The following is a 55953-nucleotide window of genomic DNA, read 5'->3' as shown; positions in this document are numbered from 1 at the left end:
GCAGAGGGCCGTGGAGCCCATGGCGGAGGTGGTAGCGTTGTAGAATTCAATGTGATGGGTGGCGTTGGAGGAGAGGTAAGCGAGGAGTTGACTGAGGTTGGATTGGTAGGGGGTGTTGACGGTAAAAGTGGGTGTGTTTAGGCAAGAATGGTTGCTGTAAGTTGGAACAGCTTCAGTTCTCGATTGGCTAAGCAAGCTGATCAACAAGGAGAGAAACAAAAGGGTCGTGCAAAACTTGATGGAAGGAACACCCATTATGATGATCAAACTAAACCTCTTTGCTTTTTGCTACTACTAGATTCATAAAATTAATAGGATAGAAATTGCTAAGATATAGAGAAAGTCAAGGTTTGGAAAATGATAGTATGATATAAACATAAAGTGGGCTAATTTATTCTGGTCAATAAATCAAGTCAAAGTACCTCAAATTGTCTTATGCTCTATTTGGATGTTTAAAAAAGGAGGGGAGTAGAGTAAAGGGAGGGAGAGTAATTCAATTACCGTGTTTGGAAGTTTTTTAAGGAAGGGGGGGGGGTGGGGGAGGGGTTTAGAAGGATTTCAACTACCTTTAACCCCTTATTTTTAATTCCCCAAAATTGGAGAGATTTGGAGGAAGAGTAGTGTAAATAAATTATTGACCAAATGAATTCCCCAATTTATCCTTTTTAAATTAGAAAAAATTACAAACCAATTATATAAATAATCTTTGTTTGTTTCCTGAGAAACTTTAAGGTGAAAGAAAAAAAAAATTGAATCTCACTATTTAGACGCCGTTGAGTCGTGGGTTGTCAACGATGTTTTCACCAAGTCCACATCGCTCGCGGCGATCGATCTTGAGTTGATGGCTGTGCACAAGATTGGGCATTTGCTCGGGCTCGAACATTCATCGGTGGCAGTGGCTTTGGATCAGTATGCGTTGGAAGCGATCGTCATCTTGGTTTTCGCATTAGTCGTTGTGATTTATAGCTTCGTCGCTGCGAAGAAAAAGGCCGCTGGAGAGGCATGAACTGAGGCAGTGAACTGCGTCGTCGCCATGGCAGCGGCCGCTAATGGAGAATGTAGATTCACTAACACTGCCGACGCCGACATTATCATCGTTGGTGCTGGCGTCGCCAGCTCTGCTCTCGCTCACACTCTCAACAAGGTCCGTCAAATTCTCTATCATTTCTTTTCTCTTCTTTCTTTCTCGACAACCAAATAGTGCACTAAGCATTTTGTTTTCTTTTTTTCTTTTTCTTTTTTGAATTACGAAAAATCTGCTAAAGTATATGGATTTGCTTCAACTTTGGCTTCCTATGTGTGTTTTGTTCAAGAAATTAACATGTTAATTATTGAATTTTAGATATAGTAGGCTAATTTGGTTGAAGATTTTTCGTAATATGTTAGTACTTTTCAAAAAAAAAACAATCATAATTTGCAATTTCTCTTGTATTTTTTTTAATTAACAATTTTTTTTTTTTTTTTTGTATGATCTGTAATAATAGAATTTTTAGATACGTGTTTGTATGTATAAACTGCACTAGTTGTTGAAAATCGTGGTTTCATGTTTATATTCTAAGATTTGGACAAATGATAATCAGGTTCAAGACATTACAAAACTAATAAATTAATCATAAACCAATGTTGCAAGTCCATTTTCAAATAAAGGTAAATTTGTCTATTTAAATAATTTTCTCTCCTCTCCATCCTAATTTTTAAAACATCCAAATAAGAGGAAGGGCTAATTACTCCCTTCCCCCTTACTAATTTTAAAAACATCCAAACAAGGTAGAGGATAATCATTCCCCTTTACTCTCTTCCCCACTACTCTCCTCCCTTCTACTCCCCTCTACTCTCCTTCCTTTCTAAACTTCCAAACAGGCCATTAGTCTTCAATATGAGGAAAATTTGAGAACCATGTGCAACAGGTTTTCTCTCATTTAAGAAAATATCAAGTCACATTGGAAAAATATCTCAATAGGGTAAATGCTAATGTGTTAATTTATGTGAGAGATATTAAACAGCTAAACTAAACTAAAAAAAGAAAAAAGAAAAAAAAGACCACCGTTTACTCCCAAGTAAAATCGAAAAAGAAAATAATAATAAAAGCACTTATGGTTTATGCTGCCGCTGCAATGTGCTCTATCTAGTCGAAGACTTGACCAGCCAACCAAGGGACAGCAAATCTTGCCTCCACTCACCGACTAGTTTAATTTAGAGTGTAGTGAGTGGAGGCCCCAATCGAGCCACTTCTCCACTTATGTATATGATGCAAGAGTAACAGTAGAGATACAATTTTTTTTACAAATTTTTTTACAAACTGCTAAAATAGTGATAAGTTATTGGTAAATGAAAAAGTGATGTTAATAGTGAGTCTAAATGAAAACCATTAATAAGTTAGACACATCAAGAATTTGTAAAAATGTTGAAAAATAATTTGTAACTATAACATTACTCACGATGCAATAGCAGCAATACAACTGTTGAATTCTCAATTTGATTTTTAATTAGTCTTTTCGTTTCGTTTAGTAAAGTAGCTTTATCAAGTAGAATGATTATTATTTTATTACTTCATTACTGATATGATGTCGTGTTAATTTTATTTTATTAATGAGCATGACGTCATTTTTCTTGTTGATTGGTTGCTACTTGCTACGTCTAGTTCAATTAAACAAAACAAAAAAAATGAAGGCAAAAATATCATTTTGGTTACTATATTTTAAAGTTATAGTCAATTTAGTCCATTTACTTTGATAGCAGTTAATTTAGTCTTTGTTATTTTCAACTTGCTGTTAATTTGATTCCTACTGTTAGTTCACTAACAGAAAATACTTATGTAACTAACAAATTACACAGTTGTCACACTCATCTAACCCGCTAGCTCAAACAGATTTCATCGTTCACCCATACCGATCTATTACTATGTAACCAAACATTCCAAAGTCTTCATCGCCTGTAAGATTTAGCAGTCGCTGATCTGCAAACCTCCACCTTCATGTTCATCACTGGAGTGTGCAAATGATGTGGGATGCGAAAACGTCAAGAAGCTAAACACTTTACTTCTAGAAAACAAGAAAAAAAAACACGTTTGCTTCTGAAAATAACCTCCAATCCACAAGAGTTCTTTGAATCTACAAGGAGAAAGGGTTCTGGAATCGACCAGAGAAATAATAACCAAAAGTTTGAATTTTTATTAATATCAATAATACTTAAAAACGTTTATAGACTTAGTGTCTGTTTGGCATGATTAATTTTGCCAACTTATTTTACTATTCTGCTTATTTTTGCTACTATTCATGAGTCTCACTGCACTTTTTGGTACTATTTATGGATCCCACTATACTATTTCAGTTAACTTTTACCTTTATCTACAGTACTTTCCGTAAAAAATTTTCAGTTTCAGTAAAATAAGCGGATCACAAACAGATCCTTAGGAGCCTATTTAAGGGCTTTGTAAAACTTGACAAACAAGAAAATATATTCTAAAACAACTCCTAATTAATACCTAACCATAACAGGAATCATATTTGAACTAAAAAACATTAAAAGCACCTAAAAATAAGGAAATAATAACTCTAAACCTAAAATAACGAAAATTACAAATTAAATTCCAAAATTAATAAATTACAAAAATTAAATAATAAATTGTGTCCTACATCAGCAATGGTGGGGTCTACTTTGCTGCCCACTCCAGAAGGTGTTGGCTAGACCAGAAGTTCATTTGATTGCCAGGATAGTCTTGAATTATGTAATTGTGTTTTTATTTTTGTTTTATTTTTTTCAAATTTTTAGTACTTTGATTCTGGGATATCAACCAGCAATTAGTGGAACTTCGTATCTAATTTTGGGCTTTTTTTTCTTCAATTTGTTGGTGCCATTTGTATTTGATGTTATTTTACAAATTAAAAAAGAAAAAAGTGGAATGTCCTAGCTTCCCAAATCCCACTTAATCTCATCAAGCCTAACCCACTTTGATGAACAAAACTTTAAATGAAACTCAAGATTTGATTGAAAATGCCCAAACCAGTCATGGCACAACTGAGGTTTAAGATTTGGAATGGACAGCAAGGTTGAAGCGGCCATGGCACTCTTAGCAAAATAGGAGACATATTCTCAATTCATCATCAAATTTTTATTCAAAATCACCTAATTTCACCATTACATGAGTACTACTTAAATATATTTTAGACATTTAGGGATTATACTAATATGGAGAATATCTAATCAAGTCCTTTTGTACGTTTTTAGACCCCTTAACACAAGTTGTTTAACCTAGTTATTTAGCCAAGTGATTATTTAGATAAATTATTCAATTCTAGGTTAACACAATAATATCATATCATGTAAATAATGCGAAAATATAAAGAACACCACGATATGAGGATTCAGGAAAACCTAACAGGTAAAAAACCTGGGGAGAAGTTAACCTAGCTATCCTCAAGGTAAAAATAGATCCACTATGAAAGAATTGAAGTTTTTACAGTAGAATTTAGACCACTAACATCTTATTGCTACCTCGAGTAGAAAACTTACTACCACGACCACGTGATAGCTCCGAGTCCATGACTGCTTCTTTCTTTGATCTGCTACAACCATAAGTTCTCTTACTTGTGACTTTGAGACACCTCTCAAAGGCTTCAAATCTTCTTTAAAAAAATTTATGTAGCAACTGAAGAGATCATCAAGTTCTTGACGCAAATCTTGATCTTGATAACTCTATGTGTGTGTATGAAGGTAAACACCTCTCAAATCTCACAGAAGATTCAACACACAACACTTCAAAGACTTCTAAAACGTAGCTAGAGTTTTTCCTTTTATACTTGAAGTAAAACACTTAACCCTACACGTCATATGGGCTTGGGCTAAATTGGAATTTTTGTAAAAAATTAAATTTGCATGAGTTTCGATCCATCGAGTCTAATTTTCGATTGATCGAGCCTTGTAGATTTTGTCCAATAAATCCTCTAATCACTCGATTCCAATTTTACATTAAATCACACTTTGAGCAAGCCTAAACCTAGATTCTATGTTTTGATCATAGTTTGCCAACATAATACATATTGAAGTTCTAATACATTTGTTCCTAAAGTCTTAGAACCTAACACCCTTGAAAACTCTCGACATTAAAATCAAATTAAAAAAAAAATGTTAGATGATTCTAATTCTCCCTGCATCAGCGTGAAGTCTCAGAGCTTTAAACAATGGTCTTATGTAACTCATTGTTCAAGTTTCCATGATTGATGAATAGATACTAATTCTAGTGAAGCCCTTTATGGAGGGTATACTTCAGTAATGGATGCCTCATTGACAGACGATGGAATCAATTTGCTTTTAGATTTATCTAACTTCAATTCCATCAATGGCATGTTTTGCTCTGTTCGGAAATATGCTGGATTTTGAGGTGATGGCAGAGTAATAGAGTAACTGTTTAGTATGAGGACTATTGAAGACATTCTGGGCCTGTCAACTGGATTTTCTTGTACACATAATAAGCCAATTTGAGGACATTAGGGAATATAAGAATTCATAACATCCAACAGTTTATTCTTTACCATTTTCTTCCTGTATAGTTCGGAGCATCCGTAGCAGCTGGTGCAAAAATTATACCATTTTACACCAAATGCCTACTTTATTATTTTATCACATCATTTTAAAACATCTCATTTATCAGATGTTTTATAATTCAATTCTATACATTAAAATAATATTTACTACACATTAAAATACATTATTTTGGTTTACCACATCTGTACGTACTGTTGCAAATTTGCAACGGTACAGACACAAAATGGTACATGTGCCAAAAATATGCAACATATGCAACATCTGCTAGGGAGCTATTTTTTGTGTTTGGTGTGGGATATGTGCCAAATATTTAGCATTTGGCACATATCCCACATCTACTGTGGGTGCTAGGAAGCAGTAGCCCATAAAGAATAGCACCACCGAGACTATTATGGGAGCAAAAATGGCAACAATTGTCAGCGATGAGATATGACTTTTTCCTGCATAAACAATATTCTGGTTCATTTGGTGAGCTACACAATAGAATGGTTTGTATTTTTATAATTAGTGACGCTATTCAAATAATATTATAAATCATATTTTTTGATTGAATACTAAACAGTTGACACTCCTGATTAACAGCTACCAGAACAATAACCTATATTCTAAAGTTGAAAATAGAAAGAAGCTGTAGCCAACAAATAAAACAACTACAATTTGTAGCACCCAGCAATGCCCAGCCCCAACCCCCTCCCCCCCCCCCCCAAAAAAAAAAAAAAAAAAAAAACATATAATAACATCAAACAATAGTCCAAAAACATTTTATAAGAAGCCCAGTTTTATGCCTTTCAAAAAAATAAATAAATAAAAGAAAAAAAAAGCATTTAAACAGATCTTCATGCAATGCTGTATAGGACGCCACGCCACTTCTAAGAACTAGCCAATCATTGTGTAGTGATGCCTCCTTCGCATAGTCGTTTGATCTACTTGTATCATCTCTCTTCTCGCATATTTAATATTTCTCTCTCAACTCTTAGGGCTTGTTTGTTTTGAGATTGTATTCATTTTCTATTTTCATTTTCTCTCCTCAAATCTTATACTCATTTTTTGTTTCAATCTAATTTTTTTGTTTGGTATCATTTTCTACTTTGTCTTTCCCTTCACTTCTTTTTATGATAACCCCTAATAAATAGAGAGGGAGAGTGTATGTTCTTTTATGTGATAAGTCAGTGATAATGGAACTCACAGATTTGATTTTTTTACGAAAATGCCACTATATTCATTTTCAAGAAAATAAAAACACCAAAAAGTTGTATTTAGTTTTTGTATTCAAATCCTTTTTATTTTTATTTTTTTTAATACTAAAAATGAAAAATGAAAGCAAATGTAGAGTCAAACAAGTTTTTCAGTGATGAGTCCCACAAAAAACTAAAAATCAATACAAAATACACTCATTTTTTGCTCAAACCAAACATACCCTTAATGTCTGTGTATCTGACTGTATTAATCTGTAATCTATATTTTGGAATAGTGGTAAAGTTAGTACTTTCAAGTTAGAGAGTGTGGTTATGTGGGTGAATTGTGAGTGCGTCTGTGACTGTGTGCGTCATTTGTTTTAGCCATTTACATGTACTTTTGAATTATAATTAATAATTAGTCGCAAACTTGCATGATGCACGAGAAAATTTCATATGAATATGTTTTATTGGATAATTATATAATTAATATATTAGATTGTATATTTTTAAAAGTCAATATGTGTTATTTGAAATTATGTTTTATATTAGAAGTTTTTTTGTGGTGTAACAACTTACAAATTAAATATATTTTGTAGTTGGGTATTAAATATATAGTGTACGTTTCGATACTGCTTATTTTGCAAAACTGAAAACTGAAAACAATAAAAAATGATTTTTCGGTTACTGTTCATAAATGAAATTACTATGCATTTGCCTTGATGCACTGTTCATGTCCCGTGAATAGTGCACCAAGTGCTGGAATAAAAAAATAAAAAAATAAAAAAAAGCCAAAAACGCATCTACGTTAAAACACAAATGCAATCCAAACGAAGCAATAGTGAGATATGTATGAAAATACAATGCAATAATTTTTTTATAAAAAAAACTTTATAATATGAGAACTATTAGACCAAGTTTTAACCATGTATACTTTGTTTATTACTATACAAATTGAAAGCTCGAATTTGTGTGAAAATACAAGAGTTGTTTAGACCCCCAAATTAAAATTACGGCTCGGTTGATTTTATTCTAACTTAAACTAAGTGCGGAATAGAGTAAATGCGAGTGAACAAATAACATAACTACTTTAAGCCATATTCATCAAATCACAGCAATAAAATGAAAGCTAAAAGAGTAGGGAAGAAGAACGCAAACATAAGATAACACGCCGATGTGTTATCGAAAAGGAAACCGAAGGCCTTAGCGAAAAACCTCTCCACCGCCCTCCAAGTGGTAAATCGATCCACTAGAGAATGAGTTGGAGTACACGAATAACAAAAGACCCTCCAAGCCTAGTCTACCCCATGTACTTGAGCCCTCAAAGTTCCTGCTACCAACTGACTTGACAAAGCCTTATCTTCTCTAGCTCTCCGGATCACGTAATTCAGCCTGATTGCATCCACCAAACAAATGGCTTCTTCCAATGCTTTCCAACAGCATCAAAACCTCACTTTATACTCTGGATGGGTGTAGTAAGTGTTTGGGCTATCAATCTCTCAAGGAATTGGATATGGAGAGGTAGGAGTTAAGAAAAATCACAATGGATTGTGTAGAGGATTGTGAGCATGACAATCTCTCACTCTCAAGGGTAATGGCTAGGGTTTTCTCTCTGTAAAACACTCCTCTCAATATGTTGATAATGTGGGTATATATAGTGTGGGTAGAGACCTGGTGTATCAAATATGACAAAATGGAAAAATAGAATATTTCGCGGGTATCTCATGGGAAGGCCTTACCCGTGAAACACTTGCAAAAACCACCTGTCACCATTTGTCATGACTCTTCACATTCTAGTCATGTGCTGAGCACATGGCTTCACATCGCGGGAAGTTTTCTTGCGTGCTACCTACAAAAACTCCTTTGGTCTTCAGCACATGGCTTCACATCGCGGGAAGTTTTCTTACATGCTACCTACAGAAACTCCTTTGGTCTTCAATTTGTATTGAGTCTTCACACTCTCTCTCACACAACTCATACAAAGAAATCCCACATATAATACAGGGTACATAAGATTAAACAGAATTACAATCAAATTTGGCATGGAATTAAAGCCAATATAAAATAGTTATAAATCACAACTTTACATAGATGCATGTGATTCAACACTTATAGGTATTTTTTTTCTCCAAAACATAAATCCATGTCTCTTTCTTCCGTACAATTGAAACTAAGTGAAAATGTATGTAAATATAACTATGCAATAGATCATATTCAATAAATCATATATCATAAAGTGGAAATATAAAATAAAATAAAATGCAAAGAACAAATTTTATTTCATCATATGAACATATGAAAAAATCTTGCAATATATAACTCTTCAAATTCATAAACCACATGATTAATTTGATTTTATAGTAAAATAAGACCAATCCATCCATCATGACATTGCAGTATAGTCTAGATATAATTATATAAAAATCACATTTTATTGATCATGTTTCATAAACCAAAAGTGCCATCTATACATCTAATAAAATCTTTAAAGAGTAACACATGAGAATTCTTAATTTGAATATCTAATTATATATATATATATATATATAGAGAGAGAGAGAGAGAGAGAGAGAGAGAGAGAGAGAGAGAGAGAGAGATGGTGGTGGATGGGGGACGGTGGGGTTTGAACCATAAATAGGGGACACCATATAGAATGTTGCTAGGCTATCACTTGAACCCCCAAAAATTAATCTAAGAGGCTAGACGTAAGGATAATAGGAATTCTAAGAAAGAATTAATCATGTTCCTTAAGTATCTATACATAAAAATATTAGAGGATTCTGGCATTTTACCCCTAATTTAAAAGAAAATTAGCAATATGCTCCTGTTTACAAACTATATAGGAGCATGCCCCTGTTTTGATACTCGATTATCCTAAAATCGAGTTCAATTAAATACTCGATTTGTAGAAAATCGAGTTATGCTCGATCAAACTTAAAAAAAATATTTAAAAAAAAAATTTCCATGGAACTCCAGTTTCAGGAAATCGAGTTCCATGCAAAATTTTTTTTTATAAGTGTGATTGCCCTATATTCAGGGAGCCCTATAGTGGCGTTTTTAGGCCCTATAGTGACGTTTTAAAACCCTATAGCGGCGTTTTCCTGCAAATTTTTTATAAGTGTGATTGGCCCATATTTAGGGTGCCCTATAGTGGCGTTTTTAAGCCCTATAGCGGCGTTTTCTTGCAAAAAAATTTTATAAGTGTAATCGCCCTGCTCTGGGTGCCCTATAGTGGCGTTTTTAGGCCCTATAGTGACGTTTTAGAGCCCTATAGCGGCGTTTTCCTGCAAAAATTTTATATAAGTCCCCATACCAAGTTCAAGGGGCCCTATAGTGGCGTTTTTAAGCCCTATAGTGACGTTTTGGAACTCGACTTCCCTAATTTCGAGTTCCATGCTTTTTTTTTTTAGTTTTATTCGGCATAACTCGATTTTCTATGAATCGAGTATTTCATTGAAACTCGATTTTAAGGTAATTGAGTATCGAAACAGGGGCATATCCCTATATAGTTTCGAAAGAGGGGCATATTGCTAAATTTTTTAAAAATTAAGGGCAAAAGGCTAGAATCTCCAAAAATATTAATAGTAAAATGATGCTCTAAAGTAAATTATATTTTTTCTTATTCTCTTTTTGGCCTTTTTCCTTAAAGAGGATCAACTAAACAAAGTAAAAGTTTACCAAGAAAGCTCAAATTAGCTAAACATTTAATGGTGGAGATTCCTATTATTTGTAGTAGAATGAACAAAATAAAAATCACAAACAGATTTGAGAAAGATGTATAAGATTTCTAAAAGAAATTTTGCCAAACACATGAGATGCAACTGTTAGGATATATGTGAATCATGTTAGGAACATATGTCATTAGAATGGTCTAATCCTTTGACAAAACGCACTTTAATTGTACTTGGGTAGATCTAGGATGTGTTAAATATTTTAAGGAACAAGAGTTCAAGTCCAAGTGTTAAAACTATATAAATCTATCCAAGAAACAAGTGAAGAAGTGCTGGATTTTAAAACTCGATAGCTAGCTTGACAGATAGCATCTATTGAGGTTTAAGAGGCTTGTTTAGCTCAATGCTCAACAGCTGCTCAATAGATAACCTATCTATCGAGATTTACGAAAATCAGTTTTTCAAATCTGATTTCACACATATTCGTGTATACACGTTTAGGCTTTCTTTTCTCACAGCTCTAAACATATATAAGGATTATCTTAAGGGTTGTCATAGCTGATGAAAGTGAATGCAACTTAATGCAAAAGTATTTCACAAGCATATTGTGACCGAAGATAATGCCCTAGTTCATCTTTCTTTTGAAGAAGCTGCTGCGCTTGTATGACATAGGGTTTTGTAACCAAGAAACTTCGTGATCTTCATCGTGTTGATGAACTGAAGAGCATTGCAGTCAACATCCTTCTTAAGTTGGTGGTTAGTCACGTACTTGGATCCATGCATCGATTGGTTAGTCACGTACTGGGAGTCGTGCATTGTAAAGGAGAGATTGTCACTACAAAACAAGTCCAATTGGGTATTGGGATAAGGGTTCAGCTGTAGGTTGGTATAAACTACTGGGATTCCTTTACGTATAACTGCTTGTTGTGATAATAGTAGATTCTCAGTAGCGGTGACCTTAAAATCACCCGGTGGGATTTTTGCCTTGGAAGTTTTCCCTATTCATAAACAAATCACCGTGTTAACTTTATTTTTCGCTGCATATTAACTTAGTTGGTGATTTGTTTGTGCTACCACATGTATTGCATGTTAATTGAATTAATTAATTAACTTGACTAATTAATTGGTTAATTCATCACAAGGGGTCAATACATTCTTGGCTTATTAGCAACAATAACAAAATTACTATACTGAATACTTTTTGACACTCTACAAATAAGCACAAAAAATGTTTATTATCAATATGTTTCATATCAAAGAATACTAAAAAGAAAGGAAAATGCAAGAATACTAAAAAGAAAGGAAAATTAGGGGGGGGGGGGAGATAATTTTTTATTGTGCGTTTTGTTTACCTCAATGGTCCTCCTATTGTTTCCTTAACTTTGAAAGTTTCAAACAAATATAATTGATGTCTTCTCAAAATGGTGAAAACAAAAGCTTGATTAAAAAAATATGGAGAACAATTAGTTTTGTGCTAATTTTTTTGTTGTAGATGATGGGTGATTGTATCTAAAATTTGCATTGGTATATATAACATTGTAAAACTTAATTAAATAAATAATCAATGTATGAGTGAGAGAGAGATAAGGTTGTGAAAAACCAAAATTTTGGAAGAGAAACACTATAACTATAGATAAACAAAGAGACACTTAATGCTTGATGTCTTCTCAAAATGGTGAAAAATAAAGCTTAATTGAAAAATATGGAAAACAATTAGTATTGTGCTAAATTTTTTGTTGTAGATGATGGGCGATTGTATCTAAAATGTGTATTGGTATATATAACATTATAAAACTTAAAAATAAAAAATCAATGTATGAGTGAGAGAGAGATAAGGTTGTGAAAAACTGAAATTGTGGCTGATAAGGTGGCTTAACAGGAGCATAGTGCGCAATTGGTCCCTCAAGTTTCAAGTAAGTGCAATTGGTCCCTCAAGTTTTCAAAATAAGCAATATAAGTCCTTTAGTTAACTTCCGTAAGTTGTGTTGCTTACATGGCTAACAGAATAATGATCTGTCATTTTTTAAATGATGTGGCTTTTCTTTTTATTAAAAAATTACAAAATTGAATTTGCACCTAAGAAAAAAACTATACCCATTCCAATTCAAATCTATATCCTAACCTAGTACCAAAAAAAAAAAAAAAAAAAAAAACTCCATTTGCAACCTAATTTACAAACCACAAGAGAGAGAGAAGGTAAGAGTAAGATTGAATAGTTCCAAGCCTAGCTGCCGATGACGCCGCTGCTTTCCGCTGGACACGATGGCCGCCTACCTCACGCATCCTTCTCCAAGCCACAGCGACTAACCCGCCGCCTTACTTCTCTAGCACAACCATTGACCCACATCCCTCCATCTTATGATCTAAGACTATAAGATGTAGTTAAACTTAGGAGTAGAAATACATCAGCAGTAAAATATTTGAAGGATACTTTCATTTTCTCTTTGAGATTTAATAGCTTGAAGGACCAATTGGTTCCTGGACTTTGATTTGTAAAAAGTAAAATATGGACCTTATTCAGAAGTAAAATAATAGCTTCCTGGACTTTCATTTTTAAAGATTAAATCAAATCTTGGATTGGTCTATACTAGTTTTTACATGTGGTTTGTAAATTAGATGATTTGTAATGCTCTCGTGGTTTGTAAATCATATTGCAAATGGAATTTTTTTGGCTATCGAGTTAGGATAAAAATTTGAATTGGAATGCGCGGGTCTAGTTTCTTCGGACAAAATTGTCTTCTGCTCTTTTCAGTCAAAATAAATAGTATTCTATCTCCTTTCCCAAACTAATTAGGGAAATACTCCTCTTTTGAAAATCGACTTTCTCATAATCGAGTTAAGTCCTACAGTGACGTTTTTAAGGACCTATAGTGACATTTTTAAGGACCTATATTAACTCAAGCTCCATGAAATCGAGTTATAGGTAAAAAAATTGCATGTAACTCGACTTCATGGAAATCGAGTTACAAAACGCCACTATAGGTCATTAAAACGTCACTATAGGCTCCTTAAAACGCCACTGTAGGGCTCGAGATATTTTTTTTATTTTTTTTTAACTCGATTTTGAGAAAGTTGATTTTCAAAAGAGGGGCATTTCCCTAATTGGTTTGGGAAAAGGGGTAGAATGCTATTTATTTTGCCCGAAAAGGGCAGAGGCCAATTTTGTCCAGTTTCTTCCTTAGGTGTAAATTCAATTTTGTAATTTTTTAATAAAAAGAAATGTTACATCATTTAAAAAATGACATATCATTATTCTGTTAGCCACATAAACAATACAACTAACAGAAGTTAACTGAAGGACTTATATTGCTCATTTTGAAAACTTAAGGGACCATTTACACTCACTTGAAACTTAAAGGATTAATTGTGCACACAAGATAAACTTTAGGAACTAATTGTATAGTTTCACCTTTTGTAATCTTGGCGGTACTGTAGCTTGCAGCATGGACAATTATTAGCCACACATGCATTGGGATCATTCTTTAACTCTCTTTTACATACCATTGTATTCTTATTTCATCTGAAGAAATAAAGTTAGAGCATGGGTGAGTTTCATCTTTTAGTTTAGTTGAATATTTAATTAGGTTGTGTTTGTTTCAGTGTAAAATATTTTCCGGGTGTAAAATATTTTCAGGTGAAAATATTTCAGGAAAGGAAAATATTTTTTAGTGTTTGGTTGCATTTTAAAAATTATATTAGAAAACAATTTTCAGTGTTTGGCAATATTCTGAAAATGCTATTTTGCTACAACTTTTTACACTTTCTCAGCTTCCAACCAAATTTTATATCAGAAAATCCACCAGCACCCACACACCAGCACCCACAGAAAATCCACCACTATCCACACACCAGCACCTATAGACAATCTACCACTATCCACACAAAACCCACCACCCACACCACCATAACAACAACAAAAAAATCAGAGATCAAAGAGATCAAGCAGATTGGCGAGAGCGTGATTGGCGAGAAAGCAGATTGGCGACAATCCAGGTAAGGGTTTGTGAGTGGCAAACCATTGAGAATCGAGCTTCTCAACGGCCTTAATTTCAAAACCGATTCGGTTGAGCAAGAGCGACGAGGCGGTGTCGGGGTTGGAGATCTGGATTGTGATGATCAGAGGATTGCCGGGACGGTACACGTCCTTGTTTGGTTGGATTTTGAGAGTGGGAACTCGTTGACAGAACTCAGACTTAGCGGTGTTGGTGTTCGATGGATTTTGGTTCAAAAGGGAGAGGGAGATCGAGAAAGAGAGAGATCGGCGACGCGAATTGAGAACTTGGTGCGATCTCGTCACTGCGTCTGGGGTTGGGCGCGTCTGTGAGTCCTTTCTCTCTCAGGCTGTTTATGTGAGTCCTTTCTCTCTCTCTCTCTCTTTCTCTCTTTCTCTCTTTCCGGAAGTGATTTGAAGGTAAAATAAAAACAGAAATGCTTTTACGCCTCGTGAGCCTTATTTTATGATCAAAGCTGAAAACAATTTCAGTTTGACCCAATTTTCGGTAACTACCAAACACACAAGTTTACGGAAATGCATTTCTGGAAGTGTTTTTACACTGAAACAAACACAACCTTAGATACTGAAATTGTTTCTCAAAAAAAATATATAATAATAATAATAATAATGAAATAAAAGTGTAACGCAAATTATTGCATAATAAGAACAAATAAATCTATTGCATAATGTCACACAAATAATTAATTATGTAGTTAAAAATTTAATTGTGTTCAATATCTGAATTCCAAAATTTGTCAATATTCCATATTTTAGAAAATGTTTGATACCCCACTTTCAAAAAATTCTCCAACAACATTTCAAATATTAGTGGATTGCTCTCCCCCCCCCCCCCCCCCCCCCCCCCCCGGGCGGCGGGCCACTTCCAATCAACATCTTGGCTCTGTCCCTATGTCCAATCCTATGAAAAATTCATTATAGGAAAAACAGTTACAAATAGTCTATTCACAAAACTTTTGCACATCTAAACTCTCTATTATAGCCTCTGCAATTGTCATGTTTGCCTCCCAACCACAGTAGAATCTTTGAAATCTTCCTAACAGAGTCTCCACAACAAACAAAGCTTGTCTAAATGAACTAGAACCTTTAGCACTCCCAGGATCTTCTTCAAGATTTTCTGTAGTGAACTTGTTGGAAGAGATCTATGTGGTTTCAAAATAACCTTGCAATCACTCTCTTTAGGACCACAAGATGTGGGTAGTATCCCAAATATTTCTGTTTAGCACGTGGAAGAAAGGGCCACAGATTTTCTGTTTATTACTGTGAGACAACAACCTCTGTATTATCCTCTCGTTGAAAATTCATAAAAAGTCATCCTAATTAACTCACTCAAGAAAGAAATCCACACTTGAATTGAAAGGATCAAGTGTGGATTTCTTTCTTGAGTGAGTGAATTAGGATGACTTTTTATGCGTGTTTAAGCTGAGGTTGATAAGAATTGAAGATAGGGTTTCAGGTATGTGTGGGATTGATAATGGTGAAGAAGTTTATGCGTGCGGAATGAATGGGTATTAAGAGAGCTGAGTAGGGACTGCTTTGAGGGAGCCAAACCTCCATGAAAAGAGAGAGAACCCAAATTGAGAGAGAAACACTAAGAGAGAAGCACAAAATTAGCACTTAGAATTGAGATTATATACATTTTCAGGTATGTGTGGGATTGATAATGGTGAAGAAGTTTATGCGTGCGGAATGAATGGGTATTAAGAGAGCTGAGTAGGGACTGCTTTGAGGGAGCCAAACCTCCAAGAAAAGAGAGAGAACCCAAATAGAGAGAGAAACACTAAGAGAGAAGCACAAAATTAGCACTTAAAATTGAGATTATATACATTGACTAACACAATTTTTTTTTTTTTTTTTTACAAGATAAAAATTCTAATCTAACCTAATATAAGAATATACATATGTGAAGCTCCCTCTTGAAGACTTGAAACCAAATCTTTGCCCCCTCACTTCACAATAACTTTTTACTTGTAAAGTAACTATCACGTTAAGAATGTGCAGTTGTACTAACATGTGTTAAATAAGGCTCCCAATCTTAACAAACCTAAATGTGTTAATTAATTCATGCACGTGTTAGAATTAACCAACTCTAACTAACCATGACAATTGAACGCAATTACATCCAACACTTGGATTAGCCCTAATCTAAGCTTTAGCCACCAATTCGGCTGTAAACACGTGTCAAGGAATCAACCAATACTAAACTCATAACAAAAAAACCAAGGCGAAAACACTATTTTGGTCCCTATATTTTAGTGTTATAATCAATTTAGTCCCTACATTTTAGTAGAAGTCAATTTAGTTCCTACCGTTAGCTTATTAACAGAAAATGTCTATGTGGCAAACAGTTTGTACCGTTGGTGTTACCAAATTAAAAAATTAAATGAGATGTTGATATGTCTAAATTTTATTGGCTATATCAGTGCTTAGTTGGAAAAAAAACCACATCAACCTTTACAAATATATTTCTTTTCTTTTCCAATTTTTTTCCACTATTTTTTCTTTCAATTTTCCTACGATTTCTTTAAAAATTAATTTTATTTTCCCACATTCTTCATTGTTCTTCTTCCCAAACCCAGAACATTCTTCATTGTTCTTTCCCCAAACCCAGGACAGCCCTCCGTCTCTCCCAATCTCCTACTCCTCACTTAACCACTGGTGCTTGTGCCACCTCTCTTTCTCCCAATCTCCAAATCCGAATCTCATGCCTTAGAAACTAACCTTCTTGGGATTTCTCCTCCTCATCCTCCTCTCCCATGTGGATCCAAATCCCAGTTGCTCCAAATCCAGCCCCTTAGTGGACCTCCGATTCTAATTCAAAATGGTCTAGAATGATTGCTCTATTCAAGTTTGCCAATTTGAAATGCAACTCGGATCAGATCCATGTCCTCTTCGTTTGGTTAACAACTGCATATGAAAGTTTTTCACCTCTGTATGGGTTTCTAGTGGCCTTGGCTACTATACATTCACTTGCTATACAATACAACACACAACACAATAACCCACAATTATTGAGAGAGAGAGGGGTTTCCAAATCTTGGTCTCCACCAGGTGAGATAGCTATGCACATTCAATGGTTGTTTGCCGAAACAAAGAAGAAAATTGTTATTGAAAATAAAATGAAAATTATGTTTGATTAAAGAAAGTTAAAAGAAAAAATAGAGAGAGGAAAAAAAGAAAAGAAGAGAAATATATTTATAAAAGCTGATGTGGCATTTTTTGCCAACTAATCACTGACATGGCCAATAAAATTTAGACACGTCATCATCTCATTTAATTTTTTAATATTAGACATGTCAACCTTACAAACCGTTTGCCACGTAGGCATTTTCTATTAATAAGTTAACGGTAGGAACCAAATTGACTGTATGTTGAAAATAACAGGGACCAAATTGACTGTTGTCAAAATGTAGGGACCAAATTGACCATGACACCAAAATGTAGGGATCAAATCAGTATTTTCGCCAAAAAAACAAATATAACTTTCCTTTAGTTATCAGGAGGACAAAAAAGATAGTTTATATTTGTTTTCTATTATGCCATTTTGTATAATATTACATATAAGGAGTGATATTTTCTTTATTATATAAGGAAAAATTGTAAACAATCAATTTAGTAAAAGGGAATGACACCATATAAAAGCAGAAGAATCACATATATTATATTGTTTCATTTTCTCTATTCATTTATTTTATATAATAAGAGAAAAAATTGACTAAAAGAATTATTTAAAATTACACCATATTAATCATTTGAGAGATATGGGACAATATCGTAAATTTGTCTTGTTTTTCTTAGCAAGGGAAGTTTTCATCTCTGTGTTCTCTCCGTTTAGGAGGGAATATATTTAGCGGGGTCGAAGGATAAAATACTCCCTGCCCCTCTTTCTTTCTAGTGAGTTTTCTTGTCTACCAAACAAAGAGAAAATGATAATCACTATATTATTTTACTTCTCAGTTTTCAGCATCTCCGTTTTTCACCCAAAGCAAATAGACCCATTGTGATTTAAATTTTGTTATCGGCTTGAGCCTAACCCACTACCTAGAGTTAAAAGAGGAAGAATGAGAAGTGAAATATAAATATATATATATATATATATAATGAGAAGTGAAGAATAAGATTGGACCAAGATTGTGCTACTCTTGAATGGAGGGAGTTGTCTCAGAACTATCGATAGCACGAGCATTGGCAACCTGCCAGCGGAGATTTGTTGAAAATCTTTACCTCGTTGCGCTTTGTTGCTGTAAAATGTTTTATACAAAATATTTTCAGCATTTTACCATGTTTGTTTCATTATAAATTTTGGTCAAACTTAAAACTGATTTTTGTTAAGCATAAAATCTTCTGTAAAATGTTATAAAATATTTGGTGTTGAGGGAATCTATCCAAACAAACGTAGGGGTCATCAGGCATTAAAATATCAGTGAATAGCAAGCCACTGTCATACTATGTCAAACCACCAAGGCCATTGTAATACAATTAACTAGGCATGTTCTTAGCAATTCAAAATTGGAAGTACAACTTGGTCTTCTGAATATCTTTCTTATCTGTTATATCATTTATGCATATTAAATTGCAAACTTCTTACAGATCGTGTGATACAGAACATAGTAGGAAAATAGAGATAAAAGAAGAACAAAAAAAACAACAGTACAAATCGTAGGCTTTACCACCTAGAATCTGCAAACCCTAGGCATCACCACCTGGGGGCATTTAACATCACCACCAAACACAGAACAAAATAGGAGACATTCTCAAATCATCATAAAATTCTTATTCAAAATCATCTCCATTCACCATTACAAGCGTACCAATTAAATATGTTTTAGAGATTATACTAATATGCAAAACATCTAATCAAATCCCTTAAAACCCTCAATATTAAAACCAAATTCAAATTTTAAAAATGAAAATTTTAATTTTAATTTCAAAAATAAAATATTAGATAATTCTAATGCTCCCTGCATCATCGTGAAGTCTCAGAGCTGTAAACAACGGTCTTACGCAACTCAACGTTCAAGCTTCTATGACTAATGAACAGACTAATTCAAGTGAAGCCCTTTATCGAGGGTATACTTCAGTAATGGATGCCTCATTGATAGACAATGGCATGTTTCGCTCTGTTCGGAGATATGCTGGATTTTGAGGTGATGGCGGAGTAATAGAGTAACTGTTTAGCATGAGGACTATTGAAGCCATTGTGGGCCTGTCAACTGGATTTTCTTGTACACATAATAAGCCAATTTGAAGACATCTAATCACTTCATTTCTCGAGTAAGAACCTCCCAAAGTGGGATCCAAAAATTCCAGTAGTGTTCCATCCTCCCAATGTTTCCAAGCCTATGCCAATTGGTAAGGTAATGTTAGAAAGTTACACTCTTTACTCTCAATTGGATATGATGAAATTTGCAAAAACATGAGATCTATTCATACTCACAAAGCTCAAAAGGTCTGGTGGACCATCTGATTGATAAAAAGAATTGATTTTCTTGCCACTTAAAATCACTAAAATTAATATACCAAAGCTATACACATCAGATTTCGCCGAGAATTGTCCATACATAACATATTCTGGAGACATATAACCACTACAAAACAACACATCGATACCACATTAATATTGATAAAAAGAAAGTAATTAGATATGCTAATGCAATTATGTAAACAATGTTATTCGTGTAGTACAGCTTATAACATTACTCCATGAATACATGCAAGCTGTAGCGACAGAAGTTTGGAGTAACTATGCAAAATCTAAATTATTTGATTTTTTTTCCTTAACTTCTTTGCCTTATAAGTATATTATTTGTAGGATGATCAAATGAATTTAGAACTTACAATGTACCAGCAACCCTACTAGTGTTTGCCTGCGTTTGGTCAACAGCAAAAATCTTTGCCATTCCAAAATCTGAAATCTTTGGATTCATGTTCTCATCTAATAAAACATTACTAGCTTTAAGATCACGATGTATAATTTTAAGTCGTGAATCTTCATGAAGATAAAGCATTCCTCGAGCAATCCCACCAATAATCTTGTAACGTTTTGACCAATCTAGTTTTCCATGCCTTTCAGGTTCTACACATTCATAAAAATTCCATATTCTAATTAGAATAATCGATTAAATTCACATACACATTCAACTAAATCAATTAACTTCAGAAATTTTTTTTTTGAAAACTATATATAGAAAAGAAATTTAATCCTTTCATCTCTTGTATGTCACACAAGACAATGATGAATTTCTAAATAGCTAAGTAAACTGCAAGCTAGACCCTTATTGAATGGATTTGGCCCTCCCTTTGAGGTTAAAACTTAATCCCACATTTCCTAAGACAATAAAAATAAAAATATGATTGCAAGGAACACACCATATAGAAAGTAGTCAAGGCTTTTGTTGGGCACAAATTCGTAGACAAGTATCTTTTCTTCTCCTTCCAAACAAAATCCCAAAAGCCGTACAAGATTTCTGTGTTGAAGCTTGGCTACCAATACAACCTCATTTTTAAATTCTCCTGCACCTTGTCTAGAGCTTCGTGATAACCTCTTTACAGCTATCTCTTGTCTATTTGCAAGTATGCCCTGAAAATATACATCAACTTAGAATTATTTACCTTTCTAATTCAATAATACAAAAGATTTAGCTTGCTCTGAATTAACTATATATAAATGAGTAGAATTATCAACGACAAGTAACCAAATAATGAAAAACTATCATGTACCTTGTAAACCTGACCAAATCCACCTTCACCTAGTTTTTTATCATCTGAGAACTTATTGGTGGCAGCTTCAATGGTAGCAAAATCAAATTGCAAGGACTCTACAATCGAAATTTCATTAGCAGCTGCAGAAGAAAACAGTAAACGTAAGTCACTACAAGTTTGACATTAGGGAATATAATTTATAAAATCCAACAGTTTATTCTTTACCATTTTCTTCCTGTATAGTTTTGCTTGCTTTCATTCTTATAAGGAAGCAGTAGCCCATAAAGAATAGCACCACTGAGACTATTATGGAAGCAACAATGGCAACAATTGTCAGTGATGAGATATGACTTTTCCCTGCATAAACAATATTCTGGTTCATTGGTAAGCTACACAATAGAATGGTTTATATCTTTATAATTAGTGACGCTATTCAAAATAATATTATAAATATTATTTTTTTTGATTGAATACTAACCAGTTGACACTCTTGATTAAGAGATACCAGAACAATAACCTATATTCTAAAATTGAAAATAGAAGGAAGCTGTAGCCAACGAATAAACCAACCACAATTTGTAGCACCCAGCAATGCTTTCTTCTTTGTTTGGTCGAATAGTATCTTCAATGTTTGCCATGATACAAACCCAAAATTTTCCCCTTATAGCTTTTTATTTTTTGCTCAATTCAGTTAAATATGATGGCCGGTTCCCAACCATTATTTTGATATAGACATGGAATATTTGATTTTATAAGTAAGGGGAAAGAAAATATTAATTTTTTCTTCTAGTGTGTTTGGTAGGAGGATAGAAAATTAAAATTCTAGTTTAGACCCCTATGTGATCTAGGCAGCGGATTTAACAAGTTAGTGATTTATTACACAAATTTTGATATATTGAATCCAGTTCAACCACAATTACCAGGTACCAAATCTAATACAATAAATATAATGGAAGCAGTAAAAGTAAGAACACATGATTTGGTATCGAAGTATAAAACCAATAGAAAACCTCTTCAATGGAAAAACCACTCTAGGGTCCAATCCCATAAAAAATTCATTATAGGAAAAAAAGTTACAAATAGCCTATTCACAAAACTTTTGCACATCTGAACTCTCTGTTATAGCCTCTGCAATAGTCATGTTTGCCTCCCAACCACGTACAGTAGAATCTTAATTTGAAATCTTCCTAACAGAATCTCCTCCACAAACAAAGCTTGTCTAAATGAACTTGAACCTTTAGCACTCCTAGGATCTTCTTGAAGATTTTCTGTAATGAACTTGTTGGAAAAGATCTATGTGGTTTCAAAATAACCTCACATCACTCTCTTTAGGACCACAAGATGTGGGTAGTATCCCAAATATTTCTGTTTAGCACATGGAAGAAAGGGGCACGGATTTTCTGTGTATTACTGTGAGACAACAACCTTTTTGTATAATCCTCTCGTTGAAAATTCATCCACTAGGTGACCTATATAGGGAGGTTAAAAGATCAACTTGAATTGACAAGATCAAGTGTGGATTTCTTTCTTGAGTGAGTTAATTAGGATGACTTTCTATGCGTGTATAAGAATTCAAGATAGGGTTTCAGGTTTATGTGGGATTGATAATGGTGAAGAAGTTTATGCGTGCGGAATGATTGGGTATTAAAAGAGCTGATTAGGGACTGCTTTGAGGGAACCAAACCTCTAAGAAAAGAGAGAGAACCGAAATTGAGAGAGAGATTAAGAGAGAAGCACAAAATACATTACTTGTCGAGCTTTAGAATTAAGAATTGAGATTATATACATTGACTAACACAGTTTAGTGTTTTTTTTTTTTTTTTTACAAGATACAAATTCTACTCTAATCTAATCTAAGAGTATATATATGTATAAAAATTTCTCTTGGAGACTTGAAACCTGACCATTGCTCCCCCACTCCACAAGAACTTTGTATTTATAGAGTGACCATTATGCTAAAAACAAACAGTAGTACTAACATGTGTTAAGTGAGGTTCCCAATTGATCTTAACAAAACTAAATGTGTTAATTAAATTCTTGCATGTGCTAGAATTAACCAACTCTAACTAACCCTAACAATTGAACACAATTACATCCAACACTTGAATTAGACCTAATCTAAGCTCTAGCCACCAATTCAGCTGCACATGTCAAGGAATCAACCAATACTAAACTTATAACAAAAAAAAAAACAAATATAACTTTTATTTAGTTACTAGGAGGACAAAAAAGATAGTTTATATTTGTTTACTATTATGCCATTTTGCATAATATTATGTAAGGTTGAATTTATTCAACCATCTAATTGGCTTTATTCCGTGCCAAATTTACTTGTAATTCAGCATTTAGTAACCCTGTATTTAGGTGGGTTTGATGTAAGGGTAGTGAGTGAGATAGAGTAAAGTTCGCTCAAGAGTGTGCAAGAAAATAGAGACTCGCGGCTTGGCCTCGCGGGTGACTCGCGGCTGCAAGCCGCCAAACACAGCACACGTGCCAAGCATGCCAGAAGGTGAACAGTTATGCTAACTGGAGCACTACAGGACAAAACAGGACAACTGACCATACAGTTATCTCGCGACTGGATCTCGCGACTTAGTCAAGCCGCGAGGTCAAGCCGCGAGCCACCCCTATTTTGTAAATCTTGACATTTCACATTCCTCTTCCACTCCAGTATAAATACCCCTTTTACCCACAAATGTAAGAGAGCTTCTAGAGAGAATTTTGAGAGAGAAACCCTAAAAAAAAACAAGATTGATTCACCCACAATCTATACATTAGAGTCTCTTCAAATTCCTCAACTCTCTTCCTCTCTATTGTCAAATCCTTGAGAAGCATCTTACCAAACCTTGTTCTCACCATTTTCATTACTGTGAGAGAGATGTTTGGATTTCTAGGAAGCAGTTAGGAAGGAACCAATCTTCATTGGTTGGTGCTACGGTCTAGTAGCGGAATCCGGGAAGCTAGAAAAGAAAAAGGTTCGGCGCAACCTCGTTGGAGCAAGAAGCTTGGAGGGCTTAGGTGCACTGGGTAGATTAGGCTTGGAGGGTCTATTGCTGTCCATGTATTCCAACTATATTTTCTAGTGGATTGCTTACCGCTTGGAGGGCGGCGGAGAGGTTTTACGCCGAGGGTTTCGGTTTCCTCTTCGATAACACATCGCGTGTTGTCTTTGTGTTTGTATCTTCCTTCCTCTTTATCTTTGCCTTTTTATTATCTGCTGTGGGTTGTGATTTTAATTGGGCTTAGATAGTTTTACCAATTCCATATTATAGCTTATGTTAAGTTTCCGCACACTAGTTGTTTGACATAATGCTTGAATTGATTAAATTGTAATTGTAATTTGGAGGTCTAAACGTTCAAGGGTATTTATACACGTATTTGAACTTTCATATTACATATAAGGAGAAATATTTTCATTATTTATTATATAAGAAAAAATTGTAATCAATCAATTTAGTAAAAGGGAATGACAACATATAAAAGCAGAAGAATCACATATATTATATTGTTTCATTTTCTCTATTTCATTTATTTTATATAATAAGAAAGAAATTGACTAAAAGAATTATTTAAATTACGCCATATTAATCATTTGAGAGATATGGGACAATATCGTTAATTTGTCTTTTATTTTTCTTAGCAAGGGAAGTTTTCATCTCTGTGCTCTCTCCGTTTCGGAGGAAAAATATTATGTGGGGTCGAAGGATAAAATACTCCCTGTCCCTCTTTCTTTCTACTGAGTTTTCTTGTCTACCAAGCAGAGAAAATGGTAATCACTACATTATTTCACTTCTCAGTTTTCAACATCTCCGTTTTTCACCCAAAGCAAATAGACCCATTGTGTTTTCAATTTTGTTATTGGCTTCAGCCTAACCCACTACTTATAGTTAAAAGAAGAAGAATGAGAAGTGAAAAAAAAAAAAAATATATATATATATATATATATATACACACATATATCAATAATGAGGAGTGAAGAATAAGATTGGACCGAGCTTGTGCTACTCTTGAAAGGAGGGAGTTGTTCCCACACGCAAAGGTTCGTCATCTCCAAGCTACCTATTCAGGCCATGACCCGATCTTGCTCTCAACCCAAGAGACCGGCCTAATTTCTAGAAGAAAGAAGATCCCAAAGCGGTTTGAGGAGAAGTGGTCCACCCATCTAGAATGTGAAAATATTATCTTGGAAGCTGAATAGAGAGACTACTCCAAAAGCCCAATATACCGTTTGTTCAATAAGATAAGACAATGCCGTAAGTCTTTAGTTGGGTGGAGTAGAAACCTTGGAAACTCAAAGTCTATGCTGGATGAGAAATATAAAGAGTTGGAGATCCTCACGGCCATGAATAATCTTGATAATCTTGCCCAGATTCAAAAGGTGAGAGACGAAATTAATTCCATCTTATTCTAGGATGAGCTATTTTGGAGATAGCGATCTAGATCTATTTGGCTACCTACGGGGATAAGAATACAAGATACTTTTATCAAAGGGCTAGCCAAAAGCGTCAAAAGAATCGTATTGTAGGATTTGAGGATAATGATGGAAGATGTGCACTTCTGAAGAGCATAAAGAGATGGTGGCTAAGACATATTTACAAAAACTTTTCTCCATTGCAAATCCAAATGTCATGGGGCCAGTTTTGGACTTGGTGGAAAGGATAGTTACACCAGATATGAATAACAAACTCCTCTAACCTTATACTCCAAATGAGGTAAAGCGAGCACTATTTCAAATGCATCCTTCAAAATCTCCAAGGCAAATGGTATGTCACCTTTCTTCTTCAAAAAATATTGGCACATAGTTGGTGATGATGTTACTAAAACGGTTTTAGTAACACATCCTTCAGAAGGGGGATTTATGGGACCTATGAAGTCTAGCCCCCAACTATGAAAAGGAGATGGAGTCATAGTTGGATGGAGGCTTTGGTGGCTGGTATGTATCTCATCTCCTCGCCTTTAACATTCCTGACACTTCTTGGTGAAATCCTGGGCATTTATTTGCATGGTGGGCTAATAGTATCCCTGGTGCAAAGCCATTTGCCATAACTTTCTGCCACCAGGGTGTCTTGCTGGCTCTCCCTTTTGCAAATCTGAGAGAATTCCCTTCACCTCTTTGTTGGGAATGCATACCAGTCATTTCCCTTGGATGCGTCTTTTGAACAACTTCACATCCACCATCTTCAATCTTGTTGCATACTTCTTTAGCTTCTTCCCTTTTAACCGATCAATGAGTAGTACACCCTCTAAAAAGTATCTCAAGTACAAATCCTGCCAATCTTCTTTTTGTACTTCACTATTTAGCACTTTTGCTTGATCTGGGGGTATGATAGAACAAGTTTGGCAGTCTCTCTGCTCTCCCTTGACATCATTGGCCATTTCTGGCCAAAAGACCCCGAGCCTCTACAGTCTTCTGTACAGAAGACTATATAAGCTGACATCAAGGTTTACCCCATAAACATTATGGTGTAACCTATGCAGCTGTGTCAGCCCTTCTTGCCTTAAGACACACTTCATTAGCAATCCTTCTGCTTCTCTTAAAAAAAAAAAAAAAAATCCTTATTGATCTTGAGGAAGTCTTTCATATTTAATGGCAAACTTGTCCCAATGTCCCTACCTTGGATCATTGCTTTTAATAAAGGTTCTCACCAATCTTTAGGGAGGCATAACCCGCCTTTGATTAGGTCGGGCTGTTTCTCTACCTAAAGTGTCATCTTCTCTTTCTTCAATGCACTGGCTAGGGAGGCCAGTGAATCAGCCAACTTGTTCTCATTTTGGTTAATCATTTTACATTCTATGGAGGTGAAGTGTCTCATGAATTCCTGTACTATGGCCTTGTAAGCAACCAAGCTAGGATTCTTCACCCCATAGGTTCCCTCAACCTGCTTAATGACTAAGTTGGAATCCCAAAATACTTTTAACCTTCTTATGCCAAGTCTCCTAGCAACCTTCAGTCATACTACTAGGGCTTCATATTTTGATTTGTTGTTTGAATAGGGGAAATGTAGCTTATAATAAGCAAATGTGTGTTCTTCCCTAGGTAACTTCAACACTACTCCTATTCCCCCTCCCTAAGATGTAGACAAGTCGTCGAAGTGCATAGACCATTCTTGCTCTTCTATCACCAAGACATCCTCTTAGGGAAGAGAGAAATCACTAATCCCTGGGAAGTTGGCTAGCAAGTCGGCCACTGCTTGCCCTTTAATGGCGGATGGTCTTATGCACTTGATATTATGGCACGATGTCAGGATGGCCCATTGAGTCATTCTCCTTGACAATTGAGGGCGGGTTAGGAGATACTTCACAAGGCTACTCTTGGTCACCAATTGTATACGATGCTTTAAAAAGTAATGATTAAATTTTGACTCAGAAAATGCCAAGGATAGACATGCCTTTTCAACCGTGGAGTACCTCAGCTCTGGTCTCATCATAAGTTTGCTAATATAGTATACTTGCTTCTCCATACCTCCCTGCTCCTGGGCTAGCAAAGCCCCCAATGACTGCTCCGTATTGGCTATGTATAACAAGAAACGCTTACCAGGTGATGGAGCAACCATGGTATAAGGATCTACCAAATTGACCTTTACTTATCTTAACCATCCTTTCTCTTCCTTCCTCGCTGAGATTGACCTCAATGAGCTCTTCTTGGATGTTTTCCACAACATCTTTCATGCATTCAGGGGCTTCCTTCACAGTTTCTTCAACTATGTGATCCCCTCTTTTCTGTTGAGTAAGGCTAAAGGGGTTAGGCCTTCCATTCTCCCGACCCCCTTCCCTTGACCATCAGAACTCATAGACCACCTTGCCATCTGGCCTGGAGATCTCTCAGGTTCTACAACCTCTCCATTATCTTCTTCCTCCCTTTTTAAAATGGTGGCGTTGAAAGGAAGGATCATATTCTCTCCCTCAGGTTCAAACTACTGATACAAAGTTGCCTCTGCATAGTGGAACTTGCCTTGTCATAAGGCATCCTAGTGGCCTCAAAATAGTTATAGGCCTACCTCTCCAAACAACTTCACGCATTGAAGATACATGGAAGCAATTCCTTTGTGCGCTTTAAGCCAAGGGCTGCCCAAAATAACATGGTATAAAGTATCACCATCCATTACATGCATGAGAGTACGTGCCCTAATGGGTCCTACCCTTAAATCCAAAGATACATTCCCTAGAGTGCACTATTGCAACAATCCTATCCCTGCCACTTAAAGTGGCTCTCGAATGATTCTTTCTCATGGAATGCCCATGGCATCCAATGTCAAGAGGGGTAAAATGTTGGAGGAGACATTGGTGTCCACTAAAGCCCTCTTGATTTGGGAAGCTCACAAGAAAGCAATGACATACAAGGGTCTCTCACCATCCACAACTCGGTTGGCCAAATCCCTGGCATAGAAGGTCACTGACTCCCGGGTCTCTTGATATGCCACCTACAATAAGCTTCCCTTGGAAGTAGCTATTTCCTGGCTTCTTTCCACCACTCGAATCAAGGCCTGAGCTGCCTTCTTTTTAGCCAATGGCTTGAGACCTATTCCTTCAAGAAAAATGTGAACTTTATCATCTTGCTAGATTCTCAATGTCATCTCTTCATCTTGCAATGGCGCGGGTATAGCATTATTGCTAGCTGCATTCCTAGCCTCTTCTTCCATAAGGTCCTCACAACCTATGAAAAGGTCATTGCAATCTTGGGTCTGTGCATCCATTGGTTTGTATGCTTCCTATTCTTGATGACCAAATCACCATTGGCCACCTTTTCATGGAATATGTTTCTCAGAGCGTAGCAGTCTATAGTGTGGTTAGGGCTATCCATGGGTTGGTCCGAGTTAGGTTTGTGCCCAACTCATAACCGACCAGATTTGAACGGGTGGAGAAGTTCCAGACCCACCGCCAACATCGAAAAGCCACAGGTCGAGTTGGATCGGCCTCGAGTGGGCAACGGTCAGCTTTGATTTCGACCGAAATACAAAGATCAAACACTGAACTTCAATTCTTGAAGAACAAAATCAACAGAGCTACAAACCCAAAGAGAAGATCTACAAACCCAAAGAATAAATCCACAAATCCAAAGAACAAAAACAACAATAGATAGCAATTTCATAGATAACCGAACCTAAGAGATGAAAATTTCAAGGAGGCGAAGACAAATTTGAGAGATGGAGGCGAAGACGAGCTAGGGATGTTGAGGACGAAGAGCGAACGTCGACAACGAAGAGCACAGATTAACGACGAAGAGGCAGAGATCGACGATGGAGAGGCCGAGATCGACGACGAGCAGGATTGGCGAAGGGTAGACATCGGGGAAGAGCAGATCGTGAGACTGAGACTTGGTCATATCTCGGTTCGGCCAGGTTTCTTCGAGTTTTGGGGAGAAAACCTACCAACTGACTTGCTGTTTTCGAGTTCTGGAGGTGGAGACTTGCCGCCAACCATCACTGGCGTCGGGTCGGCCGATTCTCGAATCGGATCGGATGGGTTGGGCGGCTGAGTCGAGTCTCAATTTCTGTTGGACACCCCTAGGTGTGGTGGTCACTCCTTCTATGATACCTATAGTAAAAGGCACCTTGTTTTTCCTCCTTTATTGGCTCATGTTTGCACTTGGGCAGTACCACCACGCCATCCTTCACCCAGGCTTATAGGATGTTGTATAGCTCTTCCACCGAGACAGAAAAAGGGGGGAGTAATGCCACTTCCCTCTCTCTTTCTGCCCTTGGTGGCTTTCTTTGGCTCTTTTACCATAGCTATTTCCACCTTTTTGCTCTCCCGCTTCCAAGGTTTTCTAGGAGCACTTAGGGTTTGTGAAGTCAAGCCTTTGGCAGGCTTTCTAACTGACATGCTTGTCCTCCTGGATGCTTCCACCAGTCTTGTGAAATATGGGATTTGTAGGTTCTCTAGATAAGGGCGGTACTCGTACAACATACCAGCAATGCAAATATCCACCAATCTTTCTTCCTCTACAGGATCATAGCATATCAAGGAGAGGTCTCTAAACCTATGGATGTAATCCAGTAACCCTTCGGATACTCTCTACTTCTCTTGCTGTAGATCTAACAAAGTAAGCTTCTCATCCAGAGCGAAAAACTTCTTCATGAACTTGTTAGCCATATTGATACTGCACAGAATTAGTAGGTTGAATGTTCCGAGCTTCAGTGAAACAATGATTCGCTTGGAATACCTGAAAGGAAGAACACACGATCAAAAGGCGACTGGAGTGGACCGGCCTAGTACCCTCCAATGATTAAATTAGTCTTTCTCTGAAAAATAGAGTTCCAATTATTGAGGAGTAATCTCCCCAATTTTTGAGGAGTAATCTCAGAAAAAACTTACTTTGATTTGATGTAGGCGAGTCCTTATGTAGAGGGCCTTGGAGCGTTATTTGCTTAGTAACTTCCCCAAAATTTGTGGGAATTAGTAAGTTCAGACATAACCTCCACAACGGCTATAGGAGTTATAACCTCTAATCTTATCCACTACAACTACTGCTAGAAGTTAAGCATTTGTGAAGAAGTTACGGAGATAAATAAGGGCTTTGTTATCATTCCAAAGCACCATGTGGTCTGAATCTTCAACATATATGGGTAAAATCCCTTATTGAGAATTTCCTAAGTGTCACGTGATCGTCCAGGAATTTTCCCTATGGACGACCTCTTCGAATACATAGCCCTTGGCTCTTGGATGACCACGATGGACGAGCTAGAGATGTAATTATTTTTTGCTTCATCATCACATATCATTCCAGCTCAAAACCGACCCTAGCAAAAGGCTAGTGTACCACGTGAAGGCTCGACCCTCTAGTGATTTGGAGAACTCCCTGAATCTCAACTCATGGTCCTGTCAAGGCATCCATATACCTCCTGATATGCTCTCTAGCATTCCCCATCGTGCCATCATACTTAGGAAAGATAAAAGGTGTGTAGTTGGCAGAATAAGGCTTCCTAGCCATCTCTTTAGGGTAAGGAGGCCTCGTGTTGATATAAGCAGAACTCTTTGCTTTCCTAGCCTCAGGCAGGATGAGTGCGATGTCCTCCCTCGTTAAGTAAGGGGATGCCTAGGGTCCCTCGGGCTGCAAAGGTGCCCTCTGGTTGAGAGGTGGATCTTGGTTCTGAGGTGGAGCAAGATTTGAACTTTTGGTCTCTCCTTAAGGTCCTTAACCTCCCTATGGGGTTTGAGGGGTAGTTGTCCTTTGGCATAGGGATTGGAACTCTTCCTACATAGTGGCCTGAGAATGTTGAAGGTCTTCAATGGCTGCCACAAGGTCCCTATTATCAAGCTGTCTAACCTCCTCGGATGATTCTGTGCCTTCAGTGTACAAGGAGACATGGTCTACACTCGCTTCTACTTGTTGGTTTTCTCATGAACTAGCCTAAGCACCTGCATTTTTCTTTCTCAAAGGCATTGGATGGCCAAAGAGAAAGATAACTAAATATAGGTCCAAAAAAAGGACAAATAGGGTATGACTAAAAGAGAATCTCCCTTACTCTCTTCTGTCTTCTATTATGTAAAGAAAATGAAGGTCTTTGTACAATGGTGGTCTTCTTTCCCAAAGAATGCCTTTTTTCTCTACCTTACTTTCCTACCCAAACTTTTAGGTTTTGCTCTTGGTTTCTCTAGGATCCTGCCCTAATGGTTCAACAACATGTCCCTCTTATAGTACGTGGAATGTTGCTAAATAGACAAGGACAAGTGTCAAACCATGATTACTCCATTTGAACCCTAATATAGCTATTGTACCATGCAATGGCTGGAGAAGAGAGAAAGCACGCCAATGTCAGGGTAGTGGAACTGAGGGCGACTCTGCTACTACATGGGGTGCAAGCTTTAGACAAGGGAAGGGACATCAAGGATGCTAAGAGTGACACACGTGTCTCCGACAGTGGTCAACACAAGCTCAGTCAATAAAGGGTGTTCTATAGTATCTAACCAGAGGAGGTTGCTATCTCCCTTTTGTGCAAGTGCTTCCCCAAGATAGTCACGCCGTTGGCATAGACTAAAGATCCCCTCCTTCAGCCAGCATTCTTTTTCCTTTGCTCACAGCTACTCCACGTGTATGGTTTGGATCCAGCCATGCCAACACTCTCATGTGCCTTGGCTAGTGTAATGTACAACTATAGATCAATTAGTCTTTCTTATGTGTCTCCAGGTTTGTTTCTAAGGTTTTAGCAAATCGGCTAAAACTCATCTTGCCTAATGTCATATTTGATTCACAGAGTGCTTTTGTTCCTAATCGCCTAATTACTGATAATACTACTATTGCTTTTAAGGTTTTACACAAGATAAGGAACAAGAGGACAAGAAGGAAAGGCCAAATGACTATCAAATTTGATATCAACAAGGCTTATGACCATGTGGAATGGGAGTTTCTAAGGTAGATTATGCTTAAATTAGGCATTGTTGATGGTGGATCCAACTAGCCATGGAAACAGTGTGTGCTAGTTCATACTTTATGCTTATTAATGATGAACCTAGAGGGTTTATCAATACATCGTGTGGGATAAAGCAAGGGGATCCATTATCTCCATAACTTTTCCTTCTTTGTGTAGAGGGCATTTCATCTTTGCTTAGAAAAGCGGTGGAATCACAACACTTACATGGTATCTTGTCATGCACAAATGGAGTTTGTATTTCTCACCTTCTATTTGCTATATGGTGGAATGTTAGCACCTTCTTCAACTATTGGGTTGTTATGAGGAGGCTTCAAGTCAAGCAATAAATAGACAGAAAATTTACATTTTCTTTAGTCGAAACACAAGATCAAAGGTCAAAGCAGATATCCAAACATTGATGGGGTGAGATATATGGAGAATTGTGAGAAATACCTTGGCCTCCCTATGGTGGGAGGAAAATCAAAGGTGAATACCTTTAAAGACCTGCAAGAGAAAATTACCAAGCCAGTGATAGGATGGAAAGAAAAATTCATCTCCAAAGCAGGAAGGGAGATCCTTATCAAAACAGTTGCTTAAACCATTCCTACTTACTCTATGGGGATTTTTCGAATACCAAAGACCTTATGTTAGACAATTAATTCTACTTTGGCTAAGTATTGGTGGGGGCAAACAAAGGACGAGAAAAAAATCCACTGGATTAATTGGAAGAAATTATGTACTTCAAAGAGGAGTGGTGGGATGGGTTTTTGGGATATTCAAGATTTTAATTTAGCACTACTAGCTAAACAAGCATGGTGGTTGATTCACAATACACACTCTTTATTCTATAGGGTCTACAAATCAAGGTATTTCCCCAATCACTCTTTTATGGATGCAGAGCTTGGTAATAACCCATTGTATGTGTGGAGAAGTCTGATGTCAGCAAGAGATATCATCACTGAAGGGTCAGTGTTGAGGGTGGGTGATGGTTAGTATATTGAAGTATCAACCCATAAGTGCCTGCCACATAAACCTGTTTTCTTGGGGGAGAATCGGCCTAGCCTACATGTGAGTGATTTGATTGATGCTACTACAATGCAGGGGGATAGAGAAAATGTTTTTGACCTCTTTGCTCAATAGACTAGAATAGAAATATTGGCAATTCCACTATACGTCCAAGACTAATTCACGAGACAATCTAGTATGGAAGGAAAATTCTACAAGCATGTTTATAGTAAAGACTACATGCCAGGTCCCAAATCGAGCACTTAAAAGGAAACTCTAATTGGGCCATCTGGAAAAAGATTTAGGCACTAAATGTTCCACCCAAGGTTCGTATGTTTGTGTGGCGTGCTTGCTCCAATATCTGCGAATGAGAGAAAATTTGCATCAGAGGAAGGTTATGGTTGACCCATAGTGTGAGAATTGCTGTCAAAAACCAGAGTCCGTTGGCCATCTTCTACGGGAATGTCCTTTAGCAAGAAACGTACGAGCGCTTTGCCTAGGTAAAATTCATAAATGTCCCAATGATGTTAGGGAGTTTTTTGCACTGTTCCAGATGCTTGTTGATTGGCTTCCATAGATGGAGTGGGAAAGATGGGCAACGATATCATGGGCGTTATGGAATGCTAGAAATAAATATAACTTTGAAAGGTTCAACAACATCCTAAAGTAATTCTGGAAGGGGCTCCCAGTTTCCTGGCAGAGTATCGGAGTTTGATGGTAGCATTGAAAAATTCTTAGTCTCTGTTTTTGAAAGCTTTGTATTCGTGGTGATGTTTTTCTGTTTCTCTTGGTATTTGTTTTTCCTTCGCATGGCTTTCTTTCCCTGGTGTAGTTGTTCAGCCTAAGTGCTGTACTGTTTCTTATGCTTATTGAAGTAATAAAATATCTATCTTTCATCTAAAAATAATAATAATAATAATAATAATAATAATGGCTCCATATACAAATAATTATTCACCACTTACATATTATGGGCTCACGTATCAAGAAAGAAGCTTAGGAACGCAACTAATTCTATAACTTTCTTCACAACTTTTAAAATAATGAATAGGAAACAAATAAAAATGATATTAATAAGAGAAATTCTTCTTTAATTGTAGGGTAAAATGTAAATTTACATTGTACTTACAATGTAAACATATAAATGACCTATCAATAATTGCTCTTTATACAAATGATTATTCACTAGAATCACTCATATATTAGATATTACAAGCTCACGTTTAGCGTGATAATCACTCTACAAGTATGGTTCACGTTTAGCGTGATAATCACTCTACACGCGTACAATTAGATTAGATTAGTGTAAAATTTTATCTATATATATATTAAATGCTCACATATTACCACTTATTGTGAAAAGAATATATATATGATACCCATTTTGTCTATTTTTACAAGGTCTTTTTTTCTTTTTTTGGCAATTTCCAATATTTAGAGGGGGTTTGGATCCACGTTCACGTCTCACGTCTACATATTAGCTTCCTTTTTTTTTTCTTTTTTTTTTTGTTGGCACGCGTTTCAAGAGGTTTGCGGCTACTATTCATGAACAGTAGCCGCAAATGTTGACTTTTCAATCGTGAATAGTGCATCCGTGCCCTGTTCATGGACCCACAAATATCACTTTTTAACAATTTTTTCATTAAAAATGAGTCGCACGGTACTATTTACACATTTAAAAATTATTTTGCTACAGTGCTTTCAGTTTTTAGTTTTCAATTTCAGCAAAATAAGTGCTATCCAAATATACCCTTAGTTCTAAAATTTGGACTAATGCTAACTACGTCTAAGACTTTTCAAAATTGACTAATTTAATTCTTAAAACCAGCTTAATTCCTAAGATAATTGAGAAAAAATGATTAATTGGCGTAATAATGTTTATGTACTAAGTTAGCTTTAACTACAAAATAAATCAATTTTAAAAAGTTCTGGATCCGGTTGGCTCAAAACTCATGTATATATTAAAGGAATTTAAAACATTTTTTTTTTCTTTTTTCGAAAGTGAATACCGGGTCTATAAGTACACATTACTCATCATGACTTTCATGTCTGCGCCTTGGCGGTGATTGTATTTGCACCTAATTTTTCAATCTTTTGAAACGAACAATAAATAAATAAGCTAAGGCAGTCAAAAGGGTAAAATATTTGGTGAAACTGAAAAGTGCGAAACCACGACAACTTTTGATCTGCTGCAATGAAATTAAAAAATTTTAAAAATAAAAATAAAAAGAAAACTTTACCTGTCGGTGTTGTAGGCGGGGGAACAGGCATTGGCGGCGGCGCCGATGTGTTGCCCGTGAGATAAAACGGGTGAAATTCAAACCTAGCAATACAACTGGGAAACAAAACTCTTCCCCCTCTATTCCCACTCGGCAGCTTCTGTATTGCTAACCGAAGACAGCCGGTGCAATCGTAACCCGACAGGTCCGGCGTGCACTGCACAAGTGTGTACACATATTTCAGCGCTGTAAAATTCGCTCGATTCGTCCCAAACTTCTTTGCCCCGGTACTAAGATTTATAATCCCACTTGCCAAACCGCTCAATTTTGGTCTCACTACCTGATCAAACCCGGTTTGGTCCGAAATATTTAGTGTGTTACGCAAGATTCTGTAAGGGTCGGTGACCGTGCTGCCAAAGAAATACTGGTCAGAGTAGTGCAACATGCATTCGTCGTACCAACCCACGGCTAATCTTTCCGTGGGACAGCGCTGGACTATGTCTTTTGTTGCGTCGGCGATGCAGCTTTGGCAGGTGTAGGCGGGGAGGTCGCCGCGGCAGAGGAAGAGGCCGTAGACAGTGTCGACGGAGTTCCCGGCAGTGGCGTTGTAGAATTCAATGTTGCGTGTGGCGTTGGATGAGAGGTATGTGAGGAGGTTATTGAGATTGGATTGGTAGGTACTGTTGGTGGTGAAAGTGGTGGTGTTTGGACATTTATGATGGACGTAAGTTGCAGCGGCCTCAGTTCTGGTATGGCTGAGGAAGCTGATAAGAAAGTAAAGGACCAAAAGGGTCATGCACAGCTTGAATCTGCAAGGTTGAGGCAAACCCATTATCACGATCAACTCAACCTCTTGTGCTTTCTGCAACGTTCTACAATGTTTTCTATAGTAAGAAACATTTACACAAGGGGGTGAATTAACATTTAACAATAGCTAGTCAACGAAATAATAATTCAAGCCACCTTGATCTTTTTATTAATTTTACCCAGGTTCAATCTCTCACGTGTTAAAAAAAAAAAAAAAAAAAAAAAAAAAAAAACGAGTCAACAATTCACTAAGATAGATATTTAGTTATTTGATATTTTAGTCTCTATTTGTCAATTTATTTTATTATTTAACTTATTTTTGTTATTATTCATGGGTCCCACTATATTATTTCAATTAACTTTTACCTTTATCTACAATATTTTTAACAAAAAGTTTTCAGTTATAACAAATAAGCGGAAAACAAACCCTTAGTTTAAAAAAAAAAAAAAAAAAAAAAAAAAAAAAAAAAAAAAAAAAAAAAAAAAACCTGTAGACTCTCCAATTTATACCTAACAATATCCAGAGTCTTAGAGGCTGTTTGGTACTAGATTTTAAATAACAATTTTCAGTATTTAAATACTAAAACCAGTATTTTCACAAAACTTTTTAACTCACACATATTTCCATAATATTTAAACAACAATATTAGAAATCTCTAACCAAATAACCCTTGATCCCTACCAAAACTAATATAGGTTAATGTTAGGCCCAACAACCCACTTCCCAAGGTTCAAGCCCATTTTTGACATGTTTTCTAAGTTCCTATGACAAAAATTTTGAGGCTAGAATGAGAAGATAAGGTGAGACTCACTTGCCTCAAGTCTTTTTTGGGATTTGGGTTCAAAGGATTTAGTGGTTCCGTGGTTGCCCCATTAATCAACACTATATAAGTGATTGTAGTGAAACAGTATGTTAGCAAGTGTATCTCGATGGCTAAACCCTACTAATGTGAGCACAACAATGATGAAACTTATGATAAGCAAGCTAGCTCAAAAACTTATTCAAATATGGCCCATATCTTAGCTCAAACTTTTGTTTTGAGAGAGAGAGAGAGAGAGAGAGATTTCAGCTTCTAGTCACAAAAAGAATTAACCATTTTAGTTTTTATTTTTAAAATATTTCGGGTTTAATTTATTACTCTTACATTGGGCCTTCTTTCCTTTTTTTTTCTTTTTTCTTTTCTTCTTCTTCTTCTTCTTTGACTCTTTTTCTCTCTCTCTCTTTTTTTTTTTTTTTTTGGCTATAATTTTGGGCTTAATTTATTTTACAAAATTAACTTGTTTAACTTTTTTAAACTAAAGAACTAACTAAATTGCTTAAAATTTGGGAAACTTCCCCAATTTGAAGGCCTTAAGCGGTCGCCTAACTAAACTAAAGCAAGAGCCGCCCTGGATATAGGCTAAGCTATTGAAAAGCCAAAGTTGAGGTGGGTATTCTTGTCTTAAACCTCTTTTGGGATGAAGTGATTGCCCCTATTAATTAATTAAGTTTTCATTAGTGACTGTAGTGAAACACTGTGTTAGTAGGTGTGTCTCGTGATGGCTAAAACCCTACGGATTTGATCACAACAATGATTTAATTCCATCTCATCTTGTCACATGCTTTTGACTTGTCAATTTCTAGGGGTGCAGATCCTTGTTTTCTTTCTTTTCCTTTGAATGTAGCTATAAATTTCGCATTTCAACCATTCATTATTAGCGATATCTCTATCTAGGAAAAGTCATTTTTGAAAGCTATGATTAATTATAGTTTTCAACCAATGTTTTAGTATCTTGACGACTAGCACCAATAGCAGAGCCAAAAAATCTTTCCAGGGGAGCCAAGATTACTATAACAAAAATCTTATGTACAAAGACAAAAAAAAAAAAAAAAAAAAAAAAAAAAAAAAAAAAAAAAAAAAAAAAAAAAACTTGATTTATAAGTTAACTTTAACCGATTAAAGTTGTGTCATTAGTTCCTTCATGGTACTAATTTTTTTTTTTAAATAAAAACACTTTTTTATGTACACATTTAAATAATCACTAAAAAAACTCATTTCTATCTTGTTACAAAATTTTGTTTTGACAAGTTTCATGGCTGAAAATACAAATTCTATAAAAATGGCTGCAACTACAAGAGTAATAATAAACTTTTAAGCCCTTCTAGGGGGTTCAATATCTAAAGATTTAACAATTGAGACAAAGGATTGAACATTAGTTTCTAAATATTGAACATTTTTCCTGCTTTACATCAATTATAGGCAAGTTACTTACAATTTGTGATTAGCAAAGTATAAACTACGTTTAAGGGTCCGTTTGAGAATAACTTATTTAATTTAAATTGAAAACTTTTTGCTAAAAATACTATTAATAAAGCTAAAAGTTAGTTGAAATAATACAGTGGGACCCATAAATAGTAAAAAAAATAAGTTAAACAATAAAAAAAACAGCCCAATATAAACTTACCCCAAACGCAACCTAAGTATAGTAAGAGAAAACTTTTTTTTTTTTATTTTTTTTATTTTGAGAAACCGGTAAGACATTTTTATTACGTAAACATTAAACTTTTGTCAAGTATTACAAAATTGGTTACATCACAGTGGATGTCTTCTAATCATATTTGAGGTTCGTACAAGAATTTTGCCAATTTGGCAAGCTTGTCTGCAACAATATTACCCTTACGCCTAACATGTGTGAAAGAAGCATTTCTCAAACTTGAGATTAGCCTACGCGAATCATCAATGATATATGACCAAAGGCGGCCAGGCAGGGTGAGTCCAATATAAGGTGCTTGTGAATGATCTCAGAGTCTCCCTCGAAGATGACATCCTATAACCCGAGTTCAATGGCTCCACGTCCTCCACCATGGGTGGTAAAGCAATGCGCTCCGATAACGCTGCTATCACCATCCCTTCGGATTCACGCACCACCACTCCCAAACCTGCCGTTCCCGAGTCCTTGAAAATCGCCCCATCACTGTTAGCCTTGTACTGATTTGGTGGAGGAGGTAGCCAATGGGTTGGGTGTGCCACAACTTGTTGCACTGAATAATCTTGTGCCATTTGAAATTCATGAAGCCGATCAACTGCATCACTATAGATCCTTCCCAAAGTCACAGTGGTTATTCCCACTCTCTGTGCGTTCCTGTTAAACTAGATGCTCCAAGAAATATAAGCAAACAGCTCAGCCAAGTGTGGAATGTTTTGCGCTAAAATTCCTTGGAACAGGTCACGAAAGCAAACCAATGTTTCAGCCAATAAAGGTCTACAACGCTCCAGCTCCCACCAAACTGATTTAACTTCTGCACACCCCCAGATTGCATGAATTGTGTCCTCTGTCTCACTGCTGCAATGGTCATAGAGGGCGTTCGCCGTGATGTTCCTCTGCAATAAATTCTTTTTTGTTGGCAAGGATTCGTTGGCTGCTCTCCAAATGAAATGTCGAATTTTATTCGGCACTTTCAATTGCCAAATATCCAACCAAAACTTCTTGTGGGCTGACGTGTTTGATGGTCCAGGAATTTTCTTTGCTACCTCATTTGAAAGGAGGTGGTATGCTGACTTGGTGGAGTAGCAGCCATTGGGTGTAGCCATCCAAAACAGTTTGTCCTCAGCCCGGGTTGAACTCAGGGGTATTCCGAGAATAGCAGTAGCTTCAACTATTAAGCAAATAATAACTCCACACAAAAAATAAAGTAAAAATTAAAAAAAATTAAAAAACCAAAAAGCATTATTATAAAATATAAGTTTTTTTTTTTTTTTGGAAGATTATAAAATATAAGTTATATTTCAATAGTCAACACTTTTATATTTTTATAATCAAAATATCATATCAATAATAACTATATGAATACAGTCCACTCATTCAATAATAAATAAAAAGTAAAAGTCACTCGTTTATTCATACCAACCATATATTATATATAATATAAAAGCTACCCAAATACAATCAACATTATTGTAGTGAACTGAGAGAGAAAGGGAGAAGTACTAGTGGTTAGCTACAGCCCACAGGTCAGTGTGGACCGTTAGGCGAGATGCCTTGCAAGCGGCTCCTCGAGTTAGGGAGGCAACAAGGAGACGGTGGCAGAATGGGAAACCGTAAGACAAATTTGGGATTATTTTTCTTTGTAATTGGTGATTAGGAATTGGTTGAAAAAGACAGATTTGGGTTTATTTATTTGTAATTTAGGGATTTGTTTAAGGAGAGAGAGGTTTTGTATTTGAACTCTGGAGGGGCCTCAGTTGGAGGAATGGGCCAGATACAGGTAATGATTTTTTTTTTTTTTCTTTAGCAGATATGGTTAATATATATTGGATTAATATTGGGTTTGGGTTTGTTGTGTCATTTCCGCCAGTGACTAGCACCTTCTTTAAAGACCACTTTATATGTGAAATTGCAAGGTTTAGGCAGGGTTCGATCAGTTACCCAATCCTTGTTCAGTTTAATGGTTTTTTTTTTTTTTTTTTTTTTTTTTTTTTTTTTTTTTTTTTTTTTTTTTTCGGATAATATATTCCTCAACGGGATAAAGGTATGATGAGGACATCGGTGGTACATATGGGGCTTCTTGACGCAGGTCAACAAAAGCGACTCGACTATTCTATTTCTGCCAAACTCACTACAACTGGAGAGAGATGCCAAGAAAATCCTATTTATTTCCAACCTAATCCGAGTGAATTTATTTTCTTTAATGTTTTTATCGAGATATAAGACAATAATAAAGCAAATCTTACTTGAATCGTGAAGAATTACGAATTAGGATAGAGGTAAATGGATGTACACGCTATTATTAGAACCTTTAAATTATAGTTATCCACAACACCCCCACTAAATGAAAGTGAGTTTAGGCCTTATGTCTCAAAATCCTTGTCGGACTATAATTATGTCTCAAGATCTTTATCTTCTTGTAACAAATAACTCAAAGGTTATTTCTCCAACACAACCCCCCCCCCCCCCCCCCCCCCACCCCCAACACAAAAAAAAAAAAAAAAAAAAAAAAAAAAAAACAACAACAACAACAACAGAAGTTAGGTGCATAAATTGCAAATATGCTAAACATAAAAACTTCGTTTCACCTTTGGAAAAAAAAAAGAAGTCTTTTACAATAAAATGAACATTCCAAATGTCCATGATTTATGAGTAACAATCAAGGGTCCCAAGTTTTTAAGCTAGCGGGGCTAGAGTATAAAAAAAAAAAAAAAAAAAAAACTCTAAATAAGCATCTATATAGTATTAAAAAAAATTATAAATACACAAAATCGTTGTTTCTAAATACATTAAGATGCAATCATTTACTAATGGTGGTGCTAAAAATTTTAACTTTTAGTATATCAAAAAACTATTTTACAATACATCCAATATCAAACGTTTTATTTTTTTTACACTGCATTTAAAATAATATTAAAAAAAAACTCATTAAAATAAAAAATGAAGAGAGATAATTTGAGTTTTTTAATTGAAGGAAGAGATATAATCTTAACAAAATAAATATCAGTTGACTGTAGTTGAAAATAATTTAGCTTTAGCTTCTTTAGTAACGCATGATTTTTTGTTTCTTTGGTGGTAAAATAGTATTTTTTTTTTTTTTTTTTTGCTAAAATACAATCACTATTGTGAATGTTTTTATTGTTTTTATTAAATTTTTAGATTAGATAGTTGCTATTTGAATGAAATTAACTAGGCTTATTGAGGAGGAGAGGTTATAATTACAAAATTAAAATATATAATAACTATTAAAAAAAAAATTGGACCCAAGGGAGCGGGGCCCACTTGGGTCCGACCCTGTATATACATACATTCTTTTAGACTTTTAGTGTTTTTGTTAAAAATAAATCCATATCATAAAATCAACCCAGAGCATCTATTTTTATTTCATCCCTTTTAATAAAGAAATTAAATAAGGGGATTTGAAGGGGCTGAACTGAAATATGCGGGGAAGTAGATTGGATGCTCCTAACTAACAATCACATTCTCAATCCTTTTTTTTTTTTTTTTTTTTTTTAAGAGTTCACATATTCTCTCTCCGTGGGGAGAAATTATAGTCTTCTGGTGGATCACGTTATTTATCCACAATTTCACTAAAAAACTTCCATTTGTTTAAAATTGCTGAGTCAGTAATTAATTTATGTTTAAAAAAAAATTCTAACTAACAATTTTAAACAAGTGGAAGCTTTTTAATGGAATGGTGAACCACATTACTTGTCCACCATGTGGATCTTATAATTTCTCCTCCGTGGGATAGCGCTAGGCTATGTCTTTGGTTGTGTCAGCTATAAATACAACAAAGTTGACTTTTTTCAAGGGTCAAAATCCTTGAAAAAGGTATTAAAAAACCTCAATAAATTTTTTTTTAAGAGTCAAATCGACCCTTGATAACCTTCAAAACTTATACTATCGAAAAAGAAATTTTGAAGGCCTTCGTGGCCCTTAAAACAAGTGCTCTGATCTTATTTTAAGGGTTAAAAGACCCTTAAATAACCTTATTTACCAAGAGTTAAAAGATCTACATGTACAACCTTTGATAAATAAGGTTATTTAACGGTCTTTTGACCCTCAAAATAAGATTTTCTAAATAAATAAATAAATAAAAACCACAATCATGCACAAAAACCACATACTACAACCAAATACATCAAAAATCTAATGTATACAACGAAATACATCAAGTCCAATGTACTAATTGTCTAACCAGTATATTTCCTGTATTCTTGGGTGGCTCTTTTTTTCGAATTTGTATAATCTTATTATTTATCAAAAAAATAATTCTCCTTTGCACCTACATAGATTTTATTCCTAGGGCATCACAAAAACGGCTAGTTCATATAGAGTCATCAAATTGGCCAAACTAGCAACTAGAGCTCTATGCATTATATGGATAGATATCAATCAACCCAGATCATTATAAGACAAAAATTAACATCTGAAAATCAGGATATTGTAAGGGTACTGAAAGAGCATGACCTTGGAACTGAATTCTTTTGTCAAAAGCCAAGGAACCCATTTTCAACAAGGCAGCCAAAGTAGGGGCAGCAGCTGAACCAAATTCAAGTGCAGAAGCTAATAATGAAACTAACTATAGAAACAAGAAAACAAAAACATAAGCTGGCATTCAAAGACATTTCAAATAGATATATAACATTAGAATTTCCATGTCACACCTTTTTCAGGACAATTGGATGAGGAAGCTGCTCTGCTAAATTTGGAAGCTTGAGGAAGAAGGTATCCTTTTCAACACTGTCTTTTAAATTTAGAATCTCCATAAAATGTATTGTGTCCACCAGTTTATTTTGGAAATATTCTGCCAATCCATTGGTTGAAAAACTTTATAATAAGAGGAAAAAGAATGGCAAAGAAAAGAAAATCAAAGAAGCAACATTATGCCAAAAACAGAAAAGCAGAGCTGAGTATAAGAATTCATAGTGAATTTCATCAAATTAGGTACACAACTTGACATAGCCACCACTCACAAGGCACATCATGTAGCAGGTTACCAAGACTAGAGTTTCTCCAAAATTATTAAATACAATCAAGTTTAGGAACTCACCACTATTTTCAATAAGCTTTGATGTATTCAACCTATGAGAAAGCCGCTGATAATCTGGAAGCAAAGATTGTGAGGAAAGAAAACAGACGGAAATGAAAATTTAATCAAAGCAACCAACACATGCATAAACAAAATAACACAACAATTAATATATTACTACAAAATAGAGGTAATGAAGGCAAAGGTTGGGTGGAGATAGTGTAGTGAAGAAGCAGGGAAATAACTCATTGTAAGAACTCACAAAGCCCTACACAAAACCAATCCTAAAGGCCAAAAAAAAAAAAAAAAAAAACCCAATTCCATTTAATCTAAGATTAAAATTTAAAAAAAATCTTCAATGAGGGACACACCTTAAGTTGTCCTTAACCGGAAAAGAGTACTAAATCCAACAGAAAAGCCCGCATAAAAAAATATTTCAATGTTAGAGTTTCAATCTTGTTGAGGATCTATAGACTACTCCAATGTTTTGGGACTAAGAGTACGTTTGGATTGGGCTGATTTCCAGCGCGTCTGCGTCTGTGTTTCTCTCTCTCTTTTTTTTTTTTTTTTTTTTTTTTCCACGTGTTTTTGAGATTGTGGCTACTGTTCATGCACTATTCAATGAATAGTAGCCGCAAAGTTTGACTTTTCTAACTTTTTTCAGCCAATCAGTGCACATCATGTACTATTCACGGACCTACAAATTTCACTTTTTAGTATCTTTTTCATTAAAAATGGGTCCCAAAGTACTATTTACACATTTAAAAATTATTTTGCTACAGTGTTTTTCAGTTTTCAGTTTCAGTTTTCAGTTTTCAGCTGTATCCAAACGGACCCTAAGACTTTATATCAACAATCAAAATCTATTTTACTGTTGCTAACTCATATGACCTTACAAATTTTGCTCAAGATGTACCAACAAATTGAAATTGGTCCATCTTATCACTCACAGTGTGTTCAAGGTGACATTATGTTATCAAAAATATGATTTTATCAATCAATAGTGAATCATATGCCTTGGCTTGTCTCTATTGTGATCTCAATCTCCATCTTGCTTGTGAGTTGTGAGGAAGAAAGATACCCACTGTTTTACCCATTTATCGTTGTGCAGACTGTCATTTAGTTGCTAAACTTAAATGCACCATCTTTTAGGCAACTTGATATATATAGAATCTTATTTTTATTTTTGAAGTCCCAAAATTTAAAACCATAACCTACTAGCTACTAGCGAAGATCTTTTTATTTCAGAATTGAAATCACTGAGACTTGAGTTGCATTGGTTCACATTCTAATACTAAACAATTCTCTGTTAAAGATTCAACTGGAACTTGAATGCTATAACTACTTTCGACAAACAAATAATTAGACATTTTTTATGATTCAATAGTTACAATGGTGGGTGATTTACAAGGCCCGTGGGGACAAAATAATTAGACATCGAACATAAAAACTTCAATTTAGCAGTAAGATGCCAAAAACAACAATATTGCTTCCACAAATATACAGCTACATATACAAATCATAGTTTATGCAATTATGATTTGAAAAGAAATATACTGGAATAAAAGATTTTGCAAAATCAAATATGACTAAGATGAACGTTTAATGCATAACTCAACAGCCAAAAATTCTTTAAGACATAGATTATTGTTGATTCACTTCCAAACCATTTGTTACAAGCGCAAGATTCAAAAACAAAATCAAATGAGTTCAAGAAATTAAATTGTGGACACACCTTTTTGCAATCTATCAAGGGAGAAATTGATGCCTTTATCTAAGATGTTGGGAAGCCATGCCGAAACTCGACTATGGGCTCTTGAGATGATACCCAAAAGCTTTTGGTGTGATGATAAAGCCTATCCAAGCAAGAAACAAAAGCTGCACATGACAAAACAGCAATAAAAGCCCAATGAAAAACACATTACAATATTTAATTAGTACATTAATGGTCCTGGTCCGATAGTTCAAATTAGTCCTCTAGTAGTACGGTATTATCTCTAGCAGTAAGGTAATTTCAGGTTAATAAGTGTGTTTACATGGTAAAAATCATATTTTTTTCCTTATTATTATTAAGTCAACATTAGGGAGAACTTCCATAGTTTCCAAAACATATGGCCATCATCATAATAATAATAAACAAGGATTAAAGGCTCCATAGTTACAAATGAAAGAGGAAAAATAGGATGGAATGAAGGGAGAGAAAGATCTCCAGCTCAGTGCAGCAAGTATTAAACTAAAATTTTGGTGAGTATGTGTGCATAAAGCATGAATGAGGTGAATGTGGGCTATTTTGAGTGAGTGAGATGGGATTAATATTGAGATTGAAGCTTTTTGTGAGTAATGGGCTGTTTGTGACTAGTTGGAGGACATTTTTGAGCTATGATTGTGTAAAGGGGGGAGAAGAATATCTGGGATTAGATGAGTGTAGGCTAAAGATGATAAGTGGTGAGATTAAAGAGAGCTAAACCACCAGTAAAAATGGCAAACGAACCCCAAAGTCTCAGAGGGGGGTGGCTATCCCTTTGTGGGCTAAGGTGCTCATGCTTTTATAATGGAGTTTAGAGAAGCATTAATTAACAAGCATCCAAAAAAACGTAGATCTGATTCAGGGGAGCAGGTCAGCTAAATTAATAACCTGGATTTGGCCTAAAAATGAGAGATTTGCTTTTGGGGCCATTTTACTTCTTTGGGCAAGGTAGTATTTGGAGTAATCTTGCATTAAATGCTAAGATTGCTAAGATTGTGTTTAGCCAATGGGATTAAGGAAAGTATTAAGGAAGAATCCTAGTGCTGCAATTGAGATTTAGACCCTAGGAAGTAGGATTCAACACCCCAAGCCAGGTATCAAAGTTTAAGTCCACTTTAGAGGGTTCCACTGGAGATCCCTTTATGCCCTCCAAACCACATGTTCCCAATTGTTTCCCCTTTAGGATTCATGGGTTTGGCACATGAATCACGTCTTGAACGTTTTTAACATTTATAGTATCAATTTGTTGAAGTTTGGATAATTTGGTTTCAGCTCCCCTTTCGCTGGAGGTGCAGTCTTGAGGAAGATGATGTAGTTCCTTCATCCTTTTGACTTCAGTTGATATGACAGCCCTTGGGTATTGTTCACGTCAGGTAGAGGGTGGCAGAAAACTGATGGAACAGCCCCTAGTTCATCCTCAAAGGCTTGGTCCTCTTGTAGGGGGCTCTAGTTGTTTCTTTGGTTAGGGATGAACAAGGGCCGGTTGTGTGCACATGTTGCCATGGGTTTTCATTCCTTATGGACTTTTATTAGTAAATATTTTTGGGTTTTTTCATAAATACTTGCAATGGGCCTTTGGGCAATTAGTTGTAATGTTTGAAATAATAGGACAAGTTTCAAAATACTTTTGTAAATAATATTTACTTTGATGAATTCCATGTTGCAATAATGTTCTTGGTTTCTAATAATCGCATCATAACTTAAATGATAATCTTATGGGTTTCTAATAATCGCATCATAACTTAAATGATAATCTTATGGGTTTCTAATAATCGCATCATAACTTATGAGTGTCAAAGGCGTATATTATGGATGTCGCGATTTTATGAGAACATAATTTTCAAGATAACTCCCAATGAGTTTTTTTATAGGACGATTGCCATGGTTTTTGTCATGGTAATATTTTACAATGATATTTTTTCTTTGCCAAGTATTGATAATCTTGAGCTCTTTTTTGACAAATAGTGCCAATGAGAATTGGACTTTAAATATTGCTAGCGAGAACTAGGGTTTGATATTGCCAATGAGAAATTGGGCTTTGGATAAATAAATTGCCATGGGTTTAAATCATGGGCTTTGATCATGGATTTGAATTCCATTAATAAAATTGTTTTGCCATGGACTTGAATTATGTGCTTTTCAAATATTGCCAAGCATAAGTATTCTTGGGCTTTAAATAGAATAGGATGTGTTTATTGGGTTCATAGGGCTGGTTTTGGGCTTAGCTAAATAATGATAATAAAATTGGATAAAATATGAGTTTTTGGGTTTTTTTTTTGTGATATTTTATATCATAACCCAATTTAGATGATGAGATGTGAAACATTTGTGATTAACATAATAATGGAGCAAAAAATATTTGGGAAAACCCAATAACTTATTAGCGGTATAAATAGGTCATACTCAAATAAAATTAGGTGTTAAAAAAAAAGTACCCTAACACAATCATATTTTGCCATAACCTCATAAAGATTAATAGTGCCAATCAAATTGTTATCAAAATAACAGTGAGGGTTTGCAACACTCTCCTTATTAACAGCTTTTAGGCCAACAAAATGGATCAAAGCATCAAATCTGTCTCAAACAAAGCCAATGGCACAAAATTAAGCCAATTCTGAAAAAGTCTATAATTCTGTTTGTTTTCGTAGAAAATAGTTAACAATAAAATTGAATGAAAATAGTGGAAAATCATAGCACTGCTAATGTAATTGAAATCAAACATACTGTGTTTGAGAAAAGAGCTTCTCCAAGTCCTTATTCCTAAGATCACCCTGCAATCAAACCAACACGTAATGTAACCAAAAGCTAAAAACCTCAAAACGCCACCATTTGGTTGCCAAGAAATTGTTAATTTAAAAAAAAATATATACAAATCTCCTGAAAATTAAAACCAGCATTGCTCAAGATATTCAAGAATCTCTAATTTCTAACCTTCTTTTCCCTCATTTTCTTGGTAACCAAACAAAATAGAAATTTACACACACACAAAATTGAATACTAGGTGGAATTCAAGATTTTGAGAACGCTTAGGGCCGAACAAATCACGAACCCTATCAACAGCTTCGGTGATGGAATTATCAAGATTGTCGATGATCGAAACCCTAAAGCCTTCATTAAGAAGTTGAACCACAATGTAAGAGCCAATGAAACTGGCTCCTTCGATAACCAGAATCGTCTATTCTGAGAAAGTCATTTTCAACTCAAACTATAAAATACAGGTAGCTCAGATAATATGTTCAAACCTCATACATCCAACCCATACTTCAAATTCCAAAGGACAGGTATGTAATTCCATTTCCAAAGTATCCAAACCCTACCCCCAAATTATATTATTGGGGAGGAAGAGAAATATCAATGGAGAGAATAAGAGAGAGAATACCAAAAATTCTTTGCAAAGTTCTACTAGGTAATTTCCAAATTCAATTTTTTTTCCCAGGAAACAAACAGAGAGAGAGAGAGACCTGTAATTGGACAAAGGGGCGGAGGTGAGGGCTTTGATTATCAACGGCCAGTCGTCATCTGAGATAGGATTGCCAACCACCGTGCCTCAACCTATCATCGGAGATGAGATGAGCTTTGAGAGAGAGAGAGAACTTTCTAAGAGTTCTCATTTAGTTTGGAGGATGGTTGAACAAAATGAAAATGAGTTTTCTAAGAGAGTGGGCAAAGACTTTATTCGAAAATTGGTTTTTTGAATTTTGAGTTCGTGAGAGGGAGAGACTTTATTCAAAGGGTTGTGTTAGAATTCCGTTAAGGAATGTAAAAATTTGGAGGAAACAACTATGCGGGATTTTAGTGTTTTAGTTTAGTTCAAGGGTTTTAATGACCATTGTAAGAAGATTAGTCAGATTTTTTAGCATGCCAGTTTTTAGCATTTGTTTCAACCATTTTTAGTGAACCCTTGGAAAAAATGGGCTGAAACAAGTCATGTTTTTTGTAGTGTATACAGCTTTGGCAGGTATCGGCGGGAAGGTGTTTGTGGCAAAGGAAGAGGCCATAGACAGTGTCGACAGAGTTCCCGACAGTGGCGTTGTAGAATTCAATGTTGCGTGTGGCATTGAATGAGAGGTAAGTGAGGATGTTATTGAGATTGGATTGGTAGGTGCTGTTGGTGGTGAAATTTATGCTGTTTGGACAGTTATGATAGACGTAAGTTGCAACGGCCTCCATTCTAGTATGGCTGAGGAAGCTGATCAGAAAGTAGTAGAGGACCAAAAGGGTCATGCACAGGTTGAATTTGCAAGGCTGAGGCAACCCCATTATCATGATCAACTCAACCTCTTATGCTTTCTGCAACGTACTACAATGTTTTCTATAGTAAGAAACTTTTAATACTAGCTATTCAACAAAATAATAAGTCAAGCCACCAGGGGCGGCTGCACATTCACTTCAGGGGGTTCAATCAACCCCTGACTTGAAAAAAAAAATTATATATATATATATATATATATATGAGATGGGTTTAAGTTATACCTGGTGTAACTTCACAAGAGTTATCCCTTTTTTGAACTATTGATTTGTATTAGATCTAAGGGTGAAAAAAACACTCATAGTCATATATTTATTGTTCCCTAGAAATTAATAACTAAGTCATTAATTCTTCTTATTAAAAATAAAAATAAAAAATAAAAAACAGCATTAACTCTCTGCTCTCCATCATCTTCCTCTCCCTCCCACACATGGTCTTGTGTTCTATCTTGTGGGCGTCAATTGTGGGCTTGAAGACAAGACAATAACAATTGAAGTTTTGTTCTGCTGTTAAGTTTGCAATTTAAAAAATGATTTTGGATTGTTTAGCTGTGTTCCTGTTTTGATTAAATAATTCTCATTCCAAGTTAAAATTATTCCAAAGTTCATGAATGGTGTCGTTGAGTACTTGGTAAAGGACAAAAAGTCCTTATCTTATGCTAGAATTTTCGTAAAATGATGAAACATCAATCCTTATCTGATTCAAGTTGGTCGTGGTTGCATTATTTTAGTTACTTGTGCAGGATTTCTTTTGATTACGGAATAAGAAATCAAACATGGCTTTTAAATTATGAAGCATGCTGTTTTTTCTTTTTCTTTTTTTTTTTCTTTTTTTGAGAGAAAAAGACCGTGTGAGGGAGAGAAGATGAAGATGATGGAGAGCAGAGAGTAAATGCTATTTTTTTATTTTTCTACTTTTAATAAGAAGAAGTAATGACTTAGTTACTAATTTCTAGGAAACAATAAATACATGACTATGAGTGTTTTTTCCTCCCTTAGATCTAATACAAATCAATGGTTTAAAAAATGTGTAACTTGAACCTATCTCTCTCTCTCTCTCTCTCTCTATGTATATAATATTACTTTACTAATTTAATTTACTCATAAAAATATTTTTGCACATCTTAGTTCAAATCTTGTATACCCTGATTACATATTAGCTTATTCTACAATCAAACAACAATTTAGTGTATTATTTATGTATAGATGAATGCAGTTGTGTGGGTTAATAATTATATAGTACAAGTAGGGTTGAGTTTTGTCATTTAGTTTAAAATATTTATATATAAAAAATGACAAATATATAACCACAATTGCATAAAAACAAAAATATTTTACAAACTTAACAAAATAAAATTGTCATACTTTTATTGATAATAGATAATAACAACTAATAATAAACTATCATGAGACGGTTTCAAAATATGAAAACTTGTAGAAAGAAATTGTAAAACTTTATGTATTTGTGTGTGTGTATGTTTTTTTTTTTTTTTTTTTTCCATAACTCAATATATTCAAGTTCTTTTCCTTTATATTAAATTTTGTTTAATTTAAGTTTCTTAATGACCCCTAGAAAAAATTCTAGAGCCGCTGTTGAGCCACCTTGATCTTTTTATCAAGTTTTTCCTACGACTTTGTTGTCATTGAGGAAAAGACCAAAGAGTAACGAAGATGACAATAGTATCACAAATCTTACGCTACGGTGGATGGGGACAGAAGTGAACCTTTCGGCAGGGGTGCTTCTGTGGGCGGAATAGTCTCTGTTAGTTGGTCAAAGAATCACGTCTACGAGTTTACGTGTAGTAGCAATTGCATAGAAAAATTTATTTTAGGAGACCATCTCAATATCATCTCATAAGTTACATAAGTTATACTTGCATCTAATCACATGAGCCATCATGTCATAAAATAAAAAATTTCCTATCATTTATTATTCAATTTGATTTTTTTTTTAAAATTAGATTTAAAATTTTTTATATATTTATTTTAAGGTTTTTAATGTAATTAAAATTACTTTTTTAGTAAGATACCATTTGTTTAAAAGAATTTTTACCCTTTTTTTTCTTCCTTAATTGACATAGAACAGATAATATATATAGGCTTTTCATGAACTGAAAAAACTGCAAAAATTTACACAAGAAATTCAAAAAGTATAAAAGTGTTAGTAAAAATCATCAATGCCTGTAACAAAATTGAGTGAAAATTGAGACATGAAGGGAAATAGCATTAGGAGCAAGCCTCGTGTCCAAAATCCCAGCTGCCTTTTGCACAAATTCCTTTGCTAAGGCCCTAAAATCTTCAATTTTTTTTTTTTTCTGTGTTTTAGTGATTTTTTTTTCATTATAACTTTTAATTTAAAAATCAAAATAATTTCATAACATTTTCACAACAAATCTTAGGTAGCAAGTTATAACTTACTGTTAGTGGTGGGTAAAAAAGTAATTTCAATAAGAGGTTCAAATTAAAATTAATAACAAACTACCACCTAGAATTTGTTGTGAAAATGTTATGAATATAACACTTCTCAAAAAAAAAAAAAAAAAAAAACCCAATAGATGGATAATTCCTCAACCTATGGTCTTCCAAATACACTAAAAAATACCCAGATTCTTGTTAATCACATTCCAAATCACTAGAGAATTAGAGATCAACATTAAAAACAAAATAAAATAAAATAAATATGTCTTTGTTACTATGTGTGCGCTATGCACTTGTCCCTTGCTTTGCCAGTCATCTTGTTGTGAGCACGTGGTTGTCAGCTCATTATTCCAATGGCAAGCTAGAACTGTTAGAATTTAGACCCTTGAAAATACAGATTGTTTAACCTAATTTACAGTGAAGTTGTTACTTAGTTCAATTAAACAGATCTAGGTTAAACAAGTATCAATCATATCAAAACAGCGGAAAAGTAAAGAACACAACGATATGATAACTCAGGAAAACCAATAAAACAGTCTAGATTCAAGGTAAAAAACCTGAGAAGAATTTAACATAAAAAATCCACAAGGCAACAATTCACTAAGATAGGTTCTTTAGTTAATTGATATTTAGTGTTAAAAAAAATAATAATAAAATAAGAACTGTAGACTCTCCAATTTATACCTACCAATATCCAGAGTCTTAGGGGCTGTTTGGTACTAGATTTTAAATAACAGTTTTCAGTGTTTAAACATTGAAACATGTATTTCTACAAAACTTTTTAACTCACACATATTTCCACAACACTTAAACAACGATACTAGAAATCTCTAACCAAACAACCCTTAATCCCTATCAAAACTAATATAGCTTAATTATAGGCCCAACAACCCACATCACAAAGTTCAAGCCCATTTTAGACATGTTTTCTAAGTTCCTGTGACAAAAGGTTAGAGGCTAGAATGAAGAGATAAGGTGAGACTCACTTGCCTCAAGTCTCTTTTGGGATTTGGGTTCAAAGGATTTAGTGGTTCAATGGTTGCCCCATTATCAACACTATATAAGTGACTATAGTGAAACACTATGTTAGCAAGTGTATCCTGGTGGCTAAACCCTACTAATTTGAGCATAACAATGATGAAACTTACGATAATAAGCAAGCTAGCTCAAAAACTGACTCAAATATGGCCCATATTTTAACTTCTGTTTTGTTTTGTTGAGAGAGAGAGAGAGAGAGAGAGATTTCAGCTTCTAGTCACAAAAAGAATTAACCATTTATGTATTTATTTTTAAAATATTTCGAATATAATTTATTAATCTTACATTGAGGCCTTCTTTTCTTTGTTTTTTTTTTCTTTGACTCTTTTTCTCCTTTTTTTTTTTTTTTTTTTTTTGGCTATAAATTTGGGTTTAATTTATTCATTTTACAAATCTTACTTGTTTAATTTTTTAAACTAAAGAACTAACTAAATTGGTTAAAATTTGGGAAACTTCCTCAATTTGAGGGCCTTAAGCAGTTGCCTAACTAGACTAAGGAAGAGCTCCCCTGGATATGGGCTAAGCTGTTGAAAAGCCAAAGGTGAGGTGGGTTTTTGTGGCTTAAACCTCTTTTAGGATTAAGTGATTGCCCCCATTAATTAATTAATTTCATTAGTGACTGTAGTGAAACACTGTGGTAGTACGTGTATCCCGTGATGGCTAAAACCCTACTGATTTGATTGCCACAATGATTTAATTCCATCTCATCTTGTCTCATGCTTTTGACATGTCAATCTTTAGGGTTGCAAACCCTTGTTTTCTTTCCTTTCCTTTGAATATAGTTGTAAATTTCTCATTTTAACCATTCGTTATCAGCGACGTCTCTATCTAGGAAAAGTCATTTTGGAAAGCTGTGATTAATTAGAGTTTTCAACCAATGTTTTAGTATCTTGACTAGCACCAATGGCAGAGCGAAAAAATCTTTCCAGGGGGACTAAGATGACTATAACAAAAATATTATGTACAAAGAAAACAAATACTTGATTTATAAGTTAACTTTAACTGATTAAAGTTGTGTCATTAGTTTTTTTCATGGTACTAAATTTTCCAAAAAAAAAAAAAAAAACACTTTTTTATGTACACATTTAAATAATCACTAAAAAAAAAAATCATTTCTATCTTGTTACAAAATTTCATGGCTGAAAATACACATTCTGTAGAAATGGTTGCAACTACAAGAGTAATGGTAAACTTTTAAGCCCTTCTAGAGAGTTCAATATCTAAAGATTTAACAATTGAGACAAAGGATTGAACACTAGTTTCAAAATGTTGAACATTTTTCCTACTTTGCGTCAATTATAGACAAGTTACTTAAATTTGTAATCAGTAAAGTATAAACTACGTTTAAGGGTCTGTTTGGGAATAACTTATTTAGCCGAAACTAAAAACGTTTTGTTGAAAATATTGTAGATAAAGTTAAAAGTTAGTTGAAATAGTACAATGATATTCATAAATAGTATCAAAAAGTGCAATGGGACACATAAATAGTAAAAAAATAAATTAAGGGACTGTTTGGGATACACTTATTTTGCTGGAACAAAAAATGTTTTGCTGAAAGTAATGTAGATAAAGGTAAAAGTTAGCTGAAATAGTACAGTCTGACCTATGAATAGTACCAAAAAGTGTAATGGGACCTATAAATAATAGCAAAAATAAGCTAAATAGTAAAATAAGCTAGTTTTTTAAGCTGGAGCCAAACATACACTAAATAGTAAAAGAAACTATCCAATATAAGCTTATCTCAAACGGAACCTAGGTATAGTAAGAGAAAACTTTATCTTAGTACCTTCAACTTTTAAGCAAATAATAACTCCATATAAATAAATAAATAAACCAAAAAGCATTATTACAAAATATAATTTTTTTTTTTTTTTGGAGAAGATTGTAAAATATAACTTATATTTCAACAATCAACACTTTTATATTTTTATAATCAAAATATCATATCAACAGTGACGAATACAATCCACTCATCCGATGGTAAATAGAAAGTAAAAGTCACTCATTCATTCATACCAGCCATACATTATATATTATATAAAAGCTACACAAATACAATCAACATTATTGTAGTGAACTGAGAGAGAAAGGGAGAAACACTTAGGATAAATTTAAAAATTGCAAGGTTTAGGCAAGGTTCGACCAGTTACCCAAATCCTTGTGTTCAGTTTCTTTTTCTTTTCTTTTTTTTTTTTTTTTTTGGTTCGGATAATATATTGCTCAACGGGATAAAGGTACGATGAGGACATGAGTGGTGCATATGGGGCCTCTTGATGCAGGACAACAAAAGCGACTATTCTATTTCTGCCACTATAATGGAGAGAGATGCAAAGAAAATCCTATTTATTTCCAACCTAATCCTAGTGAATTTATTTTCTTTAATATTTTTATTGAGATATAAGACAATAATAAAGCAAATCTTACTTGAATCGTGAAGAATTGCGAATTAGGATAGAGCTAAATGGATGTACACGCTGTTATTAGAACCTTTAAACTAGAGTTATCCATAACACCT

At 34.9% G+C, this 55953-nt stretch overlaps 1 protein-coding gene and 1 long non-coding RNA gene across 2 annotated transcripts; both read right to left on the bottom strand.

Annotated features, from left to right (window-relative positions):
* Nucleotides 1-19463: 19463 nt before the first annotated feature.
* Nucleotides 19464-36511, bottom strand: LOC115991153 (cysteine-rich receptor-like protein kinase 10). The gene is made up of 7 exons (XM_031114896.1): nucleotides 35701-36511; nucleotides 21330-21461; nucleotides 21123-21244; nucleotides 20772-20982; nucleotides 20241-20478; nucleotides 19840-19990; nucleotides 19464-19742 (listed from the first exon to the last, which is right to left on the bottom strand). Exons 1-7 carry the CDS (start codon nucleotides 36509-36511, stop codon nucleotides 19464-19466), a joined length of 1944 nt encoding a protein of 647 aa, XP_030970756.1.
* Nucleotides 36512-48286: 11775 nt separating this feature from the next.
* On the bottom strand, nucleotides 48287-48846 carry LOC115988952. The gene is made up of 3 exons (XR_004091721.1): nucleotides 48784-48846; nucleotides 48459-48505; nucleotides 48287-48308 (listed from the first exon to the last, which is right to left on the bottom strand). It is a non-coding gene; the product is annotated as an uncharacterized LOC115988952 (long non-coding RNA).
* Between the last annotated feature and the right edge of the window lie 7107 nt (nucleotides 48847-55953).

This window comes from Quercus lobata, chromosome 5 (assembly GCF_001633185.2).
Source record: "Quercus lobata isolate SW786 chromosome 5, ValleyOak3.0 Primary Assembly, whole genome shotgun sequence".
Classification (NCBI taxonomy): Eukaryota; Viridiplantae; Streptophyta; class Magnoliopsida; order Fagales; family Fagaceae; genus Quercus; species Quercus lobata.
Note: the sequence above shows the minus strand (reverse complement) of the source record. Positions and strands in the feature narration are given on the sequence as shown.

Coding starts and splice junctions, on each gene's coding strand:
- LOC115991153 (XM_031114896.1), bottom strand. CDS start 36,511: ATGGGTTTGCCTCAACCTTGCAGATTCAAGCTGTGCATGACCCTTTTG. Junction 21,462..35,700: donor CCCGCCTACAACACCGACAG/GTAAAGTTTTCT, acceptor TTGTTTATGCAG/GGAAAAGTCATATCTCATCA. Junction 20,983..21,122: donor GATTTGGTCAGGTTTACAAG/GTACATGATAGT, acceptor GTATATTTTCAG/GGCATACTTGCAAATAGACA.